Source organism: Stegodyphus dumicola, chromosome 3 (assembly GCF_044657685.1).
Source record: "Stegodyphus dumicola isolate Sdum_Otavi_A_Nest chromosome 3, ASM4465768v1".
Taxonomy (NCBI): Eukaryota; Metazoa; Arthropoda; class Arachnida; order Araneae; family Eresidae; genus Stegodyphus; species Stegodyphus dumicola.
The window spans coordinates 160,867,921-160,940,009 of record NC_140770.1 but is presented as its reverse complement, the minus strand read 5'-3'; the positions used below and the strand labels follow the sequence as shown (position 1 = coordinate 160,940,009).

The 72,089-nt window shown below is 34.3% G+C and overlaps 1 long non-coding RNA gene across 1 annotated transcript in view; it reads right to left on the bottom strand.

Annotated features, from left to right (window-relative positions):
• The window catches only part of LOC146998172 (uncharacterized), a 19,742-nt gene extending 19,020 nt beyond the window's left edge, over positions 1 to 722 (bottom strand). The window contains exon 1 of the long non-coding RNA XR_015040027.1: positions 538 to 722. This is a non-coding gene — a long non-coding RNA (uncharacterized LOC146998172). The remainder of the gene's footprint in view (positions 1 to 537) is intronic.
• Positions 723 to 72,089: the final 71,367 nt, after the last annotated feature.

Here is a 72,089-nt window from a genome sequence, read left to right as displayed (position 1 = left end):
TTACACTATCTTGCATCATTTCCATTAAAGTTGTAAATATTCACCAAAATTTTCAGTTAAATTATAAATTAATGTTATAAATATTACAAATTATTAAAATATTATATTATTACAAATTAAACGCATTTTAATTTACAAAAACTGTTATATACCGAAATACACTGAAATACATATATACGCCACTAAAAGTGTAAAATAAAGATTAAAATTACTATGTAGCTTGTTTACATATTTTAAATTACTTAGTTTGTTAATTTATATTCGATTGATTAAATAAAAAAAATAGATTAAAGTTATTATGCTTTGTCGAATAGTAACACTCTAAGAATCGGCTATACGCGAGGATACGTGTAAGACAAGTTAAAGATTTTATGTTTCGCACACTGGCAACACTTGCAAAGGTTTGCTTCTGTATACTTTATTTTCTTCGCTGGTTAATTTCTGAGGCGTGATAGTATGTGCGAAATGTCACAAACTACCAGTTTTCCAGATTTTTAATATCCCCCCCCCCAACAAACTATTTTAAATTCTGCTTACCTGAGTTGTTAAGACGGCTAAACGCGGGTACTTAAACCCAGGATCAAAAACCGGCAAATGGGCTGCCTTGTATGGACGGTTTCGTGGTTTTTCCGAGGCGTAGCGTGGATACGAGTCGGTTTTCTTAGGGTGGTATCCCACTTTCATTTATTTCGGGCGAACAACTGTTACAAACAAATTTTCCTATCTGCTTTACAACTGAAAGAGAGAAGCACGATTTTTTATAATCGTGCTTCTCTCTTTCAGTTGTAAATAAAAATTATAAGTTGTTCGTTTACAAGTACCAATCAGCTATCAGCATCGAATCCCCCGTCATCAGCCAGCATTTGTAACGAAGAACTAGTTTCTCCTTTACATGATAACACCAAAAGGATCCGCTGTGATTGGCTGCTGTATGTATCGTGTGAAGAAGCAGAAAAATTGTTCTAAGTAGATTTTGATCCGAAATGTTTTGAATGTGTGATACGACGTTTAGAAAGTCTAGTTTACTAGTTTTGCAATGAAAGTGAAAGAAGAGAGATCAAAAAGAAAAATCTTTAGGTTTACAAATTTCAGAATCGTTAACCGTATTCGTGGTTTTACTGATGTGCAGTGTCAGAGAGAGGGGTGTAGCGTAATCACATTCGAGATGGATGAGTAATCAGACCAGAGGACTTTTAAATATTTATTTTTAAACTTAACAAAACTTCTGGATTAAATGAAAATAAAGCAGCCATAACATACAGAACTTCCGCTTGATGCGGCACTGAACAGTCTCTTGGCGCGGCTTACCTAGAGCACCTCTCTAAGCATAATTCTCACTCATAAATCTCTTCCTTTCCTTTTACGTTAATTTAGCAAGGAAACCGCACAGGGAGATGTCCTTACGAGTTTCCTCTGTTGAATTACTTGCCGATCATTTAACAGACACTGGGTGATAGTTCGCAACATGGAATCCATTGTTCGCAAGGAAACAGCACAAGGGGTTGTCCTTAACGTACTTCCTTTGTTAATTACCTGGTGAATAGTTCTCTTGAGAACACGAAGTCCTCTAATTTAAAACGGCCGTTCCATCAAAACTGAGGATCGCCACAGGAGGAAGAAAATTCTCTGAATTTTATAAGTCGTAGAATACAAGCGAAGTGACAACAGACCGTAAGATATCCAAAATACAGCAGCCTCATCATTGCCCGTGTTGTTTCTCGACGTCTCTGCACACTCGTTAAAGGCCGATATAAACTAATTATAAGGAATGGAAATAATCATTGAATAATCGCATGAGTATAATTCGGGGTACAGAAAACGTCTCAGACTCTGTTCTCACTCCCCAACTTTATCAACATAAATATCTTGGTAAGGAGCCTCGTATGTTGATGGTTTAATGTATATTTAACTTGCATTCACTTCCGTATATTTTAAATTTGCTTTTATTCAAGTCCTAGGATTTCTCTGGTTCTCATTATTACAGAAACATCGTAGTTCTCTCGTTGTTATTCTTCTGTTAAAGTTATTAGCCACACTGCAGACACCATAAAGAAGGCGCAAGTTACGAGAGTGCTTTTAACGCTTGTAAATTCAAGAGGGTCTCATTTCTATCAAGCTTTAAGACAGTACTTTACACTAGGTGTCCGCTGAAAATATCGTGGGTACAACGCAATGTAAAAACATCGTCATACAAAGTTCGTAGGAGAAAAGAAAGCATGAAGAAAACACTGCAATTCTAAAACATCGTGGCAAAAGATCTTCGTCGAAAATAAAGCTATTGATAGAGACTGCAGTCTTAAAAACTGCAGAAGAACTTCAATTAAAATCAAAATCAAAATCAGATGCAATAATTCGTAAAAAATATTGTAGTAAAATAAATTAAAAATCACCGCATGATGATAATATAACACGCATGAGTTTTCCAGGTTTTACAAGTTCTAAATGTACGAGGTGTGACTCACACACACACACACACAAATAAAGGTCCAATAAATCATTGTATTTACAGAATCAATTCTCCGTGGCATTATCACCTTCAAAGTAGTTCCCTTCAGCATTCACACATTTCTGCATTCGGTGCTGCCATTGCTGGTAACAGTTCTGGAACGAGGTTTTTGGAAGACCCTTCAGGAGATTCTCCGTTTTTGCCTGAACGTCTTCAACTGAGGTAAAATGGCTTCCTTTAAACAAGATTTAATTTTAGGAAATAAAAAAGAGTCGCATAGAGCAAATCAGATGAATAAGGAGGATACCCCATCACAGTCATGTTTTTGCTGGTCAGGAATTGCTTTACAGAGGGGGGCTGTGGGAGCGGGTGCTGCTGCAACAGCCATCTATCACTCCACAACTGTTGCCTTTCCCCCCTAATTTTTCAAGAAGACTTTTTAGTATTTCAGTGTAGTAGTGTTGATTTACAGTCTGACCACTGGGAATCAACTCAATCATTACAATTCCATTAATTTCGAAGAAGACAATTAACATTGCCTTGAATTTTGTTTTTGACATGCGTGCTTTGTCCCAACCCTCTAAAAACCGCTTATGACATTCAAACACACGTGGGCGAGACAAAGTTTCATCTCCATAAGCCTCAGTTAACATTTGAAATGTTTTCGTGGCTGATTTCTCAAGTTTCACATGAAAGTTCAGTTTGATTCACTGTTCGGTTTTTACATTAGACACTTTCCCCGGCAGAATGCAGTTGCCCATGTTCAATCAATGACGCAGTACTCCCAACGGGTGCGACCGGTTAAGTCGAAACTGGCCACATGGATAAAGGAGATGCGTGGGATGACGTCACCAAAACAGTTGTTGCCAACTGCACTCTTTTTTCAAACTACACTCTTAGTCCCCCCCTTTTTTTGTTTTTGTTTGTGTGTGTGTGTATGTTTGTCTGTCACACCTTGTATATTCACATAATGATTTGTGAACGCAAAAAGGAGTGAGGAATGTTTTTTACTTCTATTTTTTGTGTTTCTGAGTTAATTAACAATTTTTTGCTAAAAAAGGAAACTTAAGGTGTAGAGACATTAGGTAATTTTTGGAGGCAGAAGAGATGAAAAATTAGCAACGCCTTCGTCGGGGATCGAACCACGGACCTCTGAAATACCAGCTCAGTGTGCTGACCGCTACACCACGAAGGCAGTCTAGGAGGGCGGGAGAAATACCTTACAAAGGTACAAAAACTGAAAATAAGTGGAAAACTAATATTACGCTTTCCAATTACTTAAACTCATAAGTTAGCCATTAATTTATTTAGTCAACCACTTAATTAATCTCTTTTATCAAGATGTATTGGTAGCTTTTCATGAAAAATAGAGTTTAAAAAAGATTAGGAAAGGGAAGATGAGTAACTGCAGGGTTACCTATATTAAAATTGCTTCATTAATTGATTCAGTTTAATTAAAATCATGTAATCAATTAATTCATTTACAGGTTTTGATTACTAAGTTTCCTACTGCTACCTGGACGTTTCCAACAGTTCCCGCTATTGCGTTACGACTGCGTTTCCCATTCTGCATTAACTATCTGATACGGATTTATCTTTCAGGAAACTGCCACTCCCAGAAGTTTGTACACGCTAGCGAATCACAATCTATAAGTATTATAATTGAAAAATCAAAACTATTCGGTTTTATTATTTAATCAGAATAAAGGTAAAGGCGATCTAATTCAACTGAAGAATAATTAATTAATCACTAGTAAATCGTGTCTCATTTCTCTTTCTTTAAGTCTTTATGTACGGTGTCCATACGCAAGGAAGATATTAAATACAGCAAAAATGCTCCGTAGCTTATCTATAATTCGCCTTTCCAATCTAAAAATGTGACGATAAGCTTCATCCGATCTCCAAGGCTTTGTCCATGCTTATTGACTACATCCGTTCTTAAAGGATTAAGATGCATTGTAGAGCTTTGTAAGTACATCGGTCCATAAAGAGCTTAGGTGTTTTACAGGGTGCATTAACTTTACAGTCCTTTAAGGATTAATAATGATCTATTTTCTTTAATCCTCGAATTCTAAGATTTAGCGCTGCATGTGGACTAAGAAAACTTTAAAAAAATCGCGCTTTATTACATATAAAATCACGTAAAACAAAGTTAAATTAGGCTATATGAGCTGTTTGGTATTTGTTAGGTTCCATAAATCAAGTTAAGACCTTTTCAGAAATGTAAGACAAATATATGCTAAAATCCATAAGCATTCACTGGAAATCTGCGAGATGCAAATACCGTTAAACCGGATTTGCTCCACTCGAATGACTACAGCACTTTGTATACCAAAGAAATCGAGTGGAAATATCTTTCTTCCACTCATGATTGCTCAAGCAATAATTTACTGGAGAAGGTGAATGCTTAAAAAGGAAATATCGATAGCTGCACATACTAAAAGGAGAGATAATTTCTCTTCCTTTCATAAGTACAAGCCTATTTATAAGTTTTAACTGTTCAGCAACATGAAGAATTTTTTTAGTAACATGAAAATACCTTCAATCGATTCAAAAACGAATTCCTACCTAAGGTGCCTTGGAAATAATCTAGTGGTTTTGAAATTTAATAAAATTTATATATTTTTCACTTTTTATTATTGTACTAGCGGGCACGTCTGCCAGATGAGCGGGCTACGGGTAATTAATGAAAGCGAGAATAAAAGGAACTATTAATTTAATGTACTGTATACAAAGATGCTAGCTGCGACCGAAGCAAAATTTATGAGTTCTGTGTACACCTGAAGAAGAAAGTGCATATAAACAGTTCAGTATGAATGAAATCAGTTCATTCTTTCCAAGCAACAACCAGTTCTTAAATAATGTTTTGCTGCCAAACCAAGAAACAAAAACATTTGACTCTTCAAATTAATACGTATGACGTCATGATTTAAATTTAATGTAATATAACAACTTTTTCTCAATGTTAATAAAAGAATTAACGTGGCAATAACACACCGTGTCAGTTACCTTAATCTGAAACAAAAGAAACGGATTTCGATATTAGTATTCTAGAAATCAATTAGTAATTTCACAATAGAATAGATTTCTATTAGTGAAATGAAACTAATAAATTGAGTCTAATACTCTCCAAACCAAAGGAATAAATGATGCAACTTTTTATCACCTAAAGTCGATCTGGATATTGTCGTTGTATCAAAGTACATAGATACTATACCACAAAGCCGGCTGTAGGAATAAATTTTTGCTCTTCACAATAATGTATTTTTCTGACCCCATTGCCATATAATTATACGTTAATATTATAGTTTACTACACTAAATTTGACGATCCCCGCTAGAAATATTTGTCTCCAGTGAACCGTCTGTAGAATCAGCCTTTCTCCTGAGATTTTGAATTTCCATGATTTTGAGTTTTGTTAAAATGTTTCCACCACCGCATTCTGTTAAATATCAGGAATATTAAGAGAAATTTTAAAATGCATATCAGATATAAAATAATACGATAGCTGCTTTAAAAATAATTGGCGACCTCAAAATTAACGATTCTAGATTTGGTGATCTCCCCCTAAATTCATCTGTTCTCCAAAATTCCAGATTTTTCTTTGTTACGTAACGTTTTAATGCAGATACCTCTTGTCCAATCAAATTAATTGTAAACCAAAACGTTCTTTAAATCGAATTGAAACTATAGACTCCCTCCCTTCTTCCTCTGAGTTGTAGCGTTCTCTTTCGAATACGCTTTCCTGCTGGCAAGACGATACTTTTCCACGCTGCTGCTCATTTTCCTAACATGACGTCGTTTCTTTAAAATGGAACTTATTGTATTCAGTTATAATTAAGAAATATCTTGTTTGCAAAATAATGATTTGATATGCGTAAGATAAAGATTGTGATTCTTCAAGCTCCAGTTGTGCTAACTGCGTCATCAGGCTTTGCCACTCAGCCCTACTTTTAGTCACTACGGTTTTTTTCAGCCATCTGCGCAATATCGAAAGCTGTTGAGAGTTCCAGTGCCTTATCTACGCATTTTAAAATCATGACACACATTTATATCCAAATTATTTATTCAGAAATCTTCATTCTTCTTTGGTTCTTATTCTTATATACAGGGCGATTCAGAAGTATCTTGCACAAGTGCAAAGACACGTAGAGATGACAGAATGAAGCATGGGAGGGTTGTAATGGGATGTATGTGGGGAAATGGCGCGTTGCAAGTGGTCCACGGCGCTGCTTTCTGCTGGCTTACATCTTCACTTCCCGCATAGAATTCGAGCGTTACTCATCACTACACATAATAGTTTTCATAATAATAATATCCAGTTGCGATTTGACTTAGACTGAAATCTTTTTAGAGTGAAAAAATATGATTTCTAAATTACATTTTCAATCTCAGCTGTTTAAGCGCTAGTTTTTTCTAAATTCCTTAACTTTATTAAAGTAATTAATAAATAATAACTTTATTTATTATTTATTAATTACTTTATTAAAGAGCTGTTATATACATACATATATATATATATATATATATATATATATATACAAACTGCTTAGGAAATTCATTTTATTGTTTTAGCTTGTTTTTCGACTCTTAATTTTAAACATTTCTCAACAGCTCTAATCGCTATAGCGGATGGTATTGCTGGCTATCCGGGTTCGAATCCTGGAGGGCATAGGGGAACGGAACTTACATAATGCAATGCGAGTCGAAAGTCTTCTTGAATGGCCTGGTTTGGTATGGAGGAAACCATGGAAGACTCTTGGTCTCCCCCCCCCCCGTGATTCCCCTTCAAAATTAGTACGGAACTGGACAAAGTTGTGAAGTAACATATCGATTGCCCGCGATCCATGCCAAAGACCAACGCATTTCTGCACTTCTCGCCAACATATAATTCATGGATTTTGTTCTCTGATGTTACCGTCAGGTAAGTAAGATACGTCGCAAGAGTAACAAAAAAATTCTCTTTTAATTGAATTTGATAAGATATTTTCCTATAAGTAAAATACGGAGAAAAAGAGAATAACGTATTGAACAATATATGGGATATGGGGGAAAATGTATACTGCTCATCGGATATCTTATAAATGGTGAAAAATTTTCCGTTTCGCTGCGAGAGGTCATATTTGCCGAGAAAGGAATCTAAGCCAATTATCTTCTTGTCAGTTCAGATTTATGTCAATTTATTTCTAATCCTTTTGAACAATTTTTATGATGTTTACCCAAGGTTTTTGATATCAGTGACGGCATGCGACAACCTTGAAAGCCCATCTTCAGGTCATCGACACACAAAAAAAGCCTTGCAAATGTAGAAGGAAGTCAATTTGAGAGGATGTTTTCATCGCGATGATGAGTAATCTGATATATACAACGTTTCCTTGATGAGCACCTCCCTTCTTGTTAACCCTGTTCCCCGCCATATTATTCTATTAGAGCAAAATTACAGCGGTCTGATTTGGAGACATTTATGGAACGTAAGATTTCGCTTATCCTCCAAATGCATTTTTCTTCCTTTCAAAATGATTTCTGCGGGAAAGAAAAATTAAAAAGATTAATGTACAACAGTGCCAAGCTTTTCCACGAATTTGTGTTTCGACTCATATCGTCTATAACGACAGCTCTTATATCCGACTCAGAATCCCTTATATCCGACTCAGCCTTTATATAGATGCCGGTATTCCAGAGGTCCGTGGTTCGATTCCTGGCGAAGGCGTTGCTAATTTTTCAAACTCTCTAGCTTCCAAGAAAATCCTAATGTTTCTACAACTTCTTTTGGGTCTTTGTGGAACTGGGTTCTAAATTTCTTACTTTTGGTCGCTACTGATTAATTTTCAGCAGCATATTGCGCTGGAATAACTTGGGATACTTTTGTTTTTAAATAAAATATGTAATATTGTGATACGGCGGATTGGCAGGTTACGTGGGTGGTTTCATGGTTCCTCGTATGTACCCTGGATACGAACAAATATTCCTTTAAAAGTCCTCCACAAAGGCATTCCTTCCCCTAGACAAGTAGCTTTTGAATTACCTTGCCTTATAACCTAACTTAATCTTCTTTTTCAGAAAGAGGCATTGCTGAAGATTTGACACAGCTTAATCTAGCTACTAATCTTGAAAACTATGAAATCGAACGTTTAAGAGCGGTTGACGATAGTTGTGTTTGCGGTATCTTGAGACAAGAAATCATTTCAATTATTCATAGTAAATGAGTAGTTTAAATATTAAATTTTGGACGCACTAACTATTGGCAATGCCTCTCAGACGGTATAGTTGTTAGGGGAGCCAAATGCGATACCAAAGAGCCCAGGTTCGAATTCCGGAGAAGTGTGGTTGTAACTGTCCGTCCTTTCAGAGAAGGCACAAGTGGCACACCTATTAGGTGAATCCATAATAAAGTGACGACGTAACCACCACTTCTGGCCTTAGTTGTGGCCAAGCCGAAGTCGCTTGAGCGCCCGCCATTTGGAAAAGAATCATTGGCTAACTTCTCTAAGAATGTGTAACGCAGCTGTTTTGCTATCAGAAATACTGAGAGAACTAAGAATATTAAGAATAAATTTTTAGAAATTTTTTTATGTTTTGGGGAGGCTTTAGAGTTCTGTTATGCTTTGATTTATGAAAATTTTCAATAAAACTGCTTAATTGTTTTAGATTTTATATTCTCGCGCATTGTCTTGCCGTTACTAAATAAATATCCAAACCATTGCATTCGAACCTGGAGAAATATAATATTTAATTATAATGAATTGAAGGACTGGCGGTTAGGTTCACATTCTAACATGTTCTAGTAGCATTTATTTTACATTCAAAGCAATTACTTCTAAAAGGTTTTGGTAAGATATTCCTGTGAGAAACATTGTAGAGACATAAGGTATTTTGGAAGCAGAAGTGATGAAAAATGAGCTACGCTTTCACCGGGAATCGAACCAAGGACCTCTGGAATACGCACTCAGCGTGCAGACCACAGCACTACGAAGGCATGCCAAAAAGGCGGGAAAAATACCTTATATATTCCCCCCTTTTAAAGGGTGACTGGGGTTTTTAAGGGACCCAATCGCCAAATCCTTGGTGTGGAGATTCATCATCAACCATCTTTTAGTTCGGGCGCCACTTTAGAGACGTTAAGTTATTTCGAGGCCAGAGAGATGGAAAACGAGCAACGCCTTCGCCGGGAATCGAACCACGGACCTCTGGAATGCGCGCTCAGCGTGCAGACCACCACACCACGAAGGCATGCCAAGAAGTTGGGAGAAATACCTTATACCATTTTGCAAAAAAATTATTTCATCTTTACGGATTCGAAAGAGAAACGAATACAGGGCAGTTTTCAAAATGCCTTTCTGAAAATGTTTTTTAAAAACCCTAATATACAAAATATTTTAGATGTGTTGGGTTTAAAATAATTACTGAAATGTACATGGCCAGCTAGTATGCAAGACATGCTCAGTGAGTTTATCTTCTTGGCACGTAACATTTTCAAGGCGGACCGATAAGCTTGCGATAATTATACAATGCAAAACTGCTGTAAATACCCCGAAGAAAATCATGACGGTAGCTTGCATTGCCAATGCCATCGTGACTATCTACTAGAGACTAACAGGAGACCCCAAAGTAAGCAGCCGTTTCTTCTCGACGACTACCAGCTTATATGCTCCACTTGGTGGAGCTATCTACTATTTCCTAGGCCCAGCCAAGGTTGAGCCTGTAGACCAATGGCATTTATTGAAAGTAGTCTAAGACTAACAGAAGATTTGTGTTTCAAATCGACTCCTTCAATGAAGCTATAACCTACGAAATGGGTCATATTGAGTATGCCCTGCGTTATTCAGTGAGTATCTTACTACCGACATTCGTTATTATCATGTATATTGAAAATTTTATAAGTCATTTTCTTAATATTACTTTTCGCGCACCTGTATCAATAGCCTAAAGATGCAATTCTCACGTGTAGTAAGTGAGATTGTTCCTTGAATGCTGATTAAGCAAGCTTGTAGTGTCAAGAACTGGAGACAACGTTACTTTTTACTAATTTTACCTATTAATTATAATGACAGAAGGTGGGCATGAAAAGGCGTTCTCGATATACGGACCCCCTAGTAGCCTATCCGCTCAACTAAAAATTTGACATATTCTTACTTAAATTAAAAAATAAAATTTGACATATTCTTACTTAAAGATATGAGCTCGATATTATCGTGATTTAATTAAATCAGTTGGGACTATGTATTTAATAGGTTAAAGGGATATTGTAACTAGCATTTCAAATCCTGATAACATTCTGTATGCAGTCGGTTGGACCCAGATCAGATGTCTTGAGGATATAATGGGATGTGTTCAGGAGGCTAGTGGGATATTCCGAGATGTTTTGAGGATGTAGTAAGTAGGAGTTCAGATCCTAATAACATCCCGCACGCTGTCGACCGGACTTATTTAGGATGTCTTGAGGATATACTGGAATGTGACATTAAGCACTCGGGAGGATGTGCTTAAGAGGTTCGGAGGATATTCCGAGATGTACTGAGGATGTGTGCATATTACGCGAGCAACATCCTCAGAATATCTCAAGGATGTTTCTGTGCTATGTGGGTAAACAATATAGCTATCATGGTAACGATTACAATGAAAACATTTCGAAATTTTAGAGTGACAGAACTCATTTTTTTTCTACGCAAATTGATCAGCGCACTCAAAAACCATGAATGGCGTTGAAACGACACACGTATGACGAAAATTGCAGTCGTAAAACATTTGTAAAGAAGACCATTGTAAAATACCAATGACAATACTAGAGAGGACAGGGAAACAACTTTAGTTGGAACTGCACGTTTTCAACGTGTACGACGTTCAAGACAGAGTCATCTCCCGTAACTTTGCCGTTTCGTGTCGACTGCGATCCCCGACTTCATTTCGATTGATTCTGGTTTTGGTGTTATCTGAAATCATACTTCAAATCTACGGGATTTACCAGAACTGAAAGATGCCATAAAACGTCAAGTTATATAGATTCCTCCTGCGATGTTATGCTTGTCATTGTTGTTAACGATCTCCCTCACGGAATGCGTTATCGTCTACCAAAGTGGACACGTTAAAAACTTGTAATTCCAGTAAAAGTTATTTTCCGCTATCCTCTCTTGTGTTGTCTTTGGTCCTTGATAATGCTCTTCACTCGACGATATAGTGGTTAAGGTAGCGTGACTGCGATACCGAAGGGCTCAGTTCGAATTCCGGAGAAGGCATGGATGTAAAATTGTCTGTCTCTTCACAGGAGGTAGCGGTGGCCGCCTATTAGGCTGTGTTCAGACGGCGGCGTAAAGGGCATAGAGGCGTAGTCATAAGGGCATAAAATACGGGAATTCCGTTCACACTTGCGAGAACGGCGTGTAAGCCTTGGCCAATGAGAGAAGCTAAATTTGCGCATGCGGGGATGTGTCTACAACTTTCCCGCGCTGTTCTCCTGCTCGATTGATTTCCCGCGTTCGCTCTGCTTGTTTTACAGCGAAATCTTCTGTAGAACGCCGCTTCGTTTTAGCTTCGCTCCGATTGGTCAACGCTTATCCCAAACTCGGCGTAAAGTTGAAAACTTTGAACCCTATACCACGAGCCCTAAACCAGATTTTGTGACGTTGCACCGACTGGTTGCCTTGGCAACGGAGCTCGGCTTTAACCGCTTATGCCCTTTACGCTCCCGTCTGAACGTAGCTTTAGGTGCCTCCACAATAAAATGGCCACCACTTCTGGACTTACGAGTGGCCAATGCCGTTACCGGCAAGTGCCCGCTATTAAAAAAAAAAAAAAAAAAAACAATGCTTTTCTTTGCAAATATTTTACACCTTTACACCATCAGTTTTCGTCATGCGTGTATCGCTCCAACGCTATTTATGGGTTTTCAATTCTCTGATCAATCGCGCAGGAAAACTATGGGTATTGCCATTCGAAAGTTTCTAAATGTTTTCGCAATAACTGTGCCCGAGAGAGCTCTACTGTTTTAAATCATCACAATCTCGAGCGCATACATTCAAATAGCAATATCTGATATTTTATTTCGATTGGCTGAGCGCCAAGGCCTCTAGGAGTTCACATATCAGGGAAGTTTCTCGAGGACCCCTCTGCATATAACTTATATCGAATTATAGGTGCCACGAAGTAAATTGAATTTCAATTAATATAAAGTTGAAAAGAAGAAATGATTTTCTGAGTGATGCATTTGCATTTACACTACATTAGCCAGCACACTGCAAGCTGGAATATGATGTTGCAATATGAAACGAGCCTCATTTGATTCTGACATAATTAATTTACTGCGTTTTAGAAATAAGGACTAAGGCGTGTTTCGTGCTTTTTCCTCTTACGTGCTCTCTCTTTAAACCTAAACGCTTGGGAGTCAGACGTTAGGAGTTGTGCAATCTGCTCATTACTTGTAAACTGGTGTTACTTGCCTGCATGCAGTCTAATTAAAGTGAAGAGAGAAAAAAATGTTTTTGATCTTCCCTGTCACTTTTTACCCATATACAGAAAAAGCTCGCTGTTCGAAGAGCTTCTCTTTTCGATAACCTTCGTTTTTTTTTTTTTTTTTTTTACTATGATCTTGTCCCTAACAATTCAAATAAGACCCAGGTAATAAAATATACACGAAAAAGGAGTTTCATAATTTGCAGATTTCCCTCGGAAAATACTATATATATTTTTACAAAAACTTAGTTTACTACAGCGTGTTCGATGTAGCATATCTTTTTAAAGTTTAACATTATATTTTTGGTTTTCCTTATCAGAATAAAAATGTATAAAACCTAGAAATAAAAGATAAAATTTTATTTTATTCAGTGGTAATTCAAAACTCTTTTTTTATGGCTGAAAATTTCCGTTTTGTCTTATCTCATTACTTGTTAAACCTTCCTGTGCTACAAATGACTTATCGTCGTGTCATTTTAACTCGATGGATAGAACGTTAGTGAATAAAAACAAAACTAAAAGAAAAAAAATTCTGAAAGGTTTCAGATTTTACATTACGCCCAAAGGGGCGTTTTTTAACGTTTGTGTGTTACGTTTATTTATTAAACATCATATTTCGCACTTAAACCATAAAATTCAATTCAATTCAACAGCATAATCTCAAACTAATTTTAAAATATATCGTTAGAATATAAGTATATCGTTAGAATTTCTGATATAGTCTTGCGTATTAGACATAAAATTTTTTTTTTCCCATAGTGTTGCCATTGCTCGATTTGAAATCCTTGAGTTTCTTAATCAAAAACTCATAAATGCTTTACAAAATATGAAGTAAATAATAAAACAAATTCGAAATTTGGGCTTCAATATACAGATACCAAAATCTAAAACGCTTAAGAAATGCCAACTGGTTAAAAAAGAATCAAATAGTTTGTAGAGTCATTAGCGATTTTTTTTTTTTTTTGTTGTTGTTGTTGAACCAGGAGATCATGCAAAATAAGCAATGCCCTCACCGGGACAATTTGCCAGTAAAGATCCTTTCCTCATTTCAATATAATGAATATTGAATCTTGTAGGAAGAATAAAGCTAATTTTTCAGAATAAACAAAATACTTTTATTTAAATTTTAAAACAGAACCAAAAAAAAAAAATAAATAAATACTGCAGCTCTAAACTATCAAAATTTTAAACTCTTAACTACTGCAGTTAAAACTCTTACAACTATTAAAAATATTCAAAATCCTAAACTCTTTAAAAAAGTATATATATAAAAATCTTTCGAATCCTCTTCTTGTTGCCACACCGTAAAATGCAAGTTCTTGTCCTATTATTTATATTTCACGTTCTCTTTAAGTCACGATCTTTACAAGTCCCGATCTTTACAAGTCCCCCCACAAGAAGCACATTCGTCACCGTAGAGACAATGTTGCTCAGAGTTCATTGAGAGAGAAAGTGTTAACAGCTAACCTTGACAAAGCATCAGCATTCCCATGTGAACTTCCTTTGCGGCATGTCACAGTCATGTTATACCGTTGTAACGCTAAGGCCCAACGAGACAGTTTAGCACCATGAGGTGCGTTTTGGGTCAAGTAGGTGAGGGGATTGTGATCAGACACAATCTGCCCTTTGGCACCGAAAATCCATGTGTCAAATTTTTTCAAGGCTTCGATGACACAAACTGCTTCTCGTTCGAAGGTAGACCATCGTTGTTGACAGGGCGTTAGTTTCTTGCTGAAAAATGCTATGGGCATTTCTTTTGTAAATGGCTTATCTTCATTATCATTCTCACCTATGGTAGGCAATCCTAGTAGCTGTTGTTCCTTATCATCTTTCTTCTCTTCTTATCTTTCCAATGGCTTTGTCAAATAGCTTCATACCATTCATCAATTGTTTCAGCTCTATCAATTTCTTCAAATATGGGATTTCTGTGCTTGGTGAAAGTCCTATAAACTAAAAAAAATCTCAGCAATTTTTTCTTCTGCTTTTTCTAATAATTCCTCATCAACATGATGTAGATCGTCTACCTCGGACTCGAGCTCTTCTATTAATTCAGCAATTCCTTCCGTTACTTTCTCGTCTTCCAGTTCTTTGCTGTCATCCGAATAACTTTCTGTTCAATCTTCCATGTTTTCATCCTTGAACTTGAAAGGTTTCTGTGGTTTCCAGTTTCATTGTGGATGACATTCTCCTTTTCAGTTTCAACTTTTGTTGTATAATCCACACTTTCTTTTTCATCTCCCAGTTCAACAGTATCTATGCTGTCCTTATTGTACTTTTTGTTTCTATTAACATCCAGAATTTCTTTTTCAGTAAATTGTAATAGTTCACTGTTATCTGCAAGTTTATTTTCAGTTTCAAGATCTGCAACTTCTGTGTGATTTACATTTTCATTTTCAGTTACTAAGTCAGCTTTCACACTTTCCTTATGGATTATTAAGTCATTCTTTTTATTATCTACTTTTTTCTTCTCGTTTCCAATTTCAGCAATATATTCTTTCTCTTCTATGTTCTCATCATCAAGATTTACTTGAGTTTTATTGTCATCTGCAATTATTTCTTTTTCAGCTGCGGTTTCAGCATCATCTGTATTTTCTGGTTTGGTTACTGGCTTCACTTGAGTTTCACTTTCATTGACAGTTTCTTTTTCAACTGGGATTACAGTCTTACCCATAAATTCGTTTTTACTTTCAGGTGGAATAATTTCTACATCTGTTATTTTGCTGTCAATTAACTTTTCCTCTTTGAGTTCATCTTCTGTTTCTACCCTCTTAGTTTCTTCAGTTATAATTTCTTCCTTCTGTGCTTCCTGTTCAACAATTTTATCTTCTATCATTTCTGTTTTCTCTATTTCTGTAAAGGGCAGTTCTTTACAACTTTCACAGAATTTTTTAACATCTTGCTTAATAGTAGGCCAAAAGAATGAGTACTTGATTCGTTGAATTGTCTTTTTCTCACCGAGGTGGCCGGCAAGAGGGATTTCGTGTGCCATTCTTAGGACTTCCCTTCTTTTTTCTAAAGGTAACACAACTTGCTTAATGTTTTCACCACAGATATATTCGGAATGAAGTAATATGCCATCATCGAAAATATATGAATTTTGATTTTTATTTGCCCATTCAAAGCATTTTTTCAGAGTTTCGTCTTGTTCTTGATGTGTCTTGAATTCTAGTCTTACTCTATTCGTTGTTTTCCCAGACTCTATGTTTTCTTGGGAAAGCTGATTAACAACAGCCAAATTTGTAGTATTTTCTTCAACTGGTAACGGTTTATCATCTGTCTCTTTGTACTCTAAGAGGGATGCATCCCAATAACGATCACAGTTAAACAGTTCGATATTCCCACAGAGTGTTTCATAAGCTGAAGAACTCAATAGCAAATCGGTAACTAGCTTTTTTGAAACAGCACACGTAATGGACACTCTACCGTGAAAATCATCGTCAATTTTCATCTGGAAAATCTTTAGTGGAGTAATTTCGTTTTCACCAAAAGCAGAAGATATCTCTATTTTACTTTCTCCTTCGCAAGGTATGTTGTCAACCAATTTCTCACGGTTTACTGAGATTTGTGCTCCCGTGTCTACGATTCCATTTAAAATAATATCTCCACATTTAACTTTGACAAGTTTTAATTTATCTATAATGTAAGGTTTATATTTATTTTAACTAACATTTATTTTAAGTTTAAACTATCTTTCCTGTCAAGCCTTACTTTCCCCTGGAACTGCCAATGCCAGAATATGTAAATTTTAGTAGAACGCGCAAGGATTCAAATTATCAGCGGAAGTATTCTGATTAAAATAGAAGGAAACAAGTTCGGTGAGAGTGAGATTCTTACTTAGCGAGCGCGGAGGTAGTTAGCGAGAATTGAAGAACCCCGCGTTGCGGCCTATGTGCTTGGCGGGAAGTAGTGGCAATTGTTCCAGTGAGCTTCAAGTCTGCTGAATTAGCAGCGGTATTGTAAAACGCGGTGAGTTAGTTATTTTAGAGAGCCTCGTAGTTAGAATCTTGTCTTTATTTTCTTTTCAGGTTATTATTTTTATTTGACTGCCGAGTTGGCACCGTTTGTAAGCGTCAAGAGGACGCAATTGTAATTCATTACGTTGAATAAAAAGGGACTTAAACCCTTTACAAGACTCTGTGGTTTATACAAGCTTTCACAGTCACCCTTGGTTGCGTGCAAGTTGTAGGCGCGCAACGTTATAATGTTTCTAGACACGTCCACTGATTTTGAGACAGGAATGGAGATCTTGGCAGTTAGCACTTCTGGTTTTTCTTTTTCTGTAAGGGGTGCTTGTGTTTGTATTAAGTTGTTTTGTGCTGTTGCAGAAGCACTTCTTGGTATCCGATTTTTGTACATAACTTAGATGTATGACCTTCTTTTCCACAATTATAGCAAGTTAGTTTGAAACTAGGCTTTTGTGGTTCGTCACTCTTACGGGATGGGTACACTCTTGGCGTGTTTTCAGCGGACAGCGATTTATTTCTGAAAGCTCTTTCTGGAAGTGGATAATGAGGTTGCCATTTTTTATTAGTTCTGTCTGCTGATGGATTACCACCAGTCCGTTTTGAGATATTACGAACACTGTCATATTCGTCAAGTTTATCAGCTAATTTGGTTGGAGAAACGAACTTCGCCCAGTCGTCACGAAGATGGTCTCTTACTTCATAGGGTACTCTTTTCTTAATTTGGTCAGTAATAATCAAGTCTTTTAACGCGGCAAAATTTGTGATTTCAAGACCATTGAACCATTCTTCAAAATAACTTGTAATTTCGTAGCAAAAATCTCTCCATGATTTTTCAGCGCTCTTTCGGTGCATCACAAATTTTTTTCTAAAGCTTTCAGGATTTAATTTAAATCTCTTCAATAAAATGGCCTTAATGTACTCATAATCTTCAAAATTTTCTTCAGATTCCCTACCAATTAATTGAATGATTTCAGATGGCATTAAAGTCAATAAACATGAAACCCAATCTTTAGGATCAATCTTTGTCCTTTTAGCTTGTCTTTCAAATAAGGATAAATAAATCACAATATCATCGTGTCTTAAATTGAATTTGGGAATAAGCTTAATTAAATCAAAATTATGATGTCCATTTTCATTTGTTGGTGGAGTTTGTGTTAGTCGAACACGAGATTCAATTTCGAGTTTCCTCAATTCAAACTCCATTTGCTCTCTTTTCTGCTGTGCTTCTAATTCTTCTTTCCTTCGTTGTTTCTGAATCTCTTCTTTCCTTCGCCTTTCCTCAAGCTCTTCTTTCTCCTTTCTTCGCTGTTCCTCAATCTCTTCTTTTTCCTTTCTTCGCTGTTCCTCAATCTCTTCTTTCTCCTTTCTTCGCTGTTCCTCAATCTCTTCCTTCCTTCGCCTTTCTTCAAGCTCTTCTTTCTCCTTTCTTCGCTGTTCCTCAATCTCTTCTTTCCTTCGCCTTTCCTCAAGCTCTTCTTTCTCCTTTCTTCGCTGTTCCTCAATCTCTTCCTTCCTTCGCCTTTCTTCAAGCTCTTCTTTCTCCTTTCTTCGCTGTTCCTCAATCTCTTCTTTCCTTCGCCTTTCCTCAAGCTCTTCTTTCTCCTTTCTTCGCTGTTCCTCAATCTCTTTTTTTTCCTTTCTTCGCTGTTCCTCAATCTCTTCTTTCTCCTTTCTTCGCTGTTCCTCAATCTCTTCTTTCTCCTTTCTTCGCTGTTCCTCTTCTTTTCTTTTCCTCTCTTCAATAATCGTTAAAAACACTTCTTTAGCAAATGCTTCATCATATGTATCACTTTGAATTATTTCATTTTTTATCGCCACGATTTTCATACTTGGATCTACTTGAATTTCTAATTCAGCAGCTAAAGCCAACAAATCCTCTTTTTTCCCACGTCCCATAAAAGCCATGTCTCGATTTTATTCAGCCAATAGACTCTTAGTTTAAAAAAAAAAAAAAAAAAAAATTCTCTTTTCTTTTTCTATTTAAATATAATTCACAATGAATTTAATTTTATTCGGCACGAAAATCAATCAGTGGAATCAATACTTAATGTGTTGAGTTACTTACTCTGGCGAGTCAAACGAAATTACATTTGAACACTGGCGTATTCATTACTTTGACAAGTAAATAAACTAAGATTCCATGACGGAAACAATAATTAACTTTTCATAATCTTAATTAATTATTTTACGTTTACAAGGTAAATTGAGCTCTCACCTGAGTTATTTTGGTTCGTAATTATATGCGGGTAAATCCCGATCCTACCGACTGCGCCAATCCCGATGCTACCGAATACGCGCAGAGTGTGCTAACCGTTACACCACGAAGGCACGCAGAAAGAAGGGGGGAAACTACCTTTTAAGTTTATAGAGTCTTTCGGAAAGCATACACTAAGTCTAGACTGAATGACCTAAGCGAATTATCGATATGACTAGAAGGCACACAGAAACGTAAGAAGGGTAGGAAAGACCCTTTTATTAAGAGATGAAAAAACTAAACAAAAAAGGCACTTTTTGTGCTTAGAAAACCACCCAACATTTATGGTGTAAATCAAAAGATAGAATTTCTAATTAAAACTAAGCTAATCGTACTGCACTAAACAAAAAGTTATAGTTTTGCCTGATGATTTGTAACTTATGCCACGCACAATATTCGGCTTCACTTCTAGCTATTTAATGTAAGGAAATGCCTGAGTGCGAAAGAATTTGTTTCTGTAATTAGCTGGCATTTGCAACGTATTGCTTAATGGTACATGCACTACGTTATCGTTTTTCATCTCATCAAATGAAGCTGCTAACCTTGATTGCAAGGATAGTTCAGTGCACGTTGATATGTTTGTAAACATGAGTGTGATTGGCAAGGATTATAAGGGGAAAAACTGAAGGTTTGTGAAGTTGTAATTATTCCGGAAAATTATGCTTTATTATATCGCATAAGAGAAAACTAATTAATGTCACAAGAACATGTGTTTCTGCTAAATGTTATCTTTTATTGTAGTAGTCTAAAACTCACTTTGCACGTGGACCGAATCCAAGATTTAAAACAGCTGCACGGACGCATTTAGTCCGCTCCCCTTAAAAAATAAATAAATAAATAAAATTAAAATTTTCAGATATTAAAAACAAAATCTGAAAGGTTTCAGATTTAAATTACATCCAAAGGGACGTTTTCTTTTTAACGTTTTGTTAACGTTATTACCTTTATTTATTAAATATCATGTTCTTCGCACTTAAACCATAAAATTCAATCCAACAGCAATATCGCAAAATAATTCTAAAATGAGCGTATCTTTAGGATTTCAGATACACACTCTCGCGCGTTGAAGATAAACATTTTTCTTTTTTTCTATACAGTGTTGCCATTACTCACTTTGAAATCGTTGAGTTTGTTAATCAAAAATTCGTTAAGATTGTACAAGTGATAATAGAACAAATTCGAAATTACGGCTTCCACATTCGTTGGAGGATTACGTTATTCAAAACTGGATGTCTCTAGGTACCGTTGTTTTATCGCAATGCGAGAAATATGCATACTGTTAACGTTTTTCCTATTCTTCTGACACCAATTGTTATGTTATTTTCTTCCTTCACGTTCGTACGGGGTTCGTATGGATTTGGAGTGAATAATAACGAGACTACGTGGTGAAGTATCAAAACACACTGTATTAGCCAGTATTGCCAGGACAGCTCCAAAGTCACTTTTACAGTCGTCGTAGATCTACTATAAACACTCGTTGGAACAATTAGCGACACAGCCTTCAGGCTATCAGGCTATCACGGTGGAGACAGCTTCCTGCAAAGCACCCGACTCTGCTTGGTCGTTCTCGGAACTCCACGTACTCTCGAGACTCTCCACGCTACAACTCGCGATGCACTCGATGAACCACTCGGCACTCGCTGCCCGGCTGTCAAGACGATCGACTTCGCAGGGATTGACTCGCTAGACGAGACACGAACTCGATACTGACTAACTCTAACTCTATGCGAGGCACACTCTCTCTCCCTCTTGTCTCTCGCCGCGATTCTGAAAGTACAAACTTGTCTCTCGCCCTCTTGACGAGGCACACTCACTGACTGCGGACCAGCAGGGTTTATATAGCTTTAGGCTTTTGTTCGAGAACATTTTGGGCTAAACCGGTAAGAATTCGTTCCAGAAGGTTCTCCATCCGTCCATGGTATATCGCCAATTTCGTTGCCAAATGTCGCCGAATGGGCGATTTCTCTCCAAATGTGGCAGCCCTGCCTTTCTTTGCCCTTTTTATGTCAACCCTAAAACTGTTTTGCGGAGAAGCTATCTCACCGCGCCTGTACATTTCGGAACAATACATTTATGCAGATTCTTCATTATTTAATTTCTTTAAATATAATACAGGGCTGTAATATTTGGTAATAGCCGTTTGAAAAGTGAACCGACATTTATAGTGAATCCACACAAAATACCAAAACGAAATTAATAGGCCCTCCTGGGCTAAAAATGTATTAACAAAATAAAAAATATTTTAAGTGAATGTGAAAGTTTGCTTTTTAAATATTTATAAAAACATATATAAACAATAATAATAATATCGCAAGGGAAAAAGTCAAATTTATATTTATTTTCTATCTGTAATCTAAAGTTTTAACCTGTAAGATATTTTTTGTTGGTTATACTTTGTAATTCAACTATGTTGCCAACTAAATATTAAATTCTTAGACTGTTATGTATTTCAAATAGTTGTAATTATTGTTGTGTTAATAATAAAATAATTAGCCTTAATTTAAACTAAAAATAAACAAGTTATGAAAACTTTCTCAGTTTTCAAGGGGAAACTTACAAAGTGGGCCCAAACTTGAGAATAAATGAATAATAACGACCTTTCTCTTATTTATTAAACTAGCCGCTACGCGGCCAGCCTTTGTCTGGCTTTTAAATGTACCGAAAAAATGCCTAAAGGGAACTTTAAACATTAAATTTAAAACCTGCACAGAATTTTACTCTGCAGAACAACTTTATAAAAAAAATCAGTAAAACTGTATCATATTAAAAAAGTTACAATGAAATAAGCAATATCCCTTAACACAAATATTAATTATCCTAACAAATAAAATTAATCAACTTTCCGTTGAAAAAAAAATCGTGCTAAATAGTGAAATAATCAATAAATATTTTATCTCATATTTTCAACAGTCGTCAGTCAAGTATACAAAGCATTGAATGAAAACATGTTGCTGAAAACCACATTTGTAAAAGAATGAAACTAATCAAAATGATACGATTTCATCAAAAAAGATAGAATAAAAAAAAAGAATCTCATTCAAATTTTGAAAAAATAGCTTCGAGGTGCACTGGCTCTAGTCTAGATCTACCTACGTACCAAATTTCCTAGCCCTGGGTCTATTAGCTTACGCGCAGCACAAACGAAACAAGGCTGTTCACACATTTAGTATTCTCAAATAAACGATTATTCTCAATGCAAAAATTCATAACAGGGCTTATTTATTTTTAAAGATTTTTTTGCTATTACAGTACTTCCTTTAGTTTGTAAAAGGAAGTAAAAATGAAGATTAATAATTAAATGATTTATGATAACAGAAATTCTTAAATTTCTTTATTAAGCAGTTTTGCAAACATTGGACCAACACATGAGAACTCGGTTTCCAAATGATGAAAAATATTTCAAAGTAAAGCTAATTGATCTATGGCAACGGTTCTCAACTGGTGGTACGCAGGAGAAATATAGGTGGTACGCCAAACAAACAAAGTATTTTTAACTATTACGTTCAAAAATCTCGGGAAAAAAAAGAAAAATTGATAGAAATTTCCTGTGATCGAACTATAACTGAAGATTTCGAAAAAAACACACTTGTTAAGTTTTGGCTGAACTCAAAAATGGAATTTAAAGGCGTTTCAAATAAAGCTGTTAAATTTTTATTACCTTTTTGCGCAACCCATTTGTGTGAACAAGTATTTTCTTCCACTTTTTATTTGAAAAAGGATTACAGAACAAAATTAAAACTGGATCCTAATTTACGGTTAAAGTTAAGTGAAATAAGACCAGACATAAAAAAATTGATCTTTTTTAAACAGGCCCAAATTTCACACTAAATTTTAGAATTAAAGTATTATAACTTAAATTTTGATAATTAAAATGGTAACCAATTTTTATTCTAACGTTTTTTTATGTGTGCACATTTAATACAAATAGCCAATAGGTTGTGCAGATGGCAATATATATATATATATTTCTATTTCTCTTGAGAAACTGAAAAATAATCATTATAAAATGTGATGATAGTACTAAAGTTTTTCAGATTTTGTTTTGATGGTACGCATTAGTCAAAATGTTCAGAACCGCTGATCTCTATGGAATAGGAAAGTTTTCATTTCAATTCCATCTCACCTTGAAACTTGTTGCTCGATCGCTAAGCACCCTTTGCAACAGCAGTTAGTGCGCCAATATGCATTCGAGCAACCCATGCGCAACCAAGGACGTCTCAGGCCTTATCATCATTTTTTTATTTTATTTATTTATTTAAATTTTTAGATTAGAATTCTACGCATTAATGACCTAGGCATTTTAAGGATTTTTAACGTGTGTAGCATTTTTAAGTCTATCATCGTCAGCGAGCATGTTCCTATGTCTGAAAAAAAAAAATTAGTTTTAAATATCAAAAAGATATCGCAAGATGTTGAGAAGTTATATTATAGCAAGGCAAATAAGACTTATTTGACTTAAAGAGATGCCTTTGTGAAGGAACGTTTTTTCCAAATTAATTTATATATATATATAAAATAAATAAATAAATAAATACAAATCTGAAAGGTTTCAGATTTTAATTTGCGTCCAAAGGGGCGTTTTTTTAACGTTTTGTGTGTTACCTTTATTTATTAAATATCATGTTCTTTGCACTGAAACTATAAAATTCGGTTAAATTGCGATGTCGCAAAATAATTTTAAAATGAGCATATCTTTAGAATTTCCAATACAGAGTTTCGTGCGCTGGAGATAAAGTTCTTTTTTCCCCATAGAGTGTTGCCGTTGATCGATTTTAAATCGTCGCGTTTGTTACTCAAAAATTTGTTAAAGGTTTAGAAAATATGAAATCGATAATAAAACATATTCCAAATTTCAAATTTGGTCTTCCACATGCTGATAATCGTAGGAGGATGACGTCATTCAAAATTCGATGGCTCTATGTACCGTTGTTTTATCACAGTGCGAGAAATAAACATACATTTATGCATATTTTTCATTATTTTATTTCTTCAAATATAATGCAGAACTCTAACATTTGGTGGTAACAGTTTCAAAAGTGAAACGGACATTTATAGTGAGTCAATGAAAAAACGCAAAACGAAAACAATAAACGAAAACAATAGTCCTTCAGGGACAGAGCCCCTTTGGACTAATAAAATGATAGATAAGAAAACTGCTCTCAAAGAATACCACGTTTTGCAAACTGCTACCACATTTTGCAGGGATTCTAAATGGAATGTGATTATTAATCATTGACTGTTTTTACACTGACCGGGCAGCAGGCAGTGACCAAGTTTGTCCACAGCAGAACTTAATTTCTAAAGTTAATAGCGCCTAAGTCCTTTAAAATCCTGTGAGAGGCCTTTGCGAGGAACAAACAACACTAAGTTTTAAAAAAATCCGATATGGACACCACATAACTTCGTTGTATGGCCTATTAAATTATACACACTTATTGTGAACTTCATTTAAACTCATTTCTTTGAATTATTCTAACTTAATTAACCTATCTCTCAAAACAAGTTAAAAAATGACGTCACAAACTACACATTTTGAAATTAAATATCCCGGTTAATTTTTGTCGTACGGGAGTCAAACTTCTTTTAATTTATTTTTTTTTTCAAAAGAGTATAAAACTTTCCAAAATATAAGTATACGACCCGAGAGACTCATTCAAAGTTAGATTATTGTCGGAAAAAAAAGAATATTTTTTATTTGCCATCTTGTTGTATGAGATAGTAGTTGAAACTGATGGCCAACCACCACAAAATTTCACAATATTTTAATGAATGGTATGTATATGTTCCATTAGATGTTATTATTGAAATAAGACTGCATTATTAGATGAATTGATGAGAGTTGCAACGGACTGGCTTGCAGAGGACTGCGACTTGTAACTGCTGCGTAGTTAGCAAGATGACATTTGAAGAACACACATACATCGTTTTATTTTTCGATAATGCACATTATCGCTGTACGTGCGTTATGCACCCCACAATTTTCTACAGGTCACATTTTAAACAATGGACGAATTTAGAAAAGTAAATTTTGCGTAGCTAGAGGCCCAGCCGAAAGCAGCACGAGTGACGAGCGAAGAGAAGAAGAGGAAGGCTCGATATTATACCGAACTATTGAGAAAAGCAACTATGCCGGTTCTTGAAATAAAGCCTTAGGGCAGGTGACATAATAAATTCCGGACGTGGAAGCAATCTCAGACTAAAACACGAAGTAAGGGCGAAGGAGAGAAGTACCAAAAGGAGCAAGGCAATCTCATTAGACAAGTTCTCAAAACGTGACGAGCGAGCAGAGTTTTCCAGAAGGATCCAAGACAATGTAGGTTCAATGACACCAATAAGAGAAATAATATATACAATACTGGCTTCAATGACAAACTCAAAATCTTCAATCAATACCAATAAATACAACACAAATTCAATACAACAATACTACAATAACCTGGACTACAAAGTTACAACCCAACTACGCATAATACAACACAACATCAGCTACCTCGATTTCCAAAGAACTATTTTCAAACAGCAGAAAAACAACAAGCAAAATCAGATGCGTTAGAAGTATAAACAGCTACCAAGTGATAAAGTTATCGTCTCCACCCATGAAGGTGTGCGCAGCCAGTGGCTGGATGCTTCGATCTTCAAAGAGAATTTCATAATTAAAAACTTGAGAATAATTTACGAAGTCACATTGCACGGCTTTGATAAAGCATTTTTCATTGGATCTTCTGATGTATTCTGGATTTGAAGCTTTAAATCTCTGTGCAAAAGTTCATTATGAATAAGATAGTAGGAGTGAGTTATAATACGCAAAAAATTGTTCTGTACAACTTGCAGTTGCTGAAGTTGAGTTTGAGTAACTGTATTCCAAGCAGGAGCAGCATAGCATAGTATTAGTCGAATGCAGGTGGTGTAGATATGCCTCTTGGTACACAAGCTAAGAGTATTTTCCAATGACAGGGGAAAATCTGCACATGATACCAATGGCCTTGCTTTTGACACTTTTAATGTGGTTGGACCAAGTGAGTCTTTGATTTAAAATGATGCCTAAATATTTAGCCTTTGTGACCAAAGAAACAGGTTCTTGGAAAAGGCTTTTTTACGTTCATAGAACGTTCGAGCTGCAAGCAACTCGAATCCAGCATTTCATAGCGCACACCTTGAATATGCGCTGCGAGCCTCTGTCTAGACGGCTCCCTCTTGAGGGAGTTGCGGCGTAATCAAGCTTTTTATATACCGCAAGCTTTTTCTGTCAAGCTTTTAATTAGATATATCATCAATGAAATGCGTTTTTATTTAAATCAATCTGATTAAAAAGTTTAAAAAAATCATACTTTTAAGTGATGCATATGTTACTTTTAAATACTTAGTTTGTTAATTAATAACAGACAGATTAAATATGAAAGAATAATATCTTACGTCTTACCGAAAGGCAATAGACTCGAATGAAAAGTGAAATAACGCATTAAAGTGAAACAATGCCAAATTGTGTTTCGAGAATTATAGCCCTTTTGGATTAATAATAATTAAAAAAAATAAATAATGCGGAATTAAAATTAAAATTAGTTTAAAAATATCTTATTTGGGCGTAGATTGCCTATCTTTTCTTTTCCTTTTTTACCTGAATTTTCATTTTACAATTGGCGATTTTCTTTCCCAGTCAATTAAAATTAAGTTAAACGTACACTAATAAAAGAACAAATAATGAACAATTAAAATTAAATGTAAAAATAATTATAATATTCATAAATTAATAATAAACTTTATACAATAAAACACGGAGCTCATTTTATTTGGTCCTTCCATTCGAATTCCAGTTTCCTTCCAAAACTGATTCCGGATTCAGGTTTAAGATAGATTTAAGCTGTAGTAAACAGGCGAGTTAGAAAGAAAGAAATGCTGTTTCTGTAGTATAAAGTATAATGGAATATTCCAAGGAACGAGAGAAAAAAAAATCCTTCTTTTATCATCATAAAAATGAAAAAGTATAAAAGCGGTAAAAATGGTAAAGGAGTAAAATGATTTAAAAGAAGATTAAGCTGCAAGCGCCGTTGCCAAAAGCTCTATATCTAAAACACTCAAAAAATTCTTCTTAAATACTCTTTACTGTCATTTGCATCTGATGAAAGCTAACCGAAAGGAAAAGTTATAGTAAAGATCGAAATCATAAAAATTGGTTAATTGTTAAAAAATATCTTTCAATGTGATCTCTAGAAGCATTGTGTTAGAAAGTTCTCCACGAAGGCATCCCTTCTGTCAGGCAGACAGTCCTCGTGTAATTTGCTATATTCAAATGAGTTAACATTGAAATGTTTGTAGAGAAGCAGGAAATATCAGAATATGAACAAGAAAAGCTAGTTATTGTGTTTAAACAAATATTTAACTCCTTTGTTTCGCGCAAGAAAGATGAAATACAGTTATTTAATTAGTATAGAGCCGTTCAGAAGTGTACTGTTTAACTTACTTTATTCGCACTGCAAAGTATAGTATATTTTAAGAAACAATAACACGCCGAATAAATACTAATTCAGAAGACAAACAACAAAAATCAGCGTTATATTTACAAAATTTTCACAGGGCTAGTTTCGATGGTTTTACCGAACCACCATCCTCAGCTGCAAAACCGCAAATGAACAAGATAGGAAAAAATGATTAGATAAGATAAGAAAGCCTGGACAAGAATAAGCAAGTGGCGCCATCTGTTGGTGAAACCAGAACTAAAACATAATTTCTTTAAAGGAAAATTTGGATTGGAATTAGGATCGTTAACTAGAACAGAAAGATTTTTATGAATGTGAAATGCCTCTAGAAAATCCAGTTCTCCAATGGAAGATGTTTTTTTGAATAATTTTGACAGCAGAAAAATTGAAAGTGTGATTTTCGGACCAACAATGTTGCGCAACAGAACACTTCTGTGTTTCCTTTTTTCTAACATATGTCTCATGTTCCTTGACGCGAAATTTTAAGGCTCTCTTAGTTTGGCCAATGTAAATTAAACCATACTGGCAAGGAAACCTATAAATACCCCAGGAATTCATATCCGGAATGGAGTCCTTAAGTATGGAACTTGGAATTTTATTGATGGGAGAATAAACAACCCGAAAGTTAAATTTCTGCAAAATATGTGCAACTTTATAGCTAATTGATGGAAAGAAGGGAATGACAACAGAATTTTTTGTTTTAGGAGATTATAAAAATTCTGTTTTTATAATTTTTATAATCTCCTAAAACTAGGATCCTAGGAGATTATAAAAATTATAAAAACAGAATTTTTTGTTTTAGGAGATTATAAAAATTATAAAAACAGAATTTTTATAATCTCCTAAAACAAAAAATTCTGTTGTCATTCCCTTCTTTCCATCAATTAGCTATAAAGTTGCACATATTTTGCAGAAATTTAACTTTCGGGTTGTTAAAATTCTGTTTTTATAATTTTTATAATCTCCTAAAACAAAAAATTCTTTTGTCATTACCTTCTTTCCATCAATTTGCTATAAAGTTGCACATATTTTGCAGAAATTTAACTTTCGGGTTGTTTATTCTCCCATCAATAAAATTCCGAGTTCCATACTTAAGGACCCCATTCCGGGTATGAATTCCTAGGGTATTTATAGGATTCCTTGGCAGTGTGGTTTAATTTACATTGGCCAAACTAAGAGAACTTTAAAATTTCGCGTCAAGGATTATGAGGCATATGTTAGAAAAAAGGAAACACAGAAGTGTTCTGTTGCGCAACATTGTTGGTCCGAAAATCGCACTTTCAATTTTTCTCCTGCCAAAATTATTCAAAAAACATCTTCCATTGGAGAACTGGATTTTCTAGAGGCATTTCACATTCATAAAAATCTTTCTGTTCTAGTTAACGATCCTAATTCCAATCCAAATTTTCCTTTAAAGAAATTATGTTTTAGTTCTGGTTTCACCAACAGATGGCGCCACTTGCTTATTCTTGTCCAGGCTTTCTTATCTTATCTAATCATTTTTTCCTATCTTGTTCATTTGCGGTTTTGCAGCTGAGGATGGTGGTTCGGTAAAACCATCGAAACTAGCCCTGTGAAAATTTTGTAAATATAACGCTGATTTTTGTTGTTTGTCTTCTGAATTAGTATAGTATATTTTGCCTAGAAAATTGTATATAAAATACATCTATAACATAAAAAATTTTTTTGCATAATAAAATTACCCTCTCAATATGGTTAAATGTATCTTGAACTAATGAGTATAAAAATAATATGAGTTAAACAGCTGTCTTAAATTAACCAAACTTTTGTCATGCTTTGATGGGGTTCAACTTCGGTGCATGCAAGGGCCTATATAAAACGCATGTCAAGTCGCTCAAAGTATCTTATTTAATTAATATTAAGCATACATTTTGAAAAAATAAACGTAAATTATTCCATGATATTGGTCATAATTTCTTCAAAAAATCATTCGTAAATATTTCTGCAGATAACATAGCAGCAAGACCAAATATAATACCTTTCCAATACATCTTCTCACAAAATATTTATGTCTTTAAAACATGCTACAAGTGAACGCTTTCGGTGCTCATGCGAAGCAAAAATTCACCAAAGTTAGTTTTTACATACACGATATCAGAAACTAAATGGCTGCCACAGGACGAGGCACGGATTCAGTAAGTTTGCGGAAACATTTTACGGGAATGCCTTGCAAATATCGGATAGAGCTGTCCATAATTGAGGAAGGGTCGTTAGCGTTGTGTAATGTGGTTTCACACCTTTTTCCAAAACATCTCAGAGGTGCTCAGTAAGATTTAAGACAGGGCTTATAGGTAGCCAATCCATGACCTAGAAGCCAGAGGAATGCCCATCCAACTAGGCAGTAGCCAATCGGGACCTGTGAGAGATGTGGTTATCTTGCTGGAATACTCCATTTCCGTGGAAATGGCAGGACAACGTAAATGGATGGAGATGATCGCCCAGCAACTCTACGTTCCGAATCATATTAATATAGGTTATTGCAAGTACCAAAGATCCCAAACACTGCCAAAAGATAACACCCCAGACCATGATTGAGCCGCCATGGCCTTGTACAGTTCCAACATGGCATGCAGGATCCATGGCTTCATGAGCCTGACGCCATATTCTAAGCCTCCCGTCGGTGTTAATAGTCGGAATCGAGACTCATCGCTCTATGCTGCTCATTTCCAGTCTCTAGCGTTCATTCTTTGTGTTTCTCTTGCCCACCAAGCAAGACGTGCAGCTTGATGGCACGCATTGAGTAATGGTTCTCTCATGGGCCTACGGCTAACGAAGTCCAGATGGTGAAGCTGGTCCATTGCACGGTCCGTTTTCTGACTATACGACCCGCATCCTGATTTAGCTGGGTGGTAATCTGAGCTAATGCTTGGATTCTCTGGCTATGTACGCCTTATAGCACGGTTGAGCATTATAGCACCTTATAGTACGGTTGAGCCGACTTATAGCACGCTCGTTCAAGGTTAATTGTCCTTAGCAGTTCGACCTATTGCTAGTTTATTTTCCTACTCTCAGTGTGTAGAGACATTAGGATTTTTTGGAAGCAGGCAAGATGAAAAATAAGCAATCGCCTTCGCCGAGAATCGAACCACGGACTTCTGGAATACCGGCCCAGCGTGCAGAACCACTACACCACGAAGGCACGCTAGGAAGGCGGGAACAAATACCTTATAAGTGTCTCAAATGTCAGTGCAATGGATATTGAAGTAACAGGTTCGAAGAGAATTGCTATTCGAAGAATGAAAACATTTTACGTTAACAAATAGAAAATACAGTGGTTCTCTTCACCTAAAAACATAGGATTTATGGAACAAATTAAAATCACGAATGAAATGAAATGTATGAACAATATTGATGTTAATCGGGTTTTAACTGGACATGGTAAGTTTCCGTTCTATTTCAACCGATTTAATCTGCAGGAAAATAAACTATGTAATAGTTGTCAGGTTGATGGTGATGCTAGGCATTTTGTGGTTGATTGCAGTTTAACAGATTTTTAACATTACTGATTTTAATGCAAGTGTCATTAATTTTAAAGTTTTTAAATCATATTCTATTGCTCTAATGAAGTTTATCAATGAAAATAGGGCGCTGTTAGGAATCCTCTGTTAAAACTGAATTTTGTATTTATATGGGTTTTAGATATCTGTGATGTCCTATGTTGTGAATTTGTGTTATGGAATTTTTTTTTGTTTGTTTGTTGGTCTGTAATTTTGTATTAGATGTGCTTACTTATTTTTGATTTAGTATTTTTGTTTGTTGTTTGGGATTGGCTGGGTTACTGGCTGCCCTCGTTTGGGGAGATACGGGACCCCTTCTTTTGAGCTAAGGGGACACTCGTATCCAGGTGGGTTGATGGGAGCCTCCAATTCTTACCTTATAAGTGTATTATTCGCATAATCTCGATATTGTCGACAAAATCCTAGTCTTCTAACGATTTAGGAAACTGAATGGCTCATGCCTGCTATCTGCCTGCTACCGAATGCCTGCTATCTGTCCGCGATCAAAGGTGTCTAAATCACAAGTTTTACTCATACTGGCAATTTAAACAACTGATTAGCAACAACCATAGTACTATCTATATACTATGTAGTTACCACAATGCCCTCACATCAGCATAAATGTGGCGAAGGGCTACACAGTTTCCATAGCCACGTCCATCCCTAATTCAGTGGTGTTATTTGTATTTAAATTTAAAGGAATTATAAATACAAATCCGTTATTACACTCATATCCATAAATTAAGGATAATGCAAAATCATGCAAAGGAAGAGTCAGAAGCAAAATAAATTTGACTTATTTGTAAAACTTAATTATTAAACAAAAGGTAAAGAGCAAAAAAAAAAAAAAAAAAAAAAAAAAGAGGCTATATGTTTGATATTAAAAAAAAAATTAGCGATTTTTTCTTCCTGGAGCAAATTACAAAAAAAAAAAAAAAAAAAAAAAAACCTATTTACAAAAAACCAATATTACATGATTGGTATGATTGCTAATACGTTGTATGTCTCCCAGACGATGCAATACAGTCCGTACAACGCCTAGGCATGCTGAGTATCAAATTATCGATCTTATCTTGGGGGATATTACAACACTCAAAAAACAATGCTCTCCGAAAATCCGGTAGACATGTAGGAGGAGGTTGACGGGCTGCAACTCGTCGGCCAAGCATGTCTTACACATGCTGTACTGGATTCAAGTCCCGTGAGAATCCTGGCCAGTCCATACGGGTGATATCGTCCGTTTGAAGGCATTCGCTTAAGATGTTTGCACGGTGAGGACGGGCGTTGTCATCCATAAACACAAATTGTGCGCCCATGGCGGCCCGAAACAAACGTACATGTTGATCCAGAATGACATCCCGATAGTTTTGGCTTGTCATGGTTCCAATTTGAACATGCAGGTCAGTTCTGTTCTGGAACACAGAATAATTCCACCCCAAAAGAGCACTCCTGCACCACCGTAACGGTGTCGTTCAATGATGGTTTTTTGGTGGTAACGGGTTACCTGGAGCTCTCCATATGAAAGTCCGGCGAGAATCAGACTGCAAGCTAAACTTGGACTCGTCGGAAAACATCACACAAGCCCACTGTTGCGGTGTCCACAATGCATGCTGTCTACTCCAGGCTACCGCAGGCGACAATGAGTTGCAGTAAGTGGAACGCATTTGACAGGTCTACGAGCATATAGACCAATCTGCCCTAAGCGTCTGTATACGGTCTGCCTTGAAATTGTCGTACCAGTGGCTGAAGAGGGCTGACGAGACAGGTCTGAGGCTGTGCTCCGCCTATTTCTTTTGGCAGTAGCTGCCAAATATCGGTCCTCATTCGGCGTTGTAACTCTGGGGCGACGTGTGCTGTAACGTCTACTCACATTACCATCATCTTGGAATCGTTGCCAAAGCCTGAAGATGAAACTCTGGGCAATTCCAAGTTCGTCTGATACTTCCAGTTGGGTACGCCCACATTCCAGACGGCCGATAATTCTACCACGTAAAAAATCATCCAAATGCGTCTTTTGAGTCATAACTATTCGGTTATTGCACTGAAATGCTTATAAAGGGCCTGCGAACAATTTTGCTTCTTTGCTTGTATTCCTTATATATCACTCTCTTACACTCTCGTCATTGTGACGTACCATCGGTGTCATCTGGTTACTTCCTGAAATTTGCATACGATTCTTGAAGATGTGTGTAGTGATTTTACAGGTGATATATTTATTTTAGAGTTCGATTTTCGCGTGACTCCGAATTAACCTTAATTTATGGACATGAGTGTATTTTACAACTAGTCAAAATGCTGTTAGTTCAACATAACAGCGGAAAAAGAAATGAAGGATTTTCAGTAAAGTGAGAATATATTATAGCTCATAAAATTCCATCTACGGGCATAAAAACTTTCAAGTATGGTGCAATGTAATAACATGGAAGTCTCAGTTTCTTGAAAACGACATTGGCAAAACCAGTTTCTCATAATCCTTATGCTAATGTTGCGAAACAGTTAACGGTTTTCTTTGGATGTAAACTTTTTAAGCTTCGTTACTTTCTTATTTATGTTTCTTATCCTTGTTCCTCGTTTTCAGCAAACCGTAACGAAATTTGAGGATGGAAAGAGCTGTAATAAGTTTAAAAAGAAGTATAAGCATCTGACTGCAGACACTGTAGAATTTCTCCTAATTCGCTTTATAACTATAACCACTGAGGGCGTTTCACTTGGTAAATTCAATTTATTTAAAAAGAAATTTAAGATGGTTAAATCTGATATGAAAATACTTTTGTCATTGCTTCTCTTTTATCTAAAATTTTCCAAACTATTTATTAAAGTTAATAATTATGGCATCATGACAGGCACTTCTAAACATATGCATTCAGCTCCCGATTATCCGGCGGTGGATTTACAGGGTCGCGAATTCACCGACAATGTTAAAGAAAAAGGTTAAGTTTGTTTACTACGGAATAATAACGCAATTCCTATCCGCAAAACATCAGCATAAAACAAAACTGTCAGCGAGAAACACAGAAAGAGAGAGAAAAATCCGTGGGTAACAGCAATAAGAGCAAGGGGATATTTGGAGCTTGCTTTTAGCTTTTATCCATAACATACGCTATTTAATTATACAGAATCTTAAATATTTAAGCATTACATTGTTTAAAAAGACAGAGATAGATATTTTTTAACAATAACTATGTTTTTAATAATAAGTAAGTTCTTTGGTAAATATTCCTCTTATATTCCTCTATTTACTCAATGCAATTTATACGTTAGTTTCTTCGTTCCTAATTATATAGTTACGAATTTTGTACTTAGATAAGCAAAACTTTTTTTTTTTCTTTTTTTCTGTATAATGTTGAGTGAGACAAATTTTAAGAGAAAGCTATGCCAGAAACGTAAAAATACAGGGGCAAGTGCATTTAACATTGCATAAATGAGTATCTCGGTGATTTGGCGAGATATCGCCAAGCTGACAACGATTTTGGCGACTTATTTTGTCACACATTTGGCAAAAAATTGCCAAAATTTGCCAAATTTGGCGACATTTTAGTCCCGTCCCTGTATCACCGTAATATGTATTGAAATTGAATAAATGTAATTGACTGATATGTTAGCTGTAACCGTAATTCCACTTTCGTAATGCTTTCCAGTAATTTCGAGAAGCAGAAAAGACTAGAAATATTTCGCGGCAGGTTGAAAACTATTTAAGCTCGAAGAGAGAACCTCTGCTCTCAGTTGCTTATTTATTGTTGTTGCGATTTGTTAGTTTTGCATGAAGCTACCCGAATTAGCTTTCTCTTTAAATGCGCTTTGCATTGCATTGTGTTTAACGTTCTTAGTAGTTTAATTCATAACTACTGATTGTATACTTTGTGATACTGTGAACATCTGTACGAGCATTTCTGAAGAAAATTCCAGAAGTTTATTTCTGTTGATAAACTAAATAAAATTATGTCCTTACCCAGGCAGCACGTCTCCAAAAATATACGTATAATTTTGGTGAAATAAGGGTATGGTATTTTTTGCACGTTACTTTTACGAAATTTATACGAATGAAAACGGCTGAAGTTACTGTTGACTCTTGATCGTTATTTTCCACACGTTGTTTTTACGAAAATTATACGAATCCGAATGTCCTGATAAAACTACCGCCATGATGGTATATTTTATTCGTCACTTTTACGCATATTATACGAATCCGAATGTTCTGAAAGAAACTACTGCCTTTATGGTATATTTCATTCGTCACTTTTACGGATATTATACGAAGTCTAAAAAGATTGAAAATGAAGTTTATTAATTCAAAATATTTAGTGTATTTCTGGCATTTCACTTTGTTTTCCTTGTCCACGAACATGAAAAAAGGGGCATTCATATATGTGGCTAAAATTTTTCTATAAATTTTAACATGTGAGCTAAATCTTTACGTGCATTTTTGCAAAAAATTATATTTTCTTAATTCAAACATCTTCAAAATAACTTATTTATTTTCTTATATCAAATTTGTTATTTTTATTCATATCAACACTTACATTAATTTACACAATTTAATTTCTTTTATGAAAATCCTATTACCCATTTAACTGGAATAAGCATGTCGAGGAATAGAATAATAAATACAACAGAAGATGCTCGAGAGTTGAGCAATAGTTTAATGTAGACCAAAGGATCATTAATTATAATCAAAGATATACTAATCAAAATCGTAAATCGATATACTAATATTTTTATTTAATAATAATAATAATAACTACGAAATTGCAAACTGAATCCTGATATTTTACATATATTTCAGTTCCTTTAATCTTTGTTATAAAAATCATATGAGGCTAATTTTTTTAAATTTTGTTTAATGTACGGAAAAAATGATATAGCGATTTTAATAATTTTTATATGAGGAAAAAATTAATAAATAATGTAAATAAATAATTATATTATATTTTATATTTTTCCTGAAACAGTTAAAGACATTCTTAATATGGAGATCTACAGAATAAGTACAAGGGTTCAGTTAAATGAACTCAAAATTTGCATAGTTAATTTTACGCTAACTTATAAAAATTACCCGGATTTACTATTATACACTGAGCATGCGCATACACAGACATTTCTATTTTTCGTAGAAAAATTTAATTATTACCTTAATACAGAGATGCTGTGAATATAAATTTATATAATGCAAAAGTAAGTTTATTTCATATGCTAATTTAGAGGCTTTCTTAATATGTTTAATTATAAAGAACAAAAAAAGCGTTGCAATTCTTGTTCACTGACCAATGGCAAAGCAGACACTTTCTACTTCCGGTTGTGGCGGGATATTTGTGTAGTCAGCACTCAGCAATGGCGGTCGAAAAGAATGGTAAAGCCGCAAAGAATACTGTTTGTTCGTGGATTGGCGTTTGTGACTGAATCCATTGAAGTTACTAATTATTTGAAGAAAGTAAGTGAATATTTTATATTTTCAGTGTTTAATACTCGTACTTTCTTCACCATTCTTCGTACATTCTTCTTTTTATATAAAATTTTATAAATAGCGTCTGTGTAGGAAATGTGATTTTCCATGTGTTGTTCTTTTGTGTACGTGCCTAGTGATTCATTTTCAGGATTTGGTACTGTTAAATTTTGCACTAGTCTGTTTCTTACTGTTTGTGTCACTCCTTTTTGTATGTGTCTCACCTTTTTATAGTTATATTATTTTTACTCAAACGTTTTAATATTTATCTTAAAGCATACTGTAATTAAGCAGGAAATAGCTTTTAATGGAAAAAGGAAGGCAATATTAACATGACTAATTGTTCAGAAATCTGTTCTGGAAATATTATCTACCTTATGCCAAAAAATAAAGCATGTAACTTTCATTTATTTATGAAATTCAAAATTTTTTTATTTGCTTAGTGTTTTCCCTAAAAATAATTTAATTTCTTATTTTTGAATTTAGTTTTATAAACTTGCTTTAATATATAATTTTTAACTCAAAGATATTGTGCTATTAAAACAGGAAATTTTATGCGATAGAAACACAGGTACTTTGTTCCAAATCTACTGAATTTTCATGCACTTGTAATTACTGAAATATATCCTTTCATGAATGCATTTCTTTTTTGTTTGTTTGATTTTGTTGTTTTAAAAGATTAAAAAAAAAAGAAAGAAAATAAAGTAAGAATGCTTTACTTTCAGTTTTGAATAAATTTATTACTATTACTGCAGCTCTAAACATAATTTTCGAAGTCAAAACTTGATAGTTATGTTGATTATTAGACTTGCATGAAAAAAATTATTGAAAAGTTAGTATTTGATCTAAAATACCTTAAATTATTTGAATTATATTTTACTAAATCATGTATTTTGATATAACTAGATAGTTAAAAAAATTAAAATTATAAATGTGCAGAAATGCTTATATAAAAGCAAGAAATTGTTTATATTTTTGTTCCTTTTTCCCTTGTAAATTATATATATATGTATATATTACAGTCTGGGGAGTCAGCACCCTGCTGAATTGTAGTAAACGAGACGTCCAATCTACTAGACCATCAAAGACTCAGATTTGGATTTTCTATTTCATAGTTATTGAAATCATAATGGTATGTTTGTTTAAATTAGTACTGTTTATGAATGTGATAAAAATAAATTCTGATAAACTAAGAAATGATTTATTTTCTATTAATTATGAACTGTAAATAATGTAACCAATTTTCTTCATAGTATTTACTAAACATTTTTTTTTTTTAAAAAGGGAGGTAGTCTTATTTATACTATTCTTGCACAGTGAGATACCAAGAAATAAAACATTTCAGGAATTTTCACTTAGTATATCTTGATGTGTTAAATCATGTTGTTCAACGCCATATTACTTTTTCACAGGAAAGTAATTTTATTGATCTAACATCTGCATAAATCAAACTTTTTTAAGAATGATTACAGTTTCTAAGCTAACTTAAAATTTTCAGATTTAGAAAATGTATGTTTAATGTAGCATTAGTTTTCCATGGAAAAAGTTTTCAAAATGTTCAGTTGTTAGAGGGAAATAATATAAATGAGATTGTCCTGATACGGTTTCAGCTGGAAATGAAATTGAATTTTCGGATAGTGAAGATTTCATTTAAGCTGATTAATGTAAATCCTCTGCATTTAAAAATTCTAATAAAACTGATTAATGTAAATCCTATGATTCATGTAGGTATTCTTCTGTTATCAGGACCAGATTCAGAAATGTGTGTCTATATGCATGCATTTTTAAATGTAGGTGCTCGTGTGTGTATACTTATACACATATATGCGCATACATGCATATACACATGCTTACATATCTACAGTAGAACCCCGAGATACGAGTTTAATTCGTTCCAGCATTCAACTGGTATAGCGAATTTCTCGTATCTAGAAACAAGCTTCCCCAATGAAAATAATGAAAATTCAGTTAACCCGTTCCACATCCCAAAAAATATCAACATTTTAATATCAAGTCAATTTTTCCTAATAAATAACACTGGTAAATAATATAACAATAGTTTAACTTTGTTACCAACATTTTAACTCCTTTTCATTAATCCACACCAACAGCTTCTCAACATCTAGGAGTACTTTTATGGTGCTTGGAAGCAACGATAATTCCCTTGGCTACATCAGGTTTCTTAATTTCTTCCTGCTTCTTCAGAATAGTATAGATTTTCGATGTTGAAAGGCCACAAGTCTTCGCCAATTCCGTCACCATGCTTATGTTTATCTATGATTTCTTTCTTGATATCGACGGCCATGGCCTCCTTATTTATCTTTGCAGCACTATCTGAGGCAACAATCTTCTTGCGAGGCATCTTGAAATAATTATTTTCACGTTAAATGTCAAAACAATTAACTTACAAGTGCACAAACATGTATATAAAAGAACACTGAGTGATCTGACGAGGGGATTCCCCGAGTTGAGCCAAGTAGTGAAATGGCGCCACCCGTACCAACAGCCTGGCTCATTGCTCGTTACTCGAATTAATGCTCGTATTTTGCTCATACTTTCCTCGTATCTCGAGGTTTCATTGTACATTTCTGAATCCCGTCCTATTAACAGAGGAGTACCTTTGCCAGTATTGAACAGAGCTAGAATGAATTGTGTTAAATATGTGGAAAATGCATGCTTAAAGTACTGTTATTTTCTAAAAATATTCTGTATGTCTATTTTTTACAAGAAGAGAAAATAGCTAAAAGCTGTTAATTTACTCGTATTTATTAGTCCAAAGGGCCTTTGTCCCTAAAGAACTATTGTTTTTGTTTTGCATTGGTTCACTATAAATATCTGTTTCACTTTTCAAACTGTTCCTACCAAATGTTAGAGTCCCTAGTGTGGGATTAATACTCTCTGTCTTAGTGCCCTCTTACCTTAAATATTGGTAAAAAAATTCTGTGGCTTTTATATGAGAGTATATATTTTAAAATAGCTGCATGATATGGTAGAGGTAAAAAGCTTCATGTGGATCATAAATTAATATTATGTGGGAATTTTTCATTTATTTAATAAAGAAAATATTCAAGCCACAATTAAAATTTTTTCACTGGATTATTTGCATACAAAGTTTGCAGCAAATATTTCCTGCAACAGAAGTGACAATTTTTATTTTGCCAAGACAGGAAATTTAGTTAGTGAAAGCAGTAACCCTATTTTGAGATGTTAAACAGGAAGGCAAATTTTTGAATTTAAATTGATTTTTGAAGGAAGACTTCATTTAGTCTTGCTATCATTCTACGTGCCTCTTAACTTTTTTTATGGTATTTATAATTTTATTGTTATTCAGCTTTCTGTTTGCTTAGAATGCACATGAATGTAGACTTGAAATATTTTATATTGCAAACTGAGATGCCATTGTTATCATAATTAAAGATTTTTGCTCTGATTTTGGAGGAATTTACTGATAATACTTTTGATTGTGTATTGGTTTCTGGTTTATTGAAATGTGTAAAATAGCCTGTTAATGCATATACGTATGTTAATGACATGCATATGTTTATGAAGTATTCTGTTATATGTATATAGTGTTGTGATTAGTTTTCTGCTTACTCTTTATTTAAGAAAAAGTTATCTGTAAGAAAGTGAATATTCTTTACTATATGTAGGAGTAAAATTGAAAAGGCTAATGCAATATAATTAATACAAAATTAAGTTTTTTCTCATGTACTTAAATACAAACATAGCCATTAAAGACTTTCTCAACCTTGCAGTTCTCAACAAATCTTAAGTATTTTTTACTTGAAATTATAGGCATTGTATAAGGTATATAATTGAAGCTTACTGTGTGATAGTATGAAATTAAATTTTTAATTACTGAAATATAAATTTTTAAATATGAAATACTCAGTGCATTTTATATGCATCTTTTAATACTTCAACTATATTTAAAAACTGAAAACATCTGAAGTGTGAAATTATTACAAATTTTTCTTTTTCTTGTTTAGGAGCTGTTCTCAAAACATAGGGTGACAAAGAATTCACTTTTACAAAAATCGAGCAGGATATTAAAGACAGCGAACTATAGAACAAATATGGCAAAGCTGCATGAAGTCTGTGTTGAATTTTATTATTGAAAAAAATATGCTCTTCAGATTTAATGTTAGTTTTTATTGTTTAACAGTAATTGCAGTTTTCGAATACATGTAAAAGAAACCTAATTCTTAAATTAATTTCATGTGCATTTCTTTTGCAAGTATTACAGTTCATAATACTTCAAACAACTTGAAATTTTATACTTGTTAATTTATGTGGGATATGTTCATAATAATTTTATAATTTAAATAACTCATTGTCATCATATGAGCATAATCTAAAATGCACAGCATTTGACAAAAATTAATAAAAAATTAGCCAACTTCTAATTGCTTTCTTTTGTCCAGTTGCCTCTTTTTAAATCATTTAATACCATAAAGCTATTTGATGAAAAAAAATAATTGGTATGTCCACATCAACATGTACATTTATAATGATGTTATAGAAAAAGTCACATGAGATAAATATTTAAAAACTTCAATATTCCTAAACAAATTAACTTTTTAAAATTTTATCTGGTATATAAGATAAAATCAAGAACATATTTAGGTAATTTTGAATTTGCATAATTTTATGAACTTATTTATGAAATTAACAGTTACATTATAAAAGGGAACTTTTTAAAAATACCTCAATAAAGCATTTCTTTTGTAGAGGTGAACTTTTAGTACTGATCTAATATATTTATAAGATTTTAAACTGAGAAAGACAACAATAATAGATTACAATACATTGCAAGATTGATTGATAAATGTAAAATTTTTACATATCATAATTATGTGTGTAATTAAAACAGAAGTTACTCGATTAACTTGCATGCAAATTAATATTTTCTTTAACATGTTTGGGATAAACTGAATTTTAATAAATAAATATGTATATATTTGTGTATTATCTGAAGATATGAATGAAATATTTGTGACATTAAACATTCATCTTCAAGGAAAATAACAAAGTCAACTTGGTAAACTATTGGAAAAAGTAAGTTTTCTACAATTTCCTGGTCTATATTTAACAATTTTAAAATTTAGCACACTCATTCAAATAATCTAAATGTATGATGTTTTCTTTTGTGCTACATTCGTTTAATGAATTTGTTAATTAACTATATTGTACTTTAGATAGAAATTAACGTAGATATTCCCTGTATTTTACGGTACAAAAACTTATATATTTGATAATAATTGACTTAAATCTTCCCTATGTTTTCTTTGCATATACGAATGACTTTGGTAAAAATCTAGTCTGATGTCTTCTCCTCTTTACTGTGTATAAGTGCACATTTTTGGTAAAAAATTTGCATAAATCTCCAATTACCTATTTACTGCATTTTTTTTTGTAAAATGTGCTTATTTTAATCTCTTATTTTTTATATCCCTCAGGGGGCTCACTTTTGTGAGTACGGGTGTGGCAATCCCGAGGTACCCTAGCCCTTCAGGGGATCATCTTCTTGGTGAGACGGGTGTCACGATCCTGGAGCCCCAGTGATCTATCCTCTTTTCCGTCTCCTCTCCTCTTGGCTGGATCTTTTTCCCTTCCCTTCTCCCTTGTGGTTTCTCTCTACGGAGTTTGGGGCTCGTCACGAGAGGCTAGAACAGACCTTGTTTCTAGTTTTCAAGTGGCGAGAAAACTGCCCACGTGTTTGCCGTGCGTGGAGACCCGTGTCGCTGGAAAGGAGGGTCCTGGTAGTTGAGGGGCGAGGTACTGTCCCCAACACACTGCTTTGGCCTCTGCTTCAGCTAAACGGGAGGCACCTTAGTCGTCCTCACGGGTGTCAATCGGCTGGTCACTAGTCCTTGTGTCAGTGGCTTGGGGTCAAGCTCTCGGGAGTACCTGCTTTCGGGAAAGCCGACTGTGGGGCTTCAGTTTGCGTATAGGTCCGGCTAGCCCTAACACAGGAATCTGTGTTCCCTTGTTGGGCTCCGTGGTGGGCGGGGCCGTCGGACCCGAATCTTTTCTATTTTCAATATGGCAAATACACATATTTTTTTATTAAAAAACTTTGAAGTCACTCCAGTCTCTCAACCTAGTTCTGAAACATCTACTACTAAACCAATCATTCAACCTAGTTCTGAAACATCTCCTACTAAACCAGTCACTCAACCTAGTTCTGAAACATCTACTAATAAACCAATCATTCAACCTAGTTCTGAAACGTCTCCTACTAAACCAGTCACTCAACCTGTCGCTCAACCTAGTTCTGAAAATTCTGCAAAAAAATTACGGACAGATGCAAATAAAAAAAATCATAACAATAGTCCCCGTTTCCTAGTAATCTCTAGTCCTTCTGGCGAAATGCATAAGATGTCTCCTTTCGTAATAAACAAATACATCCAGTCTTGTATTGGTGAGCCGAGAAACATAAAGCGTCTCCGCTCCGGAGACTTGCTTATTGATACACACTCAGCCACCCAGTCTGCTTCTTTACTTCAGATTACTAAACTTGGGCAAGCGAATGTCACTGTAACACCCCATAAGTCACTGAACTATTGTCGTGGTGTAATCTCAGAATTCGACCTTCTGTATGTTTCTGAAGAAGAGATCGCTTCTGAGTTATCCGAACAAAATGTCTGCGGTGTAAGGCGGATCAAGATGCGTAAAGAAGGTAAGTTGATAGACACGAAACACGTGATCCTTACCTTCAACACGCCTGATCTGCCTAAGAATATTAAGGCCGGATATCTAAATATTCCTGTAAGACCTTATATTCCAAACCCTATGCGATGTTTCCAATGCCAGCGTTTCGGCCATTCTAAGACGTCTTGTCGTGGCAGCCTCACATGCGCCCGATGCTCACAGATTGGCCACGATTCTGATAATTGTACCGCTGCGCCTTTATGTATAAATTGCAAGGGTGACCACCCAGCATTTTCTCGCTTGTGCCCAAAATGGAAATCGGAAAAAGAAATCCAGACTGCAAAAGTTACTAGGAACATCTCTTACGCCGAAGCCAGAAGACTAGTCCAGAGCACACAGCTTCGACCAAATTCATCATACGCCAGTGCTGTTAAATCATATCGTACAGTCGCCACCCAAACATCAATAGGCACACAGACCCTACCAAATAAAACCCAACCGTCTACATCCAACAAGAAAAAAGAAAATGCAACTCATATAGTACAAAAGAAAGAAACAATTATTCAAAGTAAGCCGAAAACTGCCACACAAAAAATATCAAATAAAAATAGAAGTCGCAGCAATAGCTCTCTTGATGACATGATTTCTGAATCTGCGGATTCAGACTTTATGGAAGTGGAAGAGGGTCTGGAATTTCTCAGGCATCTACTTCCACGAAAAACAAAAGAACAGCACAGGAAAAACAAAAACCATTCATAATGGCCACCCTCGTGTCATGGAACTGTCGCGGTTTCCACCGAAATTTGCTTGACATCAAATCTATAATAAATGTGTACCATCCTGTGTGCTTCGCAATACAGGAAACAAATCTGAAACCAGAACACCATGCAAAACTTCGGAGGTTTTCTTTCGTCAGGAAGGATAACCTTGCAGGTGAGCGTGCCAGTGGAGGAGTAGGTCTCCTCTCCTCACTGGATTATCCCTCAAATGTACTTACTTTGACGACATCCCTCCAAGTTGTCGCTACTCAAATAAATTTTGATATTGTTGTTTCATTTGTTTCTTTGTATTTGCCTCCAAATGAGCACATTTATCAGCAAGATTTAAATAATCTAATAGAGCAGCTGCCTGAGCATTATATTATAATAGGAGATTTTAACGGCCATAGTCCACTCTGGGGTAGCAAAGATACAAATTGCCGAGGAAGACAAATTGAGCAGATGATCGAAGATCACAGCCTTTGTCTCCTAAATAATGGGCAAGATACATACTTCCATGAGCCTTCAAGGACATTCCACGCTCTCGATCTTGCCATCTGTTCACCATCTCTGTTGCCATTTTGCACTTTTAGTGTCGGAAATGACCTGTACAACAGCGATCATTATCCTATTTTTGTGTCTCTTGCACGAAGAGGAGCAAACCCCATGTCGAGATCCCCTCGATTCATACTGGACAGGGCAGACTGGGAACTCTTCTCTTCCATTGCAGAGCTCACAGATGAAATGGTAGAAGATGCGCATATCGATGACGCTGTTGAAGCTGTTACTAATACTATTATTCAGGCAGCTATGCTCTCCATTCCTAGAACATCAGGAAAACTACTAAAATATTCAAAACCATGGTGGAATCGCGACTGTCATGAAGCACTGAAAAAACAGAAAAAAGCATGGGGTATTTTTCGTAGATATCCTACTCTGCGAAACCTCATAGCTTTTAAAAGATCCAAAGCAAATGCACGGAAAGTAAGAAGGCAGAGCCAGAGGGATTCCTGGATTTCATATGTGTCCTCAATAACATCCTCTACGCCTAGTAAGCGGGTTTGGGAAAGAGTTCGAAAAGCATGCGGAATGTATAAAGACCACTCACTTTCCTTTCTGGAAAAAGATGGCCGAGTGATTAGCTCCATAGAAGAAATTGCAAATACAATTGGTGAGACATTTGCTGCCGTTTCTTCCAGCCGAAATTACTCACCTGCATTTCTTTCTATCAAGCAACGCTCTGAGAAAAATCCCATCGCTTTCAACTCTTCCAACTTTGAGCCGTACAATAGAGACTTTACTATGGTTGAATTAAAGAGAGCTTTGTTGCAGACACATAGGTCTTGTCCGGGTCTGGATGGCGTGTATTATGAAATGCTAAAGCATCTGTCCTATAAGTCACTGAGTGCCCTTCTCACACTTTACAATAGAGTGTGGAAGGAGCGTACATTTCCCAGTGCATGGAGGAGAGCTGTTGTCATTCCTATTGCGAAGCCAGGGAAAGACCCGAGGAATCCCTCGAACTATCGGCCAATTGCCCTTACCAGTTGTGTTTGCAAACTGTTTGAAAAGATGGTAAACAGCCGCCTAGTCTACTTCTTGGAAAAGAATAATATTATATCGCCTTATCAGAGCGGTTTTCGACAGGGGAGAACGACCGTAGACAATATGCTTCTATTAGAGACATCTATTCGGAAAGCCTTTGTCAGAAGAAGTCACCTTGTCTCAATATTCTTCGACATTGAGAAAGCTTATGATAAGGCATGGAGATACGGTATACTCCGGGATCTTCACGAGAGTGGCTTGCGCGGCAACCTACCAATTTTCATACAGAATTTCTTGAACGCTAGAACTTTTCAAGTAAGGATTGGCTCTGTTTTTTCGGATGTTTTTCAACAGGAAGAGGGTGTGCCTCAAGGCTGTGTGCTTAGTGTAACGCTGTTCAGTTTAAAAATAAATTCTGTATTAAAAGAACTTCCTCACACCATCTTAGGATCACTATATGTAGATGATTTACAGATTAGCTGTCGAGGAGCAGACATGAGATACATAGAGAGGCAATTGCAGATGGCTCTGAATAAGATCCAAGAATGGTCAGACAAACAGGGATTTACTTTTTCGAAACAGAAAACTGTGTGCGTGCACTTTTGTAGGAAGCGAGGTCTCCATCCTGAACCTGAGTTATATCTAAATGGTACAATTATTCCAGTTGCGCCCGAAGTAAAATTTTTAGGAGTAACGTTCGACCAGAAATTGACTTTCCTTTCTCATGTTTTAAACCTGAGAAAGAAGTGTCTCAAAACACTAAATATGTTAAAAGTGTTGGCGAACACCTCCTGGGGTGCAGAGCGTTGCTCCATGCTTCGCATTTACAGAGCGCTTATCCGCTCTAGACTGGACTATGGCTCAGTTGTTTATGGATCCGCTCGGTCATCTGTTTTGTTAAAACTGGATCCTGTTCACCATCAAGGTTTGAGGATATGTTCAGGAGCCTTCAGGACTTCTCCTGTCCAGAGCCTGTATGTTGACTGTAATGAACCATCACTTTATCTGAGGCGTGAACAATTGTCCCTTTTGCAATATTTTAATATACTATCCCAACCTGAACATCCCAATAAGCTGTGCTTACTTGATGATGTGAGTAACGCGTTATTTGAAACACGTCCATCTTGTGTTCCTACATTTCTTTTAAGAGTTCGCCCTGTCATTGAGGAACTTTCCCTCTCTGATATGCACCCCCAAGCAGTACAGAATTTTGAAATCCCACCTTGGGAAAATGCACGGATTCAGCTTCTTGATGTTTTTAAGTATCATGTGAAGGCAAGGACTAACGAGATTATTTACAGACAACTCTTCGCTGAGCACAGGAACAAATATAGCAGTTATCTTCCAGTTTATACAGATGGGTCCAAGTCAAAAGATCATGTGGGGATGGCATATGTAATTAAAGACCACATGGAGGGCAGACGCTTGCACAATGCTTTCTCTGTCTTAACATCCGAATTAACTGCGATATATTATAGTCTTTTATACATCTCAAGGCTCTGCTACAAAAAGTTTATAATTTATACAGATTCGTATAGTGCTCTTAAATCAATAGAAGCTTTTCCTAATACTCAAAATCCAGTAATAGTGGATATTCTCAAAATACATATAAACTTAATGAATCGTGGGTATGATATCCTGTACTGCTGGGTTCCCGGGCATGTGGGAATAAAAGGGAATGAGCTGGCAGATATCACAGCAAAATGTGCTGTTGAACTGTCCAGTCGTCTCATCCCTTTTGCAGACATTTGTTGTGTTGTGAAACGAAAGATCCGAAAAAAATGGCAACAACTTTGGGATGTTCAGCTTCAAAATAAATTAAGACATGTAAAACCTAGAATTGAGCACTGGGAATTAAACAAAAATCGTAAGGAGGAAGTTCTTTTGACTCGCCTCAGAATTGGTCACACTAGAGTGACACATAACTACCTTTTAAAAGCTGAAAATGAGCCTGTTTGTTTTAACTGTAATGTTTGTTTATCTGTTCGTCATATTTTAATTGAGTGTCCATGTTTTAATAGTCTTCGCCAGAAATATTTTAATAGCTGTGACTTACCTCTCGACCGTTTAATCGGAAGAGAGGTCAATTCTAATTTATTTTATTATTTAAAAGATATTGGCTTTTATTACCAAATGTAATTTGTTTTGAAGACTGTCTCTTGAATTTTAATATGTGCTTTTAACCTGTGTTTATATGACTTCATCCTCTGGATTTGGTACATTTATCTACTTGTTTTTATTTATTGAATTTTAATGTCATCAATTGTAATCATCTTATCTTTTGTTTGGCGCGTCATAATCATCTCTGGTTTTGCGCCATAATCACTCACTCACTCACTCACTTATTTTTTATATAAATCTATGCAAAAATGTTCTGCATATTATGATTAAAAGATAAAATTAATTTAATATCAAATTTTTACATATCCACCTTTTAGGTATGTACAGCAATATGGAATATATATAACTGGAAAATTTAAATGTAAAAAAATTTATTTCTATTCAAAAATTACATAACACTAAAAGGCTGAAAATCACTTTTAATATTTCATTTCAAAGTGACTACAAAATATGAAATAAATTTTGTAAACCTGAGTTCTATGTTTTAAATCAGTTAATGCTATCGTTCATATACATGGCATAGAAAAATGTCCTTCGGAAAAGCAAATAATTTATTTAAAGTGTTATTTAGTAATAATGAATTTAGTAAACAACTGTTTGCTACAGTTGTTTACTAAATTTAAATTTATGAAATGAATTTAGTAAACAAAAATGCAAATGAACGATAGCATTAATTGATTTAAAGCACAGAATTGATGTTTGCGAAATTTATTGCATATTTTGTAGTCACTTTGAAATGAAATATTAAAAGTCATTTTCAGCCTTTAAGTGTTACGTAATTTTTTAATAGAATTTTTTTTTTTTTTGCATTTAAATTTTACAATTATATATATTCCATATTGCTGTACATAACTAAAAGGCAGATATGTAAGAATTTGATATAAAAATTATTTTACCTTTTAATCATAGCATACAGAAAATTTTTGCATAGATTTATATAAAAAATATGAGATTAAAATAAGTACATTTTATGAAAAATGCAGTGAAGAGGTAATTGGAGATTTATGCAAATTTTTTACCAAAAAATGTGCATTTATACACAGTAAAGTGGAGAATACATTGGATTAAATTTTTACCAGTCATTCGCATATGCAAAGAAAACATAGGGAAGATTTAGGTCAATTACTATCAAATATATACGTTTTCGTACCGTAAATTACGGGAAATATATACGTTAATTTTATCAAATATATACGTTTTTGTACCATAAAATACGGGTCATATCTACCTTAATTTTTACCTAATATATACATTTATATACAGTAAAAAATCGAGGAAATTTACGTAAATTTTTACTAAATATATATGCATACGTGAAGCAAAAAAATTGAGATTTACGTATATGCGATAAATATACGTAAATTTTTACTAAAAATATACGTAAATCCCTGAAATTTACGTATATTATACGTAAAAGTTGCGAATGAACAGTAGTCTCTCGCGTAAATATACCTAAATTTTACGTATAGTATAACGTAAAAATATATGTAAATATTTAGTAATTGCCACTGGACACTTTTTATGATATTTTTACGTTCAACTTGAACGTTTTTTATACGAAAGGCCATTCGTAAATTGCACGTATTTTTCTCGTGCAATTTACGAATGCATGCTGCCTGGGTAGGTTCATCTGACTTGTGTGCATTCAATCTATTACAAACCCCCGTAGGCACGCAACAATATTTATAGTGAATACATAAACAATGTGCTGTAAAAAAAGCTCTGACCGATTTATTTATTTATGTGAATTTGAGCTATGATTTTTTGCAAATATTGCTTTTTAATATCATTTATATTTTACTTTCTTCATTCCTATGAATTTTTATACTAAATATGTGAAGAATGTACAATAAAAACATGCTCTAAACTATTTTTTATGAAAGTAATTCACTAATTCTTCTGTAAATATTCTTTTTCAGTGACATTTATTCTTTACCTTCTTCCTTCCTTAAGATGTTTATCCTGAATATATGAACATTGCAATGTAGAATCGTTCTAACCGATGTTTAATGCGTTTTAATGTCATTTATATTTTAATTGTTTTATTTTTAGCGATGTTTATCTTGAATATACAAGCATTGTACTACGGAAAAGTTCTAATCGAATTTTTGTGCAACACAGGAAAGAAAAAGAACTAAGTTCTTTTATAAATAATGTTCTTTTTTATACAGTTAGTTGAGCTAAGTTCTTTTATAAATATTGCCTTTTCATGCCACATTTATATATCTTTTTCTTCATTCCTAATGATGTTAATTTTTCGTTATTTCCAGTGTTTTTATTTTTTTAACCCAAAACAGCTATAGTCACAAAACAGGATTTTGCATTGTTTCACTTTTCATTCGTGTCTGTTGCCATTCGGCAAAATGTAATATATTTACTTTTCAAATTACCCGTTATGGATTAAAAAACAAAGTTATGAAAAGCAATGAATGCAGTTCTTAATATTACTTTTTTTACTTTTGAATCGAATTGATTTAAATAAAAATGCATTGAACTCATGATACATCTAATTAAAAACATTAAATTGTAAGGTTCCTTTATGTTAATTAACCGGTTATTTTATTGTTTAAACCTTTACTGTAATTTCTTCCGTCCGTTTCAACGCCAGAATACAAATTAATCCCTGTGTGTTTAAGGCGAGGCTTTTAGATTGTAAAACAGAGCTCCCTCTCGAGGCCTCGTTACTAGGTTACTGGCGCAGATAAGATTTGTAGTCTTCGGCCTTGCATTATAATCACTGATACTGAATCGCTTCCACGCCGGTTAAGTTGAGCCAACATCGCGTTAATTGAATTGTGTAGCCTATTGATTGTGTAGGCTGTAGCATATTAATTAAAATTTTACATTTGATTGGCAACTATTACTCTAAAAGTTACATGACCATAAATGGTTGGCTAATTTGTAAGCACCAGGTGTGCCTTAAGTTTTTCTTTTAAATAGGGTCTATTACACCTTTCTCAAGTTTCAGTTGTTATTTTAGGCTTTGCGATTGTATCTATGTAAAGTTTAGTTACAGCATATGATTGCCAAGATTTCTAATCTTTATACAATATTTATTAGAATTACGTTTTATTTATTTATTTATTTATTTATTTATTTTTTTCTCTTTTCAAATACACTAAATGTTCTTATGTTAGTCTTGATCTATATTCAGCTATCTATAAAATGTTTCGCCCTTCCACCTGCGCCGTCTTTATTGGTAATCTATACTGATAAACCATATGAAATTTTAAGTCAGCTATTAGCTGTTTTGGACGACCGTTATAAACGGAAACTTTTCAGATTTTATTTATTTATTTATCTGAATACTTGTTTAAATTTACTTAGACGAGGAAACTAATTCTTCAGATTAAACTGCTTGAAACTGCAAGTGAATTGTTAATAGTATCTTCTCTTAATTATAATGTGGTTTATTCCTTTTCCCTGTGTTATTTTAATGCCCATCGGCTTAACCATTCGGTTGCGAGATTAAGCAATTATTTCTTCCCAAATACCTGCGATATCTTTCAGTCGTAAATTTGTAATGCGAGCTTGTTCGTTTGCTGTGCGTAACCGGAATGCGAGCTCAGCTTGTTCATGATCGTCAAAAGATTAACCATGTTTTTGTGTTAACCGTGGACATCGTTACTTGTTTCATTCCGGTTATTTGAGAGTTGACAGCAAATCATATTAAAGATCAATTCCAGACTTTGTAAATTTATAATTGCGCATCGGTGGTTTTGAGGTTCAGTGGTGATCCAAGTTTGTCGAAAGTGTGGTGGTTCAGCAAAACACTCAGTCATATCAATAATTCAAATTCAATAATCACCAATTAATAAAATAAAACTGATTTAATTAAATATAATAATATCTCAAAATAGCACAACTGCGTCACACATTCCATCGAGGAACTGCATCGAATCTCAGCACACTCTCTATGGCGCTCTCAGCGCCCTCTAGTGTTAAGCGAGTCTTACCAATAATAATAATCTGCATACAATGAAATATTGTTTTTACCCTTTAAACTTATGCAGTGTGAGTACGACGAATTTAATTAAATTAGTGGCACTTTCACTGCGTCAGTTTTTTTTAATCACTTAAATACGATAAGCTTTTGTCCTTCTTGCAAGCAAGAAAATATGTCCTGTCTTAATAAATTTGTAAAGCTTTCTCATTTTTCTAAAAATGGATTCTTACGAATTTTGAACATAGATAGATAATATCGGTGAAATTATATGTGAAATTGTGGTATTTTCTGTATAACGTGACATCAAAAGCTGAAAGAAATAATGCTCGGCCAGACGAAAATGAATAGAGGGGCAACTCTCTTTAACATTGAGTAAATGGCAAGCATGCTAATTTGGCGAGCCAAGCTGGTGACGGTTTTAACGACCAATTTTTGTCGCCAAACTTGGTGACCGTCTGGCAACATTTTGGTCTAGTCACTGTATACCTATAATGCATATTGTAACTGAATAGCTGAAATTGATGCTGCGTGTAACTGTATCCGTATTCGACCCCCATTTGCCTTCCAGTAATTTCGAGAAACAAAAAGTACTAGAAATATCTCACCGAGAGGAAAATATATAAGACCAGAGACAACATCAGTTTCTGAGTTGTTGTAGTTGTTAATTCAGCGTCAGTTCGGAGTGCTGAGATATCTCCGGCTTATCTTCGGTGTTTAGATGTACTTTGCATTGCGTTGTGTTTAACGTTATTAGTAGCTTGAAGTGTAACTACTGATTGTGATACTGTGGAAATTTGTAAGGCTATTTTTGTGGAAAGTTCTGGCAGTGTGAAGTCTTTCCTTTGATGAAATAAATTTTATCAACTTATCATCGGAACCGTGTGAATTTAATTTATTATGAACTTGTAAGGGCACAACAGTACTTTTATAATGCATTTCTTAACTGTTAGCTGTTACGAAAGCACTAATTCCAATCCAAAAATCAACAAATAAGTAACGAATTGTAAGGTTGAGCAAAGTATGCAAGGTATATTCTGCTTAAATGGAGGAATGCCTTCACGCAAAACTTTCGAAGAGAGACTGGTTTCTATTCACGTTGAAAGATCCACGAAAAACACCTATGCAGCCAACCCGCTCGCTAGAACTTGAACCGAAATTCAAATACTACAGTTGAACGACTATACCGCTTGGCACTGATGAGCCAACGCAGCCTGTAAGGAGAAAAGGGGAGCACAAAAGCGTGTTAATAAAAGGGTAGCACTTTTTCTGCTGAAATTTTACTGTTTGGGATAAAATCTCGATTAGTCTGTGGCGACTGTATCTGAATGTGTAGTTGCTGAAACTGATAGTGGAGTAGTACGCTGTGTCTGCGCTGAAAGTGAGAATTAAGGCTTATAGCTCTCCGATCACAATGAAATCAAAAATAGTTTGAGGTTATTAGTATATTAATGTGTGGTTGCTGAAACTGATAGTAGAGTAGCACTTTCTGTCTCCTCTATAAGTGAGAATTAAGGGTTTTAATTATCGGTTCATAAAATATACATTAGTGTGGGGTTATTAGCATATTAGTATGCGATAGATAAACCTGATAGTAGAGTAACATTTTCTGTCTTCAATGAAAATGAAAATTTAAGCTATTACTTCGCTATTCACGGGGCCCGGGTTCGAAACCCGGAGAAGGCATGGATGTAAATTGTCTGTCCCCTCATAGTAGGTAACGGAGGCTGCCTATTAGGTGCCTCCATAATAAAATGACAACTACTTCTGGCCTAAGTAGTGGCGAAACCCGAATTGGCTAGTACCCTTCCCCCCCTCCCCCCAAAAAAGAAACTTCACCGCTCATAATGAAACCTAGATCAGTGCATGGTTATTAGTTGATAAATGTGTGGTAGGTTGCACTTAGTAGCGACTGAAGTTTTTCCCGTTTTCCAACTAAGAAAATCTTAATTTTAAGCAAGCGAGGCCTTCCAGATTACTGGAGTAAATCTAGCAATGCAGATACAGTGACAGCGTCTAAGAAAGTTCCAGACGCTGGATTCCGAGGATGAGCCTAGAAGAGGGTCATTCAAATTACTGGAGCATTTGTGTCATTGCATATATAGAAACGGCGTGCAGTGCAACTCATTCCCATCTTCGCATGCCGAAATAACATAATTTATTCGTTAAGAGAAGTAAAAGAAACAAAAATTTTAGGAATCTTTATTTCTTTGTTGCTTCATGATGTTGTCAATAATAAGTAGCGTAACGCATGAGAAAGATGTAAAACAAACAGCTGCTGAGAAAAAATAACTATGCCTGGTAAACGTGCCCTGTATGGCGCTTAAGGATTATCAACGACAAGGCGATTGTTTGAAAATCGCAGAATTTATGAGCTCACTGTGTTACGCCTTTCTTTCAGTAGATAAGATTAAATGAGATTTTTTTGACAGGAATTGCGCATCCCACTTTCTCAGCGATGACTTCTTGTCATATTTCAGTCCTAGTTTTTAAACACGAATGTTCATAGTCTTGCGATTAATGTAATTTATTTTTCATCCTTCTCTGTAAAACAGATTAGATGGGTTTTATCTAGAGAAAGGGTTTTGGGGGAGATTATATTTGCATACAATTAGCACGTGAAAGCAAATCATGTGTACAATTTCTTCTCCTATTTCTCCTGTTTTTGAAAAATAAACCACAGTAAATGCTTTTTTTAAATTATACTATTAATACGTATTGTAAAATATCTCTTTTTAAAAAATAGCTTTAATATTTATGTTTCTTTTTTAAATATTCTAAGTTTATTCGTTTGAATATATTTTTATAATATTGTTGCGTTTTTACTTCCTTGTACGAAGTAAAAAGGAAGTATTCTAATCGCGAAAAGTTTCAGGCAGCATATTTCAACGAAAATATCCATTTTGACCGCTATCGAATGCAATTTAACGATGTTTTTGCGAGATATCTGTACGTAAAGACAGAATAAAAGACTCGTTTCCTTCAAAAAAATTATAAAACTGCTTTAAAATAAATTCTAAAGAGAATTTTTCGTGGCGTCTGTACGAACGCATAACTCAAAAACGAGTAGCTTCAGAACGTTGAAATTTTGTATATAGGACTGCTATAACATGTAGATGTACACCTCTTATTTTGGTTGCAATCGGCCGTACCAAACGTATATAAATATATTTATATATATATCCACTCTGTTACTCGGCTCAGTGATCTCAGTTTCTTTACTCTTATATGTTGGTAAATTGTACATTTTTTGCTTTAAAAATGATTGAATTATGTTGTTTTTATCTTCTGGTTAAGGTTTTTATGCCTTTAGTAAATCTGTATGCAATATTTTTAGAATTATCAACAATTTTAAAGTTGTCTAAGTGCCGCTAAGCCTTTTTTTTTTTTTTTTTTTTTTTTTTTTTTTTTTTTTTTTTTTATGGCGGCGATTGATTGTTTACATTTGAAACAGCAGACTAGTGGATTTGTTGCCAATCTAGAGAAACTTAGCTTCGCAACAACAAAGATAACTCCTTCATTTATTATTGCCAATTAAATCATGTATAATCCTTTCTGGAATTTTTTCCATGAAATAAGTGTTTAAGATTTACTTCGTAATTTTTAATATAGTTATTTTGAGTTTTTATGTATTTTTGCCTTCTCGCGAAGTGAGAACTGAATTAATTGAATGAGAAATACTCAATCGTCTGTGAAAAACTTTCTTTTTTGTTTTGTTTACTTAATTTCTTTTATACATCATTCTAGCTTTATTATAGTATTTGAATAGAACATGTAGCAACGATTAGCTAATTCTATTCTTTAAATGATATAAATTTTGTGCATTATAAGTGCTAATATGAACGAAACATAATGCTGTTAAGTGAATCTAGCGCCAGAGTGTCGCTATGGTAAACAAATATTAGAGTGAATTTTAAAGAATGCATTTATTCTATTGTGGTTTATGCGCTGTCGGCGATGTAGATTTAATTCAATCCAATAAGTTTAAATGAAATGCAAGAAAAAATGCGTATAATTTAATATTCCGTACAAGGAAGCCATGTGATGTACACATCAGATTTTTTTCTTCTGTGACACCAGTTGTTACGTTATTTTCTGCCTTCACGTTCGTACGGGGTTCGTAGATTTGGAGTGAATAACGACGACACTTAATGAAGTATCGAAACACACTTTATTGGCCAGTATTAATCAGGACAGCTCGAAAGTCACCTTTTACAGTCGTCGAAAATCTACTATAAACACGCCGACACAATCAGCAACACAGCTTTCAGGTTATCAAGCTCTCACGGTAGAGACAGCTTCACTGTAAAGCACCAGAGTACAGCTCCCGACTCTGCTCCATCGTTCTCGAGACTCTCCACGCTACAACTCGCGATGCACTCGACGACACACAGAGCACGGCTCCTGACTCTTCGGATCAGTCGATCCCGGAGCTCAACACACTCTCTCGACGATGCACCAACCGCGAAACACTATAAGAGACTCCTTCGGTGAACTCGAGGACCCACTCGGCAATCGCTACCCGGCTGTCAACTCGATCGACTCCGCAGGGAATGATTCGCTAGACGAGACATCAACTCGATACTAACTATCAGTTCGCTAGACGAGGCACACACTCTCGCTCTCTCGATGAAGCACACTCTAACTGACTGTGGACCAGCAGGGTTTATATAGCTTTCGGCTTGTGTTCGAGAACCTTCTGGGCTAAACCGGTGAGAATTCGTTCCAGAAGGTTCTCCATCCGTCCATAGTATATCGCCGATTTTGTCGCCAAATGGGCGATTTTTCACCAAATGTGGCAACTCTGCTTTCCTTTGCTATTTTATGGCAACCCTAAAACTGCTTTGCGGGGAAGCCATCTTCCGCACCTGGACGTTTCGTAACAATATTTTAGTAAAACAAACCATGAAAATGCGCTTTTTTCATCATTTTCATCCCAAAAATGAATTCTTTTCTACTTTTTTCTGAAACAAATATATGAAAAACCTTTGCTTTCCGCAACTTTGTGTATTTCTGTGTAATTTAATATAACACTCAACTTTCAGAGAAAGGTAGGTAATCAAAGTAGATCCACTGATCGAAAGAAAGGACTGTAAGGTATTTTCTCTCTCCTTTCTGCAAACCTTCGTGGAGTAACGGTAGCACACTTGGAGCGTATTCAAGAGGTCCAGGTTCGAGTTCCGGCGAGGGCATTGCAGCATTTTTCAAGTCTCCAGCATCAAAATATTATGATGATTCTACAGTTGCACATTGAAATAACTATGCCATTTATAAGGTTAAACTATAAATGTAGCAATCAATGTAAGACAAAAGCTTTATTTGAACTTCTATTCTAAATTATAAAATTAAACCAGCAAACAAAATCTATTGATTCAAAATATTTACTAAGTTTAACTTAAAGCCTAACAATCTGGTTCTGCTGTTCCGTTCTGCTAAGTTAATTTCCAATCAGAGACAAAAATTCATTAGCTAGTAGTAACTGCGCTACAGGCATACAACAACAAATTACATTAAACGGCAAGAGAACCTTGGTCTTAGAAGGTTCCGCTGCATTTACATTGCTGGAATTTAGAAAGGAACGCTTGCTTTGGGGTTTGACGCTTGGAACCGTGACCGTGAGAGATTTCACTTCATTGACATTGTTAGGAACGCTCCAATAATGTGGAAAGACACACTTTTCTAGAAAGTTAGTATCCTGAATTACTGCTTAAAATTTTGTAACAGAAATTAGATTTCTCTAATATCAGAATCTTTGTTTTGTTTCAAAGGTTTGATATGATTTCAGAGCGAGGTCCCGACCCGTCTCGCGAAATGAGTGTTGTTATATTAAAGCCATCCCATGCATCTTCAAAATAATTCACTCAGGGATTCAGCCATTCTAACTATAGCACAGAAATTTCTAAGAATATAAAATTTATTTTCATCATTTCTGGTGAAGAAGTATCAGATATTTTATAAGATTCTGAGACTGTATTTTCATTAAAACCAGGACATACCATATTTTCTTGAGTATTCCTCCCACGCATTTTTTTTATTTCATTGTTCCAAAAATCGAGAGGAGAAAATATGTGAATAATTTAATTTCTGAAGGACGCGGCTATAGTAAGAACATAACAAATGAGAAACAGTTACGGATAAACTACAGGTAAGTATTAAAATATTATTTCTTTAAACGAAAACTACATTCCGATAGGAATATATTAATATTAACATTACAATATCTAATAAAAGATCTTCATTTCTGCTTCCCCTATGGCTCGAATCTCTCCCATTCTTATTGTTATGTCCGCTACTCTTTAGGCCTCAACTTCTTCATAAATGATTGCAGAAAGAGAATAAGCAGTTAATTTATTGAAATCCGTAGAATGAACTGCAGTTCGTGTTTGCTTCGCTGCGGTGAGTGTGTTCTTGTATTAGGATGGCATAAAGTTCAATATTTAGAAGTGAAAGGTTCGGCGTGAGCAAAAACAATCCCTACATGGACGAGTTCATTTTAAAGTTTAAGGGATATCGTTTTTTGAAAGCGATGAGGAAGGAGAAAATTAAGCCAATACTCTTAATATTTTCATAATCTGGAGCTAAAGAGCTAGCAGGGAAAATATATCATATACTTCCATTGCAGAATTGTTTTAAATGAAGAAAATATTCATGTTTTGGTAATGTCATATTTAAAAAAAAAAATTATTTTGGACAAATAACAAAATCTAAATTTTAATGCGGTCTCCTATACTTATGTCTGGGAAAGCTTTATATTTTATGCTACGAAAAGTTATGAAGTTATGAAAATACAAGAAGTTTGACTCCTATGCAATAAAAACTGGCTGTGGCAAAAATTTGATGTTGTTTTCAACTTGCCATGAGGAATCGGTTAATCAAGTAAGAATAATTCAAGGACGCAAATTTAAATGAAATGCAGCAAAAGACGTGTATAATTTAAGAGACCATACAGGAACTCATATGGTGTCCGCATAATTTCTTTTACTAATTTTATCATCCGAAAATGGAAAGGTGAAAATTATGCGAATAATGTAATTTCAGAAGCATGCGGTTACAGTATAAGAATATAAAAAGTGAAAAATAGTCATGGATAAACTATAGGTATGTTATCACAACATTATTTCTTTAAAAGGAACTTACATTCTAATAAGAATAGGTAGTAATACGAACATTTCAATATCTAATAAAATATCTTCATTCCTACTTCCCTGTAACTCGAATCTCGCCTGTTATTATTGTTGTCTCCGCTACTTTAATGGCCTCAAATCATGCATATGCAGCTGACTCTGCGAAATCGTGAATTGGTTCTTGTATTAGGCTGGCATGCAGTTCAACAGTTAGAAGGGAAAGGTTCGGCATGGCCTTGGCACTTTAATATGTTTACCTTTTTATTCGAAAGTTTTTAAATTAAAAATAAATTTTAACTTTTTATTGGAAGGTATTTAATTAACGCAAAACTTGAAATCTGCGTTTAATGGGAAAAAAAATTAAGAACACAATTAAAAAAAAATTTTTGCATTTATCATGATGACATAAATGAAGCTTAGTAAATAAAGTACATAATTAAAACTCGCAAATCTTGAAATTCATTTTCTTAACATAATGCGATGAAAAGAATTGAGTATACAGTTTCAAGAACCTTTTTTTTAATTTAAGCAAGGGTTGAAGAAGAAGGTTTATTTTGATATCTGCAAACACTGAACACAGAATACTGAATTATTCCGAAAGAAATTAAGAAAGTAGCTCTCACAAACAACGAGGAGCATTTGCGATCTAGTTATCACGGAAATGTCGCCTTTTTTTTTTTTTTTCTTTTTAAGGACACTTGCTTCTCTTGGATATCGATATAACTAATCTTCAGAAAGCTTTGAATTATAACGTTTAAAGGTTTCTCAACTTAGTTTTCGAAGATTTTAATAACGAAATAGCACACAAAGATTCCAGTTCCCGAGTATTTTTCAACATTAAACTTCCAATCTACCATCCGTATTCGAGAAGTATTAGCAGTCAGGAAAACAGGGTCTCATTTATGCTAGGGCAAGCGAGACATTAAGATATTAGAATAGGGCCTTCAGATTATTCTATAGTATCAAAATATAAAGTAATTCTTCATGGTTTTACAGATTCCTAAAACGTATCAGGCTGGCATAAAATTCAACAGTTAGAAGGGAAAAGTTCGGCGTGGCTTCGCACTTAACCTTTTATTCGAAGGTTTTTAAATTAAGTAGGAACAAAATTTTAATTTTATATTTTATTTTTTTGTGTCTTTCTTAAAAAATCACATACTTGACTATTGTCTTTCACTCTCATTGGCTAATGATATCATTTCGTGAAGTCTCAATTTGTAAACTCGTGCTAATTTTACTATCAATCTCTTTTGTTGTGTCACAACCACATTTAAAGCTCTTGATGCGATGTGAATATGAAGATCTTTTCACTACCGTATACGTAATTTAATTATTGAATTCTTGAACAATTTGTAAGGTTTATCCTACGTTTTTAACAGTTATCTTTAGTTAAAGCTACTTTTCTGTCCCTTCTAATTTCAGCTTACGATTTCCTACCAGAATGTACTTTCAGAATCGCGTTTAATGCAAATGAGGAAGAGTGGTATTTAAGTGGAAGCTCCACTGACTTTGTTAGAGACCTAGAGATTCTGACTAGCGCGCGTTTGCTATTTGGCTACACTCTAAGCTATTACTACGCTCAGCCGTATTTCAGGCCCTTGATAGCTTCGTCAGTTTAGTTGATATTTAAGGGGCCAACTACTTAGAATTTTAACAGTTTCGGCTATATCTTTTTAGTTAAGAATTAGTTAAGTTTTATTTCTTATTACTCTCGAATTCAAGGCCCAAATAGAGGATTTTCTGTAGTCTCTAAAAAAGGATTGTTAAATTCTTATTTTGAGAAATAAAGGGTAATTAACCCTTTGTGAGTTTACGTCTCTGTTTCCTGAGCTAAAACGTTTATTCTCTTACCAGTTCACGAGGTTCCACACACTTACATGATAGATAAAGGTTGGAACCCCACAAATTTAATTGCATCATTTTGGTCTTCTCACTGCAATTCAATTAATTAAGATTTGTATGAAAAGGGGAAAAACTACTTTAGAGTCTTAGTCCAGTTCCCCCCCCCCAAGATAAAAAGAAAAATGCAAAACAAGAGCGTAAAATAAAAACGTATAAGCTTCAAACAAAACAAATGGAAAGATGAAATGTAATTTTTTTTATTATCTTTAAAGGAAAAAATAAAATAAAATTATGAAATTTCACAAAATATTCCATATTGTTACGAAATGTCCAGGCACGCTAAGATAACTTCCCCACAAATCAGGTTTAGGGTTGCCATAAATTGGCAAGAGAATGCAGGGTCGCCACATTCGGCGAGAAATCGCCCATTTGGCGACAAAATTAGCGGTATGCCATGGACGAATGGAGAACCTTCTGGAACGAATTCTTACCGGTTTAGCCCAGAATGTTCTCGAACACATGCCAAAAGCTATATAAACCCTGCTGGTACGCAGTCAGTTAGTGTCTCGTTTAGCAAGTCAGTCAGTAGGTGCAGAGTTAGAGAGTCCATCGAGTTGACAGTCGAAGAGCACCGAAAGAGTCTCTTAGTGTATCGCGGTTAGTGCATCGTCGAGAGAGTGTGTTGAGATCCGGAACGACTGAACCGAGGAGTCGGGAGCTGTGCTCTAATGTATCGTCGTATGCATCGCGAGTTGTAGCGTGGAGAGTCTCCAGAGTATGTGGAGTTCCGAGAACGACCGAGCAAAGTCGGGAGCTGTACTCTAGTGCTTTTCAATGAAGTTGTCTTCACCGTGATAGCCTGATAACCTGAAGGCTGCGTCGCTGATTGTTCCAGCGTGTTTATAGTAGATCTTCGATGACTGTAAACGTGCTATTGGAGCTATCCTGATTAATATTGGCTAAATAAAGTGTGATTTGATATTTCATCAAGTGTCGTCGTTATTTACTCTAAATCCGCACGAACCCCGTAACGAACGTACGTAAAGAAGAGAAAAAACTTAACAATATAATTTGCATCAGTGACAAATGGTGGATTAGAAGGAGCTCTGCAGTAGGTTTTGAAACGTGACTTCAGCTGTTTCTTCAGTTGTAATTTTTACAAATCGTGCTGCCAAAAATTTGAAATGGCTAATAATTTATTACAATACGTTTTCTGTCCCTTTCTTAATATTATTTACTTCAAAAGTGTTTTCGGCGTTCAACGTATTTTCTTTTGAATCAAAATATTTAGGCTTATCATGATACAATATCAGAAATTTTCATTCATTCCTCAAGATCAGGCATTTCGCTGATAAATTATCGTGTGCAGCTGGCCTCTTAAAGAAAAATTCTCAACGCGAAATCCTAGAATAAACAGACTGTTTACTTGGCAGAAGCTACAGCTGAATGACTGAAAATATTTTTGGCTGATACGTGACAGGGTTCAAAGTTATGTACTTATATATAAGTAAGTGGAACATCTGTGGAAGAAAAAAAAAAAAAAAGATTCAGAAATATAATGTTTGTTCTCATAATTTATCTTTTTATCTTATTATGATATTCGTTTCGATATGGAAATCAGAAAAATGTTCAACGTCCAAGAATCTTACTACTAGAACTTTCATTTGACATAAATAATTTTCGAGCATTAATAAAATATGATACGACATTATCGATGATATCACAGAAAGACAATTATGCAAATATGTAGTTCACCGGGTATGTGTGTGTGCTTTTTTTAACTTACGCAACGCTAATATGAATTGTCAGATAATAGAATATGTTAATATTGAAGTACTGAAGTGAATTTAATGAGGTTACGTGTGCCTACGGTTATTCTGATAACATTACTGAATGATAAATGTAAACGAAGAGAAAATAATGTCTTTCAAAATAGGAACTGAATTCGGTTAATTTAATATAGAAATTTGTAAACAGGTATAATCTGCATTAAAAAAAGTGAAGGAAGACCATTCTATATCTCCCGTCGTTTTACTGGGCCGATTGACTTGCTTAAATTAAATTGACTTGCTCGACTTAAATTTAACTTTTTCATAGCTCGAACGCGCGATTTAGAATGCATGCTAGATTTTTTTAGATATAACATTGTTCTAACATAGGTATTTAACAATTTGACACAAAATCGAACTTTCTCTGAAATGACATACCGGTTTTTTCCCTCATATTGCGATTCTGCCATTCAAATTTTTGTAAAATTTGGTGAAAAACATACCGAGAAATTTAAAAATTTATATTGGCGCACTTCTTTCAGTTTGGGCCAAGGATAACTCATTTGGCGAAATCCTTAATTTATGGCAACCTTTCACCCTTTCACTGTGCTCGACGGGGGGAAACAAGGTACAAAGTGCGTACACCACATATGACGTTATTATCGTTTGAAACAAGTATGTCAAATTTCAAAACGCAGCAATATATAAGTTCATGTATATTTTGGGAAACTTTGAATTAAAAAACTCTTAATTTTTTGCATGTTTGCCTAAAAATACATTTAATTTAAGGTGATAGTAAAAATTTCATAGGTTGGATTAAACCTAAATTTCGAATTGTGAGAGAACAAAGTAAGTAAACTTTCTAAAAAGAAAGATATATTAAAAATATATATACCGAATTCAATTAAATTTTGAGAGCCAATTTTTTAAAAACTACCCCTGCGATTTTTACAAAACTTGACTCTTTGGCATAATTGTAGTCGTACAGTCGAAATTAAATAGTTGTGTCATATCAGAAAAATTCCGATTTTATGTCAAAGTGCCAATTTGAAAACAATGCTATATATAAATATAATATAGATCCTAAGTCGAGACATGAAAAATGCAAATTAAATTTCGTCATTCAGCCCAGTAGAACGGGAGGTATAGAACTGGCCTCCCTTTTTTTGTGGAGGGTGTACCTTCCCAGCATTTTAATTAGGAAAATACAGAAGTTTGCTTATGCATTGTTCAAGACGTTTTTGGAAGATATTTTACATTATGTCATACCCCCTAAGACTCTGAAAGTATCCGTCATCGCAAGAGAACATGCTAGTCTAAAACTTAAAATTAGACAAAATGAAACTTTGTTTGGAATAGATGTTTTCAGAGAATTTTCTTTTCAGGATATAAAAAATTCTTCAGAAATTATTTTGCTCCTGAAGGAGAGGGACCTATATCTGATCACCCTCGAAACTGATAGAGTTATTCAAAATCTATATCAAACTGGGGCTGGTTTTTTGCTTAATTTGAAATGATTGACTGAAATCGACTGAAATTTCAGAGATTTAATCCCTTACCTGGAGATATTTCTCTGTCACATCATCATCGTCCATCTTTGCAGAAAAACTTAGGACAAAATTTCCAAACAAATTAAAATGTTAAATGCAAAGGTTCAGCTGTATTTCACGAAACAAATGTTACTAGCGAAGCAAAAGGCGACTAAGCAGCTTAGTAGCAGAGAGCTGTAATAGAATAAGTGGTCAAACTTAGCTGCCTAGGCCCACCAGCGGCTAAGGGGTAAAGTCACTGACACTGATAGTTCGATCCTGTGTTTGAATCCCGGAAAACAGGCTGGCTGCATAGGCATTTTCGTTGTTCCCCATATGTAACATGTATACGAGCCAGTTTCCCTTAGAAAGTCCTCCACAAAGGCGTTCCTCCCCTTAGACAGATAGCCTTTGAGTGCTTTGCAATAATTAAATAAAGCAAACCAAACAAAATATAGATGCCAAAGACTTTTTTTAAATCTCAAGAAACCTGCTTTTAAATATATTAACTACAAATACGTAGCCTGGAGGGAGCAACTGAAGGTAAGAAGTGACATAATAAGATAATTGATTTAATTACATTGCATTTTACTTGGAATTATTAATGCTTTTAATTTATCTATTTTACTTGGATTTATTAATGCTTTTAAATTATATGCACTTTACTTGGAATGAAAAAAAAAAAACATTTTACTTGGAATTATTAATGTTTTTAATTATTATTTTGCTTAATTAATTATTATTTTATAATAATATAATATATTTATATTTATTTTGCTGAATTAATTATTATTAAATATATTTAATTATTATTTTGCTTGGAATTATTAATGATTTTAACTTATATGCATTTTACTTGGAAATACTAATGCTTTTAATTTATGCATTTTACTTGGAATTATTAATGATTTTAATTTATATGCACTTTACTTGGAATGCAAAAATGCATTTTACTTAGAATTATTAATGTTTTTAATTTATATGCATCTTGCTTTGAAGTATTAATGCTTTTAACCTGTGCATTTTACTTGAAATTATTAAACTTTTAATGTATGCATTTTACTTCGAATTATTAATGATTTTAATTTATATGCACACTATTTGGAATGCAAAATCTATTTTTCTTGGAATTATTAATGGGTTTAATTTATGCATTTTACTTGGAATTATTAATGATTTTGACTTATATGCATTTTACTTGGAAGTACTAAAATACTTAATAATAATTTCAAGTATTTAGAAGTACTTGAAATTATTAATGATTTTAATTTATATGCACTTTACTTGGAATGCGAAAATGCATTTTACTTGAAATTATTAATGCTTTTAATTTATATTCATTTTACTTGGAATGCAAAAATATATTTTATTTCGAATTATTACTGCTTATATGCATTTTACTTGGAATTATTAATGCTTTTAATTTATGCATTTTACATTAATGCTTTAAATGTATGCATTTTACTTGGAATTATTAATGCTTTTAATTTATGCATTTTACTTGGAATTATTAATGATTTTAATTTATATGCACTTGGAATGCAAAAATGCATTTATATAGAGACTATGCCGATTTCCATATATTTTCGGAGCACGAACCGCCTAAAATATTGGGATCAGGGCTGCTTATGCGCTTCGGTAATTGAAAAAGGCAGTGTTAAAAAAGAACAACGTTTTTATCAGAGGATGTAGCGAGAAGAAGCTCGAAGGGTTATTTTGGATAAGCGATCAATAACAGTTTCAAAATATTTTGAACATATTTTCAAGAGTTCGCAGCAATATATCATGACGAGACGATCGCATCGCCAAATTCGGCAATGCAACATAAATCGCAAAATATTTCAAATTACTGCTCATAGAGATTCATAAGTACTAGAAACGTTAGTTGACCGCTGATATTTACCATCATGGATAAGCCCAGATGAAAAAAAAAAAAAAAAAACTTAGACATCTTAAAGAGTTAGATCTAATTGATAGAGTTATCCGTTAACGGTATGCTCCTCAGATTCTGAATTGATGTTTGAAATTTTATCTCATCTGATAGTAAGCGTCTTCGGTACTACTTCAATCAGTTAATTTATCAACATATTCTTGTTTGTTACCATGTAATGCGTATTCTGTTTTAACGTTATCTGATGCACTTACAGGAAAGTCAAGGAATAAAGGCTGTAAACAAATATTATAGGTATATTTATGTTCAGATTCGTATTAACGATAGGTGGTGTTAAATATAATACTTTGGAAAATTTTCTTTCTTGAAATAATAGATTTATCCAAATCAGTTCATCAAAACATTTCTTGACATATCTGAGCTTAAAGTTTTATGCCAGTGCTATTTTTGTTGCATATTTTGAGGAAATTTAAAAAATTTATTTCTGTAATCAAGTTTAAGAACAGTATTTGAAAGAGAAACGCCTATAAAATGTCAATATTGTTCTATATAAGTTTGTTATTTTAAAAAGTTCAAATATTTCTTTAGCAGAATTATTCTCAAACACATATTCAAAATTCACCAGATAATTGTTTATCACGGCGTTAATTTTAAAATCTTTAAAGTATTTCAGTGTAGTACAATTTAACAGTTAAACTACATAATGCTGTTTATTATGTTAGAAATGTAAAATATACAGAAAAGTTTGACAACAGGAAAAGTAAAGTTTTTCTTAATTCAAATCTTGATAACTAATATATTAGATACAATTTTGAAGGAAAAGGTTTCGTAAATAGTCCATTGCAACGGAAAAGGTTTTTATACCGGTAAATCTGGAGATAATAATTTATTTTATTGACTTGACCCAAAAGTATGAATATACAATTTTACGGAAATGTCTTGGGGAGAAACTAGAATTGAGACTTAAACTGCAAGGATTTTTTTTTAATTAACGAGCTGTTTCTTATGTTAAATCTTTCCTGTACTTCTACTTTGTCGTCTACTGCACCAAAAAACGTAAAATATCTGAGTTTTAATAACAGGGATAATTACACGGAAAAATAGACGGAACACCAGAACTTCTGATTCATTCATTATGTCTGATTCATTTCGAATATTCACACATTTAATTCATACATAATCCACACATTTAATGCATTCATTCATATTTCCACATATTTTCTTAAATTGGTTTCTTTCATAAGAAAAGCACAAATTTTTTTGAGTATTTTTCTTTATGAATTTTCAAAAAAATTTTTAATGGCACTCTTTTTTTATTTTTTCAGAATAATATTGTTGCGTTCTACGGGTTCGTAAATTTGGGGTGACTGTTGACAACAGTTGATAAAAGATCAAAACACAATTTATTCGACAGTATTACACAGGACAATTCCAAAGACGCGTTACAGTCGTCGAAAAACTACGATAAACACGCTGATACAATCAGCAACATTATCAGGCTATAACAATGAAGACAGCTTCACGGCAAAGCACTAAAGTACAGCTCCCGGTAAGAATTCGTTCTAGAATGTTCTCGCTCCGTCTCTGGCATATCACCAACTCTGTCGCCAAAGGGGAGATTTCGCGCCAAATCTGGCAACCCTAACCCTATTTTGCGAGGAAGCAATCTCATCCCAGCTGGATATTTCGCAACAATATTTATATTTGCGAGGAATGCATGTCTTTTAAACAATAGCCTTATCATGACTTTCTGTACTTTGCCTAATGTCATTTGTCATTGTACAGAATGCCTAGGCATCATATAAAATACCAGACAAAATATATAATACTTTTTATATTTCATACTTTATATAAAATCGCTGGGCATTTTATAAAATGCTTTGGTATTCTACAGAATGCCGGCGTTTCATACATATCCGATAACATACACATTACTGCTTCAACGAATAATAAAATTTTCTTTTTCTTAGTTAATGTTTTATGCACTACGTGTATTAAAGCTGTTATAAAAATTAAATTATAATTTATAGAAGCCGTATGCGATAATGAAATCTGTTTTTTAATATTATTTTCCCCTCTTTATATTTATTAAAGTTTTTTTTTTTTTTTTTTTTTTTTTTTTTTTTTTCAGCTGTGTGCAGTTGCTAATTAAGCATTCGTCAAGAAAAGCCGAATCTATCGATATCAGATTTACATGTTCATCAAGAATGTTGCTTGGGATTCATCGAAATACACCCGCTCGAGACATGAAGCTCCGTGTCAGTTTTGGCGGAGAGCACTCCAGGAGAGACGAATCAGAAGTTCTATCACAGCTCTTTGCCTAACACCAACCTCTTGGAAGACTTTGGGCTGGGCAGTATTATAAGTGTCCGCATGCCGCAATGACACTGTACACTTACAACCAAGCCTCAGCCAGTATTTGAACCTGGGTCTCAGGGTATGGTAGCTGATTCCACTATAACCCTGCTAACCTGGTAGCTTGTTAAAAGTGCTAATTATATGTATTTAAGCGTTTAATGGGTAATTTAATTTTCCAAAAAATAAACTTGCTTTATGTATATTTAAACTACTATATTATCGAACCTGTAAAAGCGGACGAATCAAGGCAAGCTAACGAGAATGAACAACAAAAACGAAAGAACTACAATAGTAACTGATGTTGAAAGAGATTATGCATTCTGTAGTTGCAAAATTATTGCATAAAAAAGCAACAGGGAATAACTTTCAGTTAGATTTTACGTTAAATATATTCCATTCATGTTTAGAATTTTAACAACTAGAACTTGTTTTCCAATTTTTGAAATGCTCAGTGGAAACTAGAATGTAAATTACGCTTCGCTGCAATATTCTTTCCCTCATTTTCTGTGCCAAAGGACGAAAGCTGCAATGGGAAATTTGAACTGTTTGTTATGACCATGAGAGCATCTGGAAACTTCCGAAGCTCCGATGGAAAGAATCCAGCTGTGAATGCGAATACTGAAATCAGCAGATGATGCGTTTTCTCGCTATGCAATTCTTCATCCAGTGACGTCACAAAAGGCGAAGAATCCCAAGGCTGCTGTAGTCACGTGTTACCCACGCGGAACGAAGGTTAAAGTTCTCTGCGGTTGACTGGAGAGAACAGGCAATTGTCACTCAATCCTTGCTTCCCTTTTATCATCTTCAATTTTCTCTTTGGCTTTGCATTTTTTGCCTCAAAATTTAGTGCACAAAATTAGTTCCTGCATAATAAAAGTTTGGCTACGTTTAACTGCTAAATTATGCAAGCAAAATGTTGCCAATATTGAAAAATGCGATTAATAATAAATCATTTTCAAATTTTCGACCCAAAAGAAAGAAAAAAAGAATTCTGAAAGAGTTGAGATTTTAACGTCGCACCAAAAGATTTGTTTGGGGTGTTTATGCTCTCACTCAGCATCGCAGGTTAATCTGCTCCTGAAGTCACCCCTGCTAATTTTTTTTTTTTTTTTTGGACTTTTTAGCTTAGTTATCAAGCATCGCTTTCTCCGCTGTTACGCCACATAAAATTCAAGAGCAAAATCACAAAATGTATAAAAACAGAATATCCTTTAGAATTTCTGATAGGATATTAAAGGCCCGTTTCCACTGCTGCGTATGCGTTGCGGTGCGTATGCGTTTCTCCAATCAGCGAGCGAATTCACTTTGATTGACATCTGCAATCCGGTCAGTGTGCGGTGACGGATGACATACGGATGGAGTTCAACAATGTTCAACTTCTATCCGTATGTCTGCGGATGCGTTCGGGTCACGTGGTAAAAAAGGAGCAATCAGGTGTAGTTACTAAAAATTAATGGCGGCAGAAGTAGCGATGAACGCTCGCTAATAGGGAAAGAATGTTTTGCTAAAAAATACTTATTTCTGAATTAACATTATAGCGAGAAATCTGCGTGCTGAAAAAGACAGCAATCAGCTGAATTTAGTTAAAAAAAGATAAGAAAAATAAGATAGCTGCAACTACAGTACTTGTTCGCAAATAAAATCAGGCGTTCAAGAAATTCAGTTCAAGAAAATCAGCGGCAAAAATTATAATTCCAAGTCCATGAAATAGCAAAATTTGTCCTGACAATTATTTCCTAGTTCTGCATATTCCGTGAATGTCTGACTATATCAAACTGCTATAGCAAATTAGATATGATTAAAAGATTTGTTATTTTTTTCTTTTGAAGTAGGTAAAAACTAAAAAGCTAATTATAAATTAAATTTGATAGCCTTTTAAATATTCCACTGCATTAAAGAGTATGTTAAATTTGTATTTCCCTTTATAAATATATCTTTTTGGCTAACATATATTTGTAAGCATATGAAATATATTTTTAACAGCCCGTTTAACTTCAATCGGAACGCCACTTTAAAAGATAATGTTTTTTGTAAAAAATGTACTAGAAGCTGAAGAACAAACTCTGGTGAATTTTTCAGACAATATCACACTAAAATAAGACCAAAAAAATTAGTTTTAAGAATTGATTTACTTGATGATGTATATAAGCCAAAATATGCATCCAACTCCTGTCTGCTGCTAGCTTAGTGGTAAAGCTGATAGTAATAATGTTTACTTTTGGGGGCTCGTGAGTTCGAATCCCATATGCTTTCTGCACCTTGTCTGCAACTTTCTCAGCTTTTTGTTCCAATTTGATCTATATTCGTGTTTTATAATTTATTTCTATTATTATATGCGTTAAATATATTGTTTTATTTATGCTCTTATTTATTTAAATTTCCCCCCAGCAAAAAAGTTTGAAAATTATATAATACTAATTTAAAGCATACCCTGTATATATATATTTGAATTTAACAAACATTCTCTATTCGCAAAAAGCAAATTTAAAGTTAATTAAATATAGATGAAATAAATGATTAATTATTGCTGCGAACTAATCTACAATATCATTTAAATTCTGAGAGCATATGTAAATTAAGTGCAAGTATCAAAATCCACGAATAAATATGTAATTCCAAAAATTTATTAATCCTAAAAAATTTATAAAAATGCATAAGTAAATAATGGGATAGATTATTAATCCTAAAAAATTTATAAAAATGCATAAATGAATAATAGGATAGATTTAATCCTAAATAAAAATGCATAAATGAATAATAGGATAAATAAATTTTTGGAATTATATATTTATTTATGGATTTTGATACTTGCACTTGATTTACATATGCTCTCAGAATTTAAATGATATTGTATATTAGTTCGCAGCAATAATTAATCCTTTATTTGTTTGCATTAAATTTCATTTAAATTTAATTAACTTTTAATTTGCTTTTTACGAATAGAAAATGTTTGTTAAATTCAAATTTCATTCCTTGCAGCAATGGTGCAAGAGAATTATTAAAATTTAATTTATTTTGAAACCCTGCAGATATATATATATATTTTCGTTTCACTTTTATGTGAATGTATATTACATGTGCTCAGACTTTGGGATGTTTACGACTCTAAACTTTCATTCCAATTAACATGAGACAGTATTAATGCCCTAAACATTTTTTAACAAAAAATTACTATAATAATTGCTTTTAAATTCAGTCCTCTCCAGCAGAAGCGCAGGAATTAATTAATTAAATATTTCCATTTTCTTTACCTAATGTGTGTATATATAAAGAGAAAAATCTTACTTTTATAACTTCTATAAAAAGAGATATGAATTAAAAATATTTAAATTAAAAATAATATTTTATGGATTATGCATAAAATATAACTGCCCATAGTGCATTTTAAAGCAAACGAGATTTCTAATAAATTATCCAGCTATGACCCTGAAGTCAGCGGTATACAAGCATAGCAAATTTTGCGTAAATAATGTGAACCTTTCTTTACAGTTGCTCTGTACTTTTAAAGTACCAACTATTTTTTAATCCCTTTAACTTTTTTGTTTTATTTATTTATTTGTTTACTTTTTCACTAACAGTACATTTTAGTTTTAATAATATATATGTTATTTCATAATATTTAAGGCTTCTACAAACACAATTTTTTTTTTTTTAAATTTACTTAAGCTTCTATGGAATTAGTGATGTTCATAATATGCATTATAACCGTACTTATGTAAAAATTGCTAGAGTACTTTACTTTCGCAGTTCATAAGCAGAAATAAAAATTTCCAATAACATGGAAATTTAGTAAACAAAACTTTTCTGCGTTTTACGTCAGGATCCATATCAAATCCAAAACAAACAATACTCGCTTAAGCGGGAAAAATTCAGATGTTCAGCGTCGTAACTCGCGAACTGCTTGTTTGGCGCCAAAATATTACAGTGACACCTAGCGGCGGAAAATGAAAATATTTTACGGATACGCAGCAGTGGAAACGCTTGTACGGATGCCGTAGGCGTGTCTTCAATT